The 71,696-nt window shown below is 43.0% G+C and overlaps 3 protein-coding genes and 1 pseudogene across 14 annotated transcripts; 2 read left to right on the plus strand and 2 right to left on the minus strand.

Moving 5' to 3' along the window:
* Positions 1-21,898: 21,898 nt before the first annotated feature.
* Positions 21,899-33,265, minus strand: LOC117220353 (ribosome biogenesis protein BMS1 homolog; annotated as a pseudogene). The gene is made up of 5 exons (XR_013034827.1): positions 32,019-33,265; positions 31,120-31,643; positions 29,343-30,753; positions 22,155-29,255; positions 21,899-22,073 (listed from the first exon to the last, which is right to left on the minus strand). The product of XR_013034827.1 is annotated as a ribosome biogenesis protein BMS1 homolog (transcript).
* twy (fas-binding factor 1 twitchy) lies at positions 32,535-39,634 on the plus strand. 6 transcript variants are annotated; one of them, XM_076526290.1, is made up of 14 exons: positions 33,974-34,178; positions 34,609-34,732; positions 34,833-35,013; positions 35,228-35,856; positions 36,337-36,855; positions 36,948-37,168; positions 37,229-37,403; positions 37,502-37,793; positions 37,848-38,080; positions 38,428-38,571; positions 38,656-38,820; positions 38,913-39,070; positions 39,159-39,291; positions 39,377-39,634. In XM_076526290.1, exons 3-14 carry the CDS (start codon positions 34,833-34,835, stop codon positions 39,452-39,454), a joined length of 2,928 nt encoding a protein of 975 aa, XP_076382405.1. In that variant the 5' UTR covers positions 33,974-34,178; positions 34,609-34,732; the 3' UTR covers positions 39,455-39,634. The 6 variants fall into 6 exon arrangements, with proteins under 6 accessions (XP_076382406.1, XP_076382403.1, XP_076382405.1 ...); XM_076526291.1 differs by lacking the exons at positions 33,974-34,178; positions 34,609-34,732 and adding an exon at positions 32,535-32,672; XM_076526288.1 differs by lacking the exon at positions 34,609-34,732 and having other exon boundaries at positions 33,973-34,178.
* LOC117220339 (uncharacterized) lies at positions 39,286-40,751 on the minus strand. Of its 2 annotated transcripts, none has more exons than XM_076526296.1 (5): positions 40,538-40,751; positions 40,332-40,467; positions 39,962-40,085; positions 39,772-39,889; positions 39,286-39,403 (listed from the first exon to the last, which is right to left on the minus strand). In XM_076526296.1, the coding sequence occupies exons 1-4, from the start codon at positions 40,668-40,670 to the stop codon at positions 39,782-39,784; spliced, it is 501 nt and encodes a 166-aa protein (XP_076382411.1). In that variant the 5' UTR covers positions 40,671-40,751; the 3' UTR covers positions 39,286-39,403; positions 39,772-39,781. The 2 variants fall into 2 exon arrangements, with proteins under 2 accessions (XP_076382411.1, XP_076382412.1); XM_076526297.1 differs by having other exon boundaries at positions 39,331-39,688.
* A 179-nt stretch (positions 40,752-40,930) lies between these two features.
* Positions 40,931-45,796, plus strand: LOC117220338 (three-prime repair exonuclease 1). 5 transcript variants are annotated; one of them, XM_033470204.2, is made up of 5 exons: positions 41,118-41,372; positions 41,491-41,717; positions 42,298-42,464; positions 42,566-43,147; positions 44,402-45,796. In XM_033470204.2, the coding sequence occupies exons 1-4, from the start codon at positions 41,347-41,349 to the stop codon at positions 43,109-43,111; spliced, it is 966 nt and encodes a 321-aa protein (XP_033326095.2). In that variant the 5' UTR covers positions 41,118-41,346; the 3' UTR covers positions 43,112-43,147; positions 44,402-45,796. The 5 variants fall into 5 exon arrangements, with proteins under 5 accessions (XP_076382409.1, XP_033326097.2, XP_033326095.2 ...); XM_076526294.1 differs by lacking the exon at positions 41,118-41,372 and adding an exon at positions 40,931-40,953 and having other exon boundaries at positions 42,566-45,796; XM_033470206.2 differs by lacking the exon at positions 41,118-41,372 and adding an exon at positions 40,960-41,107 and having other exon boundaries at positions 42,566-45,796.
* The last annotated feature ends 25,900 nt before the right edge of the window (positions 45,797-71,696 follow it).

A 71,696-nucleotide genomic window follows, 5' to 3' on the forward strand; every position in this document is an offset into this window, starting at 1 on the left:
CAGAGGTCACGCCAAGGTCACGCGTCAAAATCACGCCAAGGATGCGTTATTACCCGGTTACGTCAAAGGAACGTGTTTCTTTCGCTCCATGGAGTCGCCCAGATTGGTTTTTGGGGTGGATGTCATTTCAAGGTCACGCCAAGGTTACACGTCAAAATCACGTAAAGAAGCGTTATTATCCTGATTACGTCAAAGGAGCGTGTTTCTTTCGCTCCACGGAGTCACCCAGAATGGTTTTTGGGGTGGAGGTCATTTCAAGGTCACGCCAAGGTCATACGTCATAATCACGCCAGGGAAACGTTATTACCCCGGTTACGTCAAAGGAACGTGTTTCTTTCGCTCCACGGAGTCGCCCAGATTGGTTTTTGGGGTGTAGGTCATTTCAAGGTCACGCCAAGGTTACACGTCAAAATCACGTAAAGGAGCGTTATTATCCTGATTACGTCAAAGGAACGTATTTATTTCTCTCCATGGAGTCGCCCAAAATGGCTTTGGGGTGAAGGTCATTTCAAGGTCACGCCAAGGTCATACGTCAAAATCACGCTGAGGAAGCGATATTACGCCGGTTACGTCAAAGGAACCTGTTTCTTTCGCTCCACAGAGTCGCCCAGGTTGGTTTTTTGGGTAGAGGCCATTTCAAGGTCACGCCAAGGTCATACGTCGAAATCACGCCAAAGAAGCGTTATTACGTCGGTTACGTCAGAGGAACGTGTTTCTTTCGCTCCACGGAGTCTCCCAGATTGGCTTTTGGGGTGGCGGTCATTTGAAGGTCACGCCAAAGGTCACACGTCAAAATCACGCCGAGGAAGCGTTATTACCCGGTTACGTCAAAGGCACGTGTTTCTTTCGCTCCACGGAGTCGCCCAGATTGGTTTTTGCAGTGGAGGTCATTTCAAGGTCACGCCAAGGTCATACGTCAAAACACGTCAAAGAAGCGTTATAAGCCTGGTTACGTCAAAGGAGCGTGTTTCTTTCGCTCCACGGAGTCGCCCAGATTGGTTTTTGGGGTGGAGGTCATTTCAAGGTCACGCCAAGGTCTTACGTCAAAATCACCCCAAGGAAGCGATATTACGATGATTACGTCAAAGGAACGTGTTTCATTCGCGGCACGGAGTCGCCCAGATTGGCTTTTGGGCCGGAGGTCATTTCAAGGTCACGGCAAGGTCATACGTCAAAATCATGTAGAGGAATCGTTATTACGCAGGTTACGTCAAAGGAACGTGTTTCATTCGCTCCAGAGTCGCCCAGGTTGGTTTTTTGGGTAGAGGACATTTCAAGGTCACGCCAAGGTCACGCGTCAAAAGCACGCCAAGGAAGCGTTATTACCCGGTAACGTCAAAGGAAAGTGTTTCTTTCACTCCATGGAGTCGCCCAGATTGGTTTTTCGGTTGGAGGTCATTTCAAGGTCACGCCAAGGTCACGCGTCAAAATCACATCAAGGATGCGTTATTAACCGGTTACGTTAAAGGAACGTGTTTCTTTCGCTCCATGGAGTCGCCCAGATTGGTTTTTGGGGTGGAGGTCATTTCAAGGTCACGCCAAGGTTACACGTCAAAATCACGTAAAGAAGCGTTATTATCCTGATTACGGCAAAGGAACGAGTTTCTTTCGTTCCACGGAGTCGCCCAGACTGGATTTTGGGTTGGGGTTCATTTCAAGGTCACGACAAGGTCATACGTCAATATCACGTCAAGGAACCGTTATTACCCGGTTACGTCAAAGGAACCTGTTTCTTTCTCTCCATGGAGTCGCCCAAAATGGCTTTGGGGTGAAGGTCATTTCAAGGTCACGCCATGGTCATACGTCAATATCACGTCAAGGAAGCGTGATTACCCCGGTTACGTCAAGGGAACGTATTTCATTCGCTCCACCCAGTCGCGGTGATTGGTTTTTGGGGTGGAGGTCATTTCAAGGTCACGCCAAGATCATAGGTCAAAATCACGTCAAAGTAGCGTTATAATCCTGGTTACGTCAAAGGAGCGTGTTTCTTTCGCTCCACAGAGTCGCCCAGATTGGTTTTTGGGGTGGTGGTCATTTCATGGTCACGCCAAGGTCATACGCCAAATCACGTCAAGGAAGCGTTATTACCCCGGTTCCGACAAAGGAACGTGTTTCATTCGCTCCACGGAGACGCCCAGGTTGGTTTTTTGGGTAGAGGTCATTTCAAGGTCACGCCAAGGTCATGCGTCAATATCACGTCAAGGAAGCGTGATTACCCCGGTTACGTCAAGGGAACTTATTTCATTCGCTCCACCCAGTCGCCCTGATTGGTTTTTGGGGTGGAGGTCATTTCAAGGTCACGCCAAGATCATAGGTCAAAATCACGTCAAAGTAGCGTTATAATCCTGGTTACGTCAAAGGAGCGTGTTTCTTTCGCTCCACGGAGTCGCACAGATTGGTTTTTGGGGTGGTGGTCATTTCATGGTCACGCCAAGGTCATACGTCAAAATCACGTCGTGGAAACGTTATTAGCCCGGATACGTCATGGGAACGTGTTTCATTCGCTCCACGGAGCCGCCCAGGTTGGTTTTTTGGGTAGAGGTCATTTCAAGGTCACGCCAAGGTCATAAGTCAAAATCACGTCGTGGAAACGTTATTACCCCGGTTACGTCAAGGGAACGTATTTCATTCGCTCCACCCAGTCGCCCTGATTGGTTTTTTGGGTCGAGGTCATTTCAAGGTCACGCCAAGATCATAGGTCAAAATCACGTCGTGGAAACGTTATTACACCGGATACGTCAAGGGAACGTGTTTCATTCGCTCCACGGAGCCGTCCAAGTTGGTTTTTTGGGTAGAGGTCATTTCAAGGTCACGCCAAGGTCATACGTCAAAATCACGTCGTGGAAACGTTATTACCCCAGTTACGTTAAAGGAACGTGTTTCTTTCGCTCCACGGAGTCGCCCAGGTTGGTTTTCGGGGTAGTGGTGATTTTAAGGTCACGCCAAGGTCATAGGTCAAAATCACACCAAGGAAACGTTATTACCCCGGATACGTCAAGGGAACTTGTTTCATTCGCTCCACGGAATCGCCCAGATTGGTTTTTTGGGTAGAGGTCATTTCAAGGTCACGCCAAGATCATAGGTCAAAATCACGTCAAAGAATCGTTATTATCCTGGTTACGTCAAAGGAGCGTGTTTCCTTCGCTCCACGGAGTCGCCCAGAATGGTTTTTGGGGTGGAGGTCATTTCAAGGTCACGCCAAAGTCTTACGTCAATATCACCCAAAGTAAGAGTTATTACGATGGTTACTTCAAAGGAATGTGTTTCATTCGCTGCACGGAGTCGCCCAGATTGGCTTTTGGGGTGGAGGTCATTTGAAGGTCACGCCAAAGTTCACACGTCAAAATCACGCCAAGGAAGCTTTATTACCCGGTTACGTCAAAGGCACGTGTTTCTTTCGCTCCACGGAGTCGCCCAGATTGGTTTTTGCAGTGGAGGACATTTAAGGTCACGCCAAGGTCATACGTCATAATCACGCCAAGGAAGCGTTATTACCCCAGTTACGTCAAAGGCACGTGTTTCTTTCTCTCCATGAGGTCGCCCAAAATGGCTTTGGGGTGAAGGTCATTTCAAGGTCACGCCAAGGTCATACATCAAAATCACGCCAAGGAAGCGTTATTACGCCGGTTACGTCAAAGGAACCTGTTTCTTTCGCTCCACGGAGTCGCCCAGATTGGTTTTTGAGATGGAAGTCACTTCAAGGTCACGCCAAGGTCATACGTCAAAATCACGCCAAAGAAGCGTTATTACGTCGGTTACGTCAAAGGAACAAGTTTCTTTCGCTCCACGGAGTCGCACAGATTGGTTTTTGAGGCGGAGGTCATTTGAAGGTTACACCAAGATCATACCTTAAAATCATGACGAGGATGCGTTATTACGCCGGTTACGTTAAAGGAACGTGTTTCATTGGCTCCACGGAGTCGCCAAGATTGGCTTTTGGGCCGGAGGTCATTTCAAGGTCTCGGCAAGGTCATACGTCAAAATCATGTAGAGGAATCGTTATTACGCAGGTTGCGTCGAAGGAACGTGTTTCATTCGCTCCACAGAGTGGCCTAGGTTGGTTTTTTGGTTAGAGGTCATTCAGAGGTCACGCCAAGGTCACGCGTCAAAATCACGCCAAGGATGCGTTATTACCCGGTTACGTCAAAGGAACGTGTTTCTTTCGCTCCATGGAGTCGCCCAGATTGGTTTTTGGGGTGGATGTCATTTCAAGGTCACGCCAAGGTTACACGTCAAAATCACGTAAAGAAGCGTTATTATCCTGATTACGTCAAAGGAGCGTGTTTCTTTCGCTCCACGGAGTCACCCAGAATGGTTTTTGGGGTGGAGGTCATTTCAAGGTCACGCCAAGGTCATACGTCATAATCACGCCAGGGAAACGTTATTACCCCGGTTACGTCAAAGGAACGTGTTTCTTTCGCTCCACGGAGTCGCCCAGATTGGTTTTTGGGGTGTAGGTCATTTCAAGGTCACGCCAAGGTTACACGTCAAAATCACGTAAAGGAGCGTTATTATCCTGATTACGTCAAAGGAACGTATTTATTTCTCTCCATGGAGTCGCCCAAAATGGCTTTGGGGTGAAGGTCATTTCAAGGTCACGCCAAGGTCATACGTCAAAATCACGCTGAGGAAGCGATATTACGCCGGTTACGTCAAAGGAACCTGTTTCTTTCGCACCACAGAGTCGCCCAGGTTGGTTTTTTGGGTAGAGGCCATTTCAAGGTCACGCCAAGGTCATACGTCGTAATCACGCCAAAGAAGCGTTATTACGTCGGTTACGTCAGAGGAACGTGTTTCTTTCGCTCCACGGAGTCTCCCAGATTGGCTTTTGGGGTGGCGGTCATTTGAAGGTCACGCCAAAGGTCACACGTCAAAATCACGCCAAGGAAGCGTTATTACCCGGTTACATCAAAGGCACGTGTTTCTTTCGCTCCACGGAGTCGCCCAGATTGGTTTTTGCAGTGGAGGTCATTTCAAGGTCACGCCAAGGTCATACGTCAAAACACGTCAAAGAAGCGTTATAAGCCTGGTTACGTCAAAGGAGCGTGTTTCTTTCGCTCCACGGAGTCGCCCAGATTGGTTTTTGGGGTGGAGGTCATTTCAAGGTCACGCCAAGGTCTTACGTCAAAATCACCCCAAGGAAGCGATATTACGATGATTACGTCAAAGGAACGTGTTTCATTCGCGGCACGGAGTCGCCCAGATTGGCTTTTGGGCCGGAGGTCATTTCAAGGTCACGGCAAGGTCATACGTCAAAATCATGTAGAGGAATCGTTATTACGCAGGTTACGTCAAAGGAACGTGTTTCATTCGCTCCAGAGTCGCCCAGATTGGTTTTTGGGGTGGAGGTCATTTCAAGGTCATGCCAAGGTTATACGTCAAAATCACGTCGTGGAAACATTATTACCCGGTTACGTTACAGGAAAGTGTTTCTTTCGCTCCACGGAGTCGCCCAGGTTGGATTTCGGGGTAGAGGTCATTTCAAGGTCACGCCAAGGTCATACGTCAAAATCACGCCAAGGAAACGCTATTACCCCGGATAAGTCAAGGGAACTTGTTTCATTCGCTCCACGGAATCGCCCAGGTTGGTTGTTTGGGTAGAGGTCATCTCAAGGTCACGCCAAGATCATAGGTCAATATCACGTCAAATCAGCGCTATTATTCTGGATACGTCAAAGGTGCGTGTTTCTTCCGCTGCACGGAGTCGCCCAGATTGGATTTTGGGGTGGTGGTCATTTCAAGGTCACGCCAAGGTAATACGTCAAAATCACGCCAAGGAAGCGTTATTACCCCGGTTACGTGAAAGGATCGTATTTCTTCGCTCCACGGATTCGCCCAGATTGGTTTTTGGGGTGGTGGTCATTTCAAGGTCACGCCAAGGTCATACGCCAAATCACGCCAAGAAAGCGTTATTAAACCGGTCACTTCAAAGGAACCTGTTTCTTTCGCTCCAAGGAGTCGCCTAGATTGGCTTTTGGGATGGAGGTCATTTGAAGATCACGCCAAGGTCATACGTCAAAATCATGTCGAGGATGCGTTATTACGACGGTTACGTCAAAGGAACGTGTTTCTTTCACGCCACGGGGTCGCACAAATTGGTTTTTGTGGCGGAGGTCATTTCAAGGTCACGCCAAGGTTACACGTCAAAATCACGTAAAGAAGCGTTATTATCCTGATTACGGCAAAGGAACGAGTTTCTTTCGCTCCACGGAGTCACCCAGAATGGTTTTTGGGGTGGAGGTCATTTCAAGGTCACGCCAAGGTCATACGTCATAATCACGCCAGGGAAACGTTATTACCCCGGTTACGTCAAAGGAACGTGTTTCTTTCGCTCCACGGAGTCGCCCAGATTGGTTTTTGGGGTGTAGGTCATTTCAAGGTCACGCCAAGGTTACACGTCAAAATCACGTAAAGGAGCGTTATTATCCTGATTACGTCAAAGGAACGTATTTATTTCTCTCCATGGAGTCGCCCAAAATGGCTTTGGGGTGAAGGTCATTTCAAGGTCACGCCAAGGTCATACGTCAAAATCACGCTGAGGAAGCGATATTACGCCGGTTACGTCAAAGGAACCTGTTTCTTTCGCACCACAGAGTCGCCCAGGTTGGTTTTTTGGGTAGAGGCCATTTCAAGGTCACGCCAAGGTCATACGTCGTAATCACGCCAAAGAAGCGTTATTACGTCGGTTACGTCAGAGGAACGTGTTTCTTTCGCTCCACGGAGTCTCCCAGATTGGCTTTTGGGGTGGCGGTCATTTGAAGGTCACGCCAAAGGTCACACGTCAAAATCACGCCAAGGAAGCGTTATTACCCGGTTACATCAAAGGCACGTGTTTCTTTCGCTCCACGGAGTCGCCCAGATTGGTTTTTGCAGTGGAGGTCATTTCAAGGTCACGCCAAGGTCATACGTCAAAACACGTCAAAGAAGCGTTATAAGCCTGGTTACGTCAAAGGAGCGTGTTTCTTTCGCTCCACGGAGTCGCCCAGATTGGTTTTTGGGGTGGAGGTCATTTCAAGGTCACGCCAAGGTCTTACGTCAAAATCACCCCAAGGAAGCGATATTACGATGATTACGTCAAAGGAACGTGTTTCATTCGCGGCACGGAGTCGCCCAGATTGGCTTTTGGGCCGGAGGTCATTTCAAGGTCACGGCAAGGTCATACGTCAAAATCATGTAGAGGAATCGTTATTACGCAGGTTACGTCAAAGGAACGTGTTTCATTCGCTCCAGAGTCGCCCAGATTGGTTTTTGGGGTGGAGGTCATTTCAAGGTCATGCCAAGGTTATACGTCAAAATCACGTCGTGGAAACATTATTACCCGGTTACGTTACAGGAAAGTGTTTCTTTCGCTCCACGGAGTCGCCCAGGTTGGATTTCGGGGTAGAGGTCATTTCAAGGTCACGCCAAGGTCATACGTCAAAATCACGCCAAGGAAACGCTATTACCCCGGATAAGTCAAGGGAACTTGTTTCATTCGCTCCACGGAATCGCCCAGGTTGGTTGTTTGGGTAGAGGTCATCTCAAGGTCACGCCAAGATCATAGGTCAATATCACGTCAAATCAGCGCTATTATTCTGGATACGTCAAAGGTGCGTGTTTCTTCCGCTGCACGGAGTCGCCCAGATTGGATTTTGGGGTGGTGGTCATTTCAAGGTCACGCCAAGGTAATACGTCAAAATCACGCCAAGGAAGCGTTATTACCCCGGTTACGTGAAAGGATCGTATTTCTTCGCTCCACGGATTCGCCCAGATTGGTTTTTGGGGTGGTGGTCATTTCAAGGTCACGCCAAGGTCATACGCCAAATCACGCCAAGAAAGCGTTATTAAACCGGTCACTTCAAAGGAACCTGTTTCTTTCGCTCCAAGGAGTCGCCTAGATTGGCTTTTGGGATGGAGGTCATTTGAAGATCACGCCAAGGTCATACGTCAAAATCATGTCGAGGATGCGTTATTACGACGGTTACGTCAAAGGAACGTGTTTCTTTCACGCCACGGGGTCGCACAAATTGGTTTTTGTGGCGGAGGTCATTTCAAGGTCACGCCAAGGTTACACGTCAAAATCACGTAAAGAAGCGTTATTATCCTGATTACGGCAAAGGAACGAGTTTCTTTCGTTCCACGGAGTCGCCCAGTCTGGATTTTGGGATGGAGGTCATTTCAAGGTCACGACAAGGTCATACGTCAATATCACGTCAAGGAACCGTTATTACCCGGTTACGTCAAAGGAACCTGTTTCTTTCTCTCCATGGAGTCGCCCAAAATGGCTTTGGGGTGAAGGTCATTTCAAGGTCACGCCATGGTCATACGTCAATATCACATCAAGGAAGCGTGATTACCCCGGTTACGTCAAGGGAACGTATTTCATTCGCTCCACCCAGTCGCGCTGATTGGTTTTTGGGGTGGAGGTCATTTCAAGGTCACGCCAAGATCATAGGTCAAAATCACGTCAAAGTAGCGTTATAATCCTGGTTACGTCAAAGGAGCGTGTTTCTTTCGCTCCACAGAGTCGCCCAGATTGGTTTTTGGGGTGGTGGTCATTTCATGGTCACGCCAAGGTCATACGCCAAATCACGTCAAGGAAGCATTATTACCCCGGTTCCGTCAAAGGAACGTGTTTCATTCGCTCCACGGAGAAGCCCAGGTTGGTTTTTTGGGTAGAGGTCATTTCAAGGTCACGCCAAGGTCATGCGTCAATATCACGTCAAGGAAGCGTGATTACCCCGGTTACGTCAAGGGAACTTGTTTCTTTCGCTCCACGGAGTCGCCCAGATTGGCTTTTGGGGTGGCGGTCATTTGAAGGTCACGCCAAGGTCATACGTCAAAACACGTCAAAGAAGTGTTATAAGCCTGGTTACGTCAAAGGAGCGTGTTTCTTTCGCTCCACGGAGTCGCCCAGATTGGTTTTTGGGGTGGAGGTCATTTCAAGGTCACGCCAAGGTCTTACGTCAAAATCACCCCAAGGAAGCGTTATTACGATGATTACGTCAAAGGAACGTGTTTCATTCGCGGCACGGAGTCGCCCAGATTGGCTTTTGGGCCGGAGGTCATTTCAAGGTCACGGCAAGGTCATACGTCAAAACCATGTAGAGGAATCGTTATTACGCAGGTTGCGTCAAAGGAACGTGTTTCATTCGCTCCAGAGTCGCCCAGGTTGGTTTTTTGGGTAGAGGTAATTTCAAGGTCACGCCAAGGTCACGCGTCAAAAGCACGCCAAGGAAGCGTTATTACCCGGTAACGTCAAAGGAAAGTGTTTCTTTCGCTCCATGGAGTCGCCCAGATTGGTTTTTCGGTTGGAGGTCATTTCAAGGTCACGCCAAGGTCACGCGTCAAAATCACATCAAGGATGCGTTATTAACCGGTTACGTTAAAGGAACGTGTTTCTTTCGCTCCATGGAGTCGCCCAGATTGGTTTTTGGGGTGGAGGTCATTTCAAGGTCATGCCAAGGTTATACGTCAAAATCACGTCGTGGAAACGTTATTACCCGGTTACGTTACAGGAAAGTGTTTCTTTCGCTCCACGGAGTCGCCCAGGTTGGATTTCGGGGTAGAGGTCATTTCAAGGTCACGCCAAGGTCATACGTCAAAATCACGCCAAGGAAACGCTATTACCCCGGATAAGTCAAGGGAACTTGTTTCATTCGCTCCACGGAATCGCCCAGGTTGGTTGTTTGGGTAGAGGTCATCTCAAGGTCACGCCAAGATCATAGGTCAATATCACGTCAAAGAAGCGCTATTATTCTGGATACGTCAAAGGTGCGTGTTTCTTCCGCTGCACGGAGTCGCACAGATTGGATTTTGGGGTGGTGGCCATTTCAAGGTCACGCCAAGGTAATACGTCAAAATCACGCCAAGGAAGCGTTATTACCCCGGTTACGTGAAAGGATCGTGTTACTTCGCTCCACGGATTCGCCCAGATTGGTTTTTGGGGTGGTGGTCATTTCAAGGTCACGCCAAGGTCATACGCCAAATCACGCCAAGAAAGCGTTATTAAACCGGTCACTTCAAAGGAACCTGTTTCTTTCGCTCCAAGGAGTCGCCTAGATTGGCTTTTGGGATGGAGGTCATTTGAAGATCACGCCAAGGTCATACGTCAAAATCATGTCGAGGATGCGTTATTACGACGGTTACGTCAAAGGAACGTGTTTCTTCGCTCCACGGATTCGCCCAGATTGGTTTTTGGGGTGGTGGTCATTTCAAGGTCACGCCAAGGTCATACGCCAAATCACGCCAAGAAAGCGTTATTAAACCGGTCACTTCAAAGGAACCTGTTTCTTTCGCTCCAAGGAGTCGCCTAGATTGGCTTTTGGGATGGAGGTCATTTGAAGATCACGCCAAGGTCATACGTCAAAATCATGTCGAGGATGCGTTATTACGACGGTTACGTTACAGGAACGTGTTTCTTTCGCTCCACGCTGTCGCCCAGATTGGTTTTTGGGATGGAGGTCATTTCAAAGTCACGCCAAGGTCGTACGTCAAATTCACGCCTAGGAAGCGTTATTACGCCGGTTACGTCAAAGGTACGTGTTTGTTTCGCTCCACGGAGTCGCCCAAGTTGGTTTTTGGGGTAGTGGTCATTTCAGGGTCACGCCAAGGTAATACGTCAAAATCACGCCAAGAAAGCGTTATTACCCCGGTTACGTCAAACGAACGTGTTTCTTTCGCTCCACGGAGTCGCCCAGATTGGTATTTGGGGCGACGGTCGTTTCAAGTTCACACCAAGGTCACACGTCAAAATCACCCCAAGGCAGCGTTATTACGATGGTTACGTCAAAGAAACGTGTTTCATTCGCTGCACGGAGTCGCCCAGATTGGCTTTTGGGCCGGAGGTCATTTCAAGGTCACGGCAAGGTCATACGTCAAAATCATGTAGAGGAATCGTTATTACGCCGGTTGCGTCAAAGGAACGTGTTTCATTCGCTCCACAGAGTCGCCCAGGTTGGTTTTTTGGGTAGAGGTCATTTCAAGGTCAAGCCAAGGTCACTCGTTAAAATCACGCCAAGGAAGCGTTATTACCCGATAACGTCAAAGGAACGTGTTTCTTTCGCTCCATGGTGTCGCCCAGATTGGTTTTTTCGGTTTGAGGTCATTTCAAGGTCACGCCAAGGTCACGCGTCAAAGCCACATCAAGGAAGCGTTATTACCCGGTTACGTCAAAGGAACGTGTTTCTTTCGCACCATGGAGTCGCCCAGATTGGTTTTTGGGGTGGAGGTCATTTCAAGGTCATGCCAAGGTCATACGTCAAAATCACGTCGTGGAAACGTTATTACCCCGGATACGTCATGGGAACGTGTTTCATTCGCTCCACGGAGCCGCCCTGCTTCGTTTTTTGGGTAGAGGTCATTTCAAGGTCATGCCAAGGTCATACGTCAAAATCACGTCGTGGAAACGTTATTACCCGGTTACGTTAAAGGAACGTGTTTCTTTCGCTCCACGGAGTCGCCCAGGTTGGTTTTTTGGGTAGAGGTCATTTCAAGGTCACGCCAAGGTCACGCGTCAAAATCACGCCAAGAAAGCGTATTACCCGGTTACGACAAAGGAACGTGTTTCATTCGCTCCGCGGAGTCGCCCAGATTGGGTTTTGGGGTGGAGGTCATTTCAAGGTCACGCCACGGTCATAGGTCAAAATCACGTCAAAGAAGCATTATTATCCTGGTTAAGTCAAAGGAACGTGCTTCTTTCGTTCCACGATGTCGCCCAGGCTGGTTTTTGGGGTGGAGGTCATTTCAAGGTCACGCCAAGGTCATACGTCAATATCACGTCAAGGTAGCATTATTACCCCGGTTACGTCAAGGGAACGTGTTTCATTCGCTCCACCGAGGCGCCCTGATTGCTTTTTGGGGTTGAGGTCATTTCAAGGTCACGCCAAGATCATAGGTCAAAATCACGTCAAAGAAGCGTTATTATCCTGGTTACGTCAAAGGAGCTTGTTTCTTTCGTTGCACGGAGTCGCCCAGATTGGTTTTTGAGGTGGTGGTCATTTCATGCTCACGCCAAGGTCATACGCCAAATCACGTCAAGAAAGCGTTATTAAACCGGTCACGTCAAAGGAACGTGTTTCTTTCGCTCCACGGAGTCGCCCAGATTGGTTTTTGGGGTGGAGGTCTTTTCAAGGTGACGACTTGGTCATCCGTCAAAATCATGTCGAGGAAGCGTTATTACGACGGTTACGTCACAGGAACGTGTTTCTTGCGCTCCACGGAGTTGTCCAGGTTGGTTTTTGGGGCGGAGGTCATTTCAAGGTCGCGCCAAGGTCATACGTCAAAATCACGTCAAGGAAGCGTTATTACCCCGGTTACGTCAAAGGAACGTGTTTCTTTCGCTCCACGGAGTCGTCCTTGTTGGTTTCTACGGTAGAGGTCATTTCAAGGTCACGCCAAGGTCAGACGTCACAATCACGCCAAGGAAGCGTTGTTACCCCGGTTACGTCAAAGGAACGTGTTTCATTCGCTCCACGGAGTCGCCCTGAATGGTTTTTGGGGTGGAGGTACATTTCAAGGTCACGCCAAGGTCATACGTCAAAAACACCAAAAGGAAGCGTTACTACCCCGGTTACGTCCAAGGAACGTGTTTCGTTTGCTCCACGGAGTGCAAGCGAAACAAATAATTTAGCTTCAAATCAATTCGAAGTAGAAGGCTTAGTTGTAAATTCATGTGAATCAAATTGTTTAGCTTCAAATACTTGTGATATACATGATTTATCTTCAACTGCATGCGAAACGAACGAGATAGCTTCAAATTCATGCGAAACACATGATTTAGCTTTAAATCAATGCGACGTAGAAGGCTATTCTTCAAATCCAAGCAAAACAAATGGTTTAGCATCAAATACTTTTGATATACGTGATTTAGCTTAAACTGCATGCGACACAAACGATTTGGCTTCGAATCCATTCGAAACACATGATTTAGCTTCAAATCAATGCGAAGTAGAAGGCTAATCTTCGAATCCATGCGAAACAAATGGTTTAGCGTCAAATACTTGCGAGTATGAGTGATATAGATACAAATGCAGGCGAAAAAAACGAGTTAGCTTCAAATTCAAAAGAAACACATGATTTAGCTTCAAATCAATGCGAAGTAGAAGGCTTATCTTCAAATCCATGCGTCACAAGTGATTTAGCTTCAAATACTTGCTATATAAATGTAGCTTCAAATGCAGGCGGAACAAACGAGTTAGCTTCAAATTCATGCGGAACGCAAGACTTTGCTTTACATTCATACGAAACACATGATTTAGCTTCAAATTCGTGTGAAACAAACGATTTATCTTTAAATAAATGCGGAATACACGATTTAGGTTCAAATACATGCAAAACAAATGATTCAGCCTCAAGTCCATGCGACATACGTGACCTAGCTTCAGCTGCAAGTGAAACAGACGATTTTGCCTCAAATACACGCGAAATACATGATTTAGTTTAAAATCCTTGCGAAATACACGATTTAGCTACAAATGCATGTGAAACAAACGATTTGGCACCAAATTCATGCGAAATACACGATTTACCACCAAATTCATGCGAAACACATGATTTCGCTTCATATCTAAGCGAAATACACGATTTAGCTTCACATCCGTACGAAACTAACGATTTAGCTTCGAATATATTCGAAATATACGATTCAGCTTCAAATCCATTCGGTACAAACGATTTAGATTCAAATTCATGTGAAATACACGATTTAGCTACAAATTCACACGAAGAACATGATTTAGCTTAAAATTCATGCGAAATACGTGACCTAGCATCAAATGCAAACGAAACAGGCGATTTTGCTTCAAATACACGCGAAACACATGATTTAGTTTAAAATCCTTGCGAAATAAACGATTTAGGTTCAAATACATGCGGAACAAATTTTTTAGATTAAAATCCTTGAGAAGTACATGACTTAACATCAAATTCACGCAAAACACATGATATAGTATAAAATCCTTGCTAAATACATGTTTTAGCTTCAAATGCATGCGAAACAGACGATTTAGCTTCAAATCCATGCGATACAAACGAGTTGACGTCAAATTCATGCGAAATACACTATTTCATTAAAAATTTTTAATTCGGAGACGAAGTTCTGTATTGCCATTATTGCCACGACGAAATAAGTCACATCGAAGACGATGCAAATAACGTTGCAGATAACGATGATACATGGTCGACAAATGATGAAACAATAATTTTGGAACCGTTCGAAGGCAGCCCTGGCATAAAAATTATGCCAAATTCTCCCGAAAATTTGATGGAGAGTGTCAATTTATTTATTGGAAATGACTTTTTCGAGCATTTGGTGATGAAATCTAACAGATATCATTACCAGATCATGGAAAAGTATCAAACTCCATCAAAAGCAAAAAAATGGACTGATATCACGGTGCCGGAGATGAAGAAGTTTTTGGGGCTAATAGTTCTAATGGAACAAAAAAAAGACGTTCTTTACGACTATTGGTCCAGTGATCGAACTATAGAAACTCCATTCTTCTCACGAGTAATGAGCAAAAACAGATTTGTGCAAATAATGCAAAGCTGGCATTTTTGCAACAATAACAACATACCTCAGAATTCACATAGGCTTGCTAAAATCCAGCCTGTTATTGATTATTTAAAGCAAAAATTTAATGACGTGTATAAATCCTTACAACAATTGTCTTTGGATGAATGTATCATTCCGTGGAGAGGCAGACTATCGATTAGAACGTATAATCTCGCAAAAATTACAAAATACGGAATACTTGTGAGAGTGCTGTGTGAAACTGTCACAGGTTACATATGTAACTTTCACGTTTATGCTGCTGATGGCAACAAATTAGTAGACACGGTTTCAACGATTATCGAACCATATAAAAATATGTGGTACCAGATTTATCAAGACAATTGTTACAGTAGTGTCAAAATGGCTCAAATTCTCCTAAAAAATAAAATGCGAGTGTGTTGGAACCATTCGCAAAAACAGAGGTCTTCCTCTCGATCACTATAAAAATTACGACTTTCAAGAGGAGAATACAAATTTCGTAGGAATCATTAAATTTTGTTAGAAGTGTGAAATAATGGCAGAAGGACTGTGAATATGATCTCTACTATACATTCTGCACAATTAATGGAATCCACAAGCAGAAGCAAAAGATCAACAGTCCCAATACAAAAGCCTAATTCCATCATAAATTATAATAAATATATGAAGGACGTAGATCGCGCGGACCAATATCTCACGTATTATTCCATTTTCAGAAAAACAAAAAGTGGGTTGTAATGTTTTTTATCAACTGTGCACTGTTCAATTCATTCAAAGAATATACAGTTCAATTCGTTCAAAGCAATACAGACGCCTGCTTCCGATGTGGTGCCAAGGACTACCAAGCAGCGTCGTGCAAGGCGATCCTCAATTGCGTCGTTTGCGTGGAGTGGAGATACCGCCAGGCTGGCACATGCGACAGGCTCCAGCGCATGCAAAACGTACCGTGACGCCCTGACGGCGGCGAAAACGAAACTGCTCGGAAATGGCTAAGGTGCTCCAGGCTAATCTACACAGAAGCAGAGTCGCGGACGCCCTCCTTGATCAAATGCTCGAGCGGGAGATCGATATTCTTCTGCTCAGCGAGCCGTACAGAGCTCGGGAAAGCCCTACGTGGTTTTCCGACACGCTAGGAACCGCTGCCATCTGGATCCCGGACCCGTCCAGATTCTAGGTGCAGATGTACGGTGCAGGTGCCGGATACGTCTGGATAACGGGGGAGGGCTTGACGCTGATAAGCGTACCTAAGTGTACCTCTCCGCCAACGACCGCATCGTAGCATTCTGCGATAAGGACGCTGTACCCCGTGGACGACATCACAGAATCCGACCCACGACGACAAGGGTACATCAAGGCCAACTGCAGGATCGCAGCCAAAGCAGCAGCGAACGAACGATCTATCGAATTCAGAGCGCAGCGTTTGACGAAGCGTAAGAACAGATTTATTAACCTGACGTCCGCGCCATTATTCGTGGCCCGCCCTGTAATACGCGAACGTAACACGTCGCGTGTACTAAAGTTGCGACAATAACGTCCAAATCCACGGTGGTTCGCGGAAATATATATTTTTCGCGCCCTTAACCCGCGGGACGTAACACCACCTTCCCCTGGTCCAGAAACCTAGCGCCTAGCAGAATATCTTCGTGACAACTTATCATATAAGCTAAGATGGACGTGTCAATATTCAAGTGAGCAGTTCGGAAGTTGGATGTTTCGATTTTGAAAAGTCTAAGCTGCGTTGCTTCGGTTGTAGAAATGACCATTTTTTTATTATACTTGAGATATTTGCAATATTCCACGAGCGGAGCTGCTGCAATTGCCGCGCAACTGCCGGACCATGCGTCGCTCACGGGTACGGGGACTGTCCCGCATGCCACCTTTCCCTGGTCAGAAATGGTTGAATGGAAGTATAAAACTATGTAACTTGTCGATCTGTATTATCAACTGTAACTAATTATAGTCACCAACAAGCTCGTCTGTGGTGCATCTTGTGTGTCGGAACCTCGAGGTGGTGTTTCACATCCACTAGCCGTATGTCTTAAGTAAGTAATCAACTGAAAATATACTCCACTGGCTTTGTACATGTCTTAACTCCGTTGCTTCGGTTGTGAATTTTCGATTCCAACTCTAAATCTCTCGATATTTACGAAAAACTGTTAGCGGCGGCCATCTTGTGACGTCATGCTCGTGAGACTAACACTACGCTGGCCGAATATTGCAAATATCTCCGCAATAACTGCAAAACGGATATTTCTACAACCGAAGTCTCCGAGTTTAGTCTTTTGGGAATCTAAATTTTTTACTTGTGAACTGCACATTTCGATATTAAAGCGTCAGTTTCAGTGGATGTAAACCTCTGCAAACTAATATACATATATGGTTTTCTTCTATGTGTGGGTCGTCATAGTATGCGGCGACCCCGCAACCTTAAGTGGTTTTATAATGTCGAGTAGATCTTTGGCAATTTTAAGAGAATACTCGTCGTACCTGGCCTCCGTGTTGTGTTTTTATTGTTACCCTTCTTGCAACCTTGTCGGAAGGTACCCGGTTGAGATGACTGACGGCGATTCCTAAACAAATCATCTTCTTCGTCCCGTCTTATAGGATTGTCTCTGATGGTGTAGTGGGTAGCGTTTGTCTCTGGGTTTCAAGGCCTTGTGTATTGTCAGAATCTCTTGTCTCCTACTGTCATTCTCAGGTACCAATATTGCGATAATTTTCGTAATATTTTCCTGTTGTGCAGTCAGTGTTTTCATGGATTCAGTGAGCGCAGTGATGGCTTGTTCGAGAGAGGTAGACATTTTGATAGCGGGTGTTTCTTCGTCACTCGTGTCAATGATAGAGAGAGGGTTTCGGTACTTGTTGTATGCCAGTGTTATGGTTTATCTTAATTACTAATTGGTCAGTTCATCGTTCCAATCGAGACGGCATCCAACGGATTCCTTGGATCTAGTGGTCTCCCGAGTTTTCTAGTCGTCTTCTTGTGAAATCTTGGCAGGATCGCCAAAATGTTACGGGTAAAACGCATCACGGGACAGATATAACAGTTTAAACGATCACGGTCCGTAGATACTCGGTCGGATAGGCTTTTGAAATAAAACTTCACTGGATTGGTCTGTTCGACAGCCTCCAGAATTGTGTGCCTTTATTGTGTCTAGGCAGGCTTACATAGTGATTTTTATCGGTTGAATTTCGGGGAAGGGCGGTTACAGTCGTCGAGCGAATTAGTCATTAGGGGTATCGGTTGTTTGGGAACAGAAGTCCAAACAACCAATCAATCATCAGACCAAGGGTTCGCTGCCGCTGCCGGAGCATACGCTGCTCACCAGTACGAGGACTGCCCCGTATACTACCTTCCCCTGGTCGTAAAACCTAGCATGTAGCAGAATATCTCGGAGACAACTGTTCATGAAAGCTAATATGGCCGCTTCAATATTCAAGCAAGCAGTTCGGGAGTTGGATATTTTAATTCCGAAAAGACTAAACTGTGTTGCTTCGGTTGTAGAAATGTCGATTTTTTTTATTACACTTGAGATATTTACAATATTCGACGAGCATATATGAAATAGCTGTGCCGCTGCCGGAGAAAGCGCCCCCTGTTGCTTGAGTTTCTGGTAAATAAATTTTGTGTTTTCATGGACAATGAACAGAGTTTTCATTCGACAATGTACCTTTTGTCAACCACAGATTGCTTTTATTAAAGCATATTCCGAAATATTTTGAATGGAAGTATAAGACTATTAATACATAAGGAAGTTGTCGATGTGTATTAGCTGTTACGCAGGATTTGAATGACTTCAATTTTTAAAAGGAGCTGGAAAGCTATGGCTTTCCAGCGTATGTTTATTTTACAATAGTTTTATAAAATTGATACATTTAGAGTGGGAACTTTTTCACTGTGATCGATGTTCCGGCCCAATCATAAGAATGTCACTGCCCGCACGCATAATTAATGGCCTATTTATACCTGTGTCTTATCTCTTGTTAGGACTGAGAGTGGGGCGGGAAGGGTCAGCGTTACATTAGCGACTGTAGCTAACCATAGTTACTGACAATCTCGTCTGTATCTTTTTGGTTGGAAGAGAACTGTAGCGCTAGTAGTGAAAAATGTCGAAACCTCGAGATGGTGTTTCACATCCACTAGCCGTATGTCTTAATTAAGTAAGTAATCAATTGAAAATGCATTCCACTGGCTTCGTACATGTCTTAACTCGGTTGCTTCGGTTGTGAATTTCCGACTCGAACTCTAAATCTCTCGATATTTACGAAAAACTGTTAGCGACGGTCATCTTGTGTTGGCATGCTCGTGGGATTGACACTACTCTGACAAATATTTCCATAATAACCCCAAAACGCATATTTCTACAACCGAAGTCCCCGAGTTTAGTCTTTTGGGAATCTAAATTTTCCACTTGTGAACTGCACACTTCGATATTAAAGCATCAGTGCTAGGGGACGTAAATCTCTGCAAACTAATATATGTATATGGTTTTCTTCTATGTGTGGTTTGTCATAGTGTGCGGTGAGCCGCAGCCTTAATCTTAGCATGAGCGACTGAAAATCGTCGCATTTGTTGTTCAGAGCTTTTTCTGTACAGACATACTGTATATATTAGGGTGTCCCATAAGTTCCTTCCGCGCCGCACTACGAATGACTTTAACTGGCTGTGTTTATATAAACATGAAGGCTTATCTCTTGGCTTTTTAGGGTATCGGTTGCAGTCGTCCCAGAGCTCTTTTAGAGTATGTTTCGTTGGTGACAAAGTTCCTTATCAAATTTTTTCTGCGCCGTTCGATATGGATAGCCAAAATAAACACACACACACACTCACACACACACACATTTGCGGCATGTTATGCTTTATTGCTTTAAAAAAAGTGATAGGGCAAAGGACACTGCAAACGAGATTTGTACCGTTTACAGTGATGGTTCTACGACTATTAGGACAGTCTGCAATTGATTTGAGAGATTTAGAGCTGGCAATTTTGATTTGAAAGACGAAGACCGCAGCGGCCGTCCAACAACGACGGATGCGGACCTTGTCAAAGATATGCTCGCTGAAAATTCGCGATATAGTGTGTGCGAGATAGCGGATGCCACTAACATACCCAGGACAACGGTACATAAGCATTTAATCAAGATGAGATATGTGAATCGATTCGAAGTTCCACACCGTCGATAGGTGTTGACACCAGCCTTATGAACCGCGTCTTTACGTGCGATTTGCTTCTCCAACGACATGGAAGAAATCCTTTCCTAAAGAGACTTGTCACTGGAGACGAGACTTGGATTTTATACCAAAATGTGCATCGAAAACGAACTTGGTCAAAAGGAAATAGTCCCTCAATTGATGCGAAGTCAGGACTTCATCCGAAGAAAGTTCTTTCGTGCGTTTGGTGGGACTGGAAAGGCGTAGTCTACCACGAGCTCCTTTCTCGAGGTGAAACGATCAATTCGGCTAAATATTGTAATCAACTCGATGAATTGAAAGCCACCATAGCAGAAAAACGGCCAGAATTGGCGAACCGACGCGGCATCGTTTTTCATCGCGACAACGCAAAACCGCGTGTTGCGTTGTTCGTAAGACAAAAATTATTGCAGTTCGATTGGAACGTTCTACCTCATCCTCCGTACTCTCCAGACATTGCTCCATCCCGATTATTACTTGTCCTTCTCGTTAAAAAATTCTCTCCGTGAAAAACGGTTTAAATTCGTAAGCGAAATAAAAACGCACCTTGAACAATATTTTGCAAATAAGCCTCAACAATTTTGGAAAGAGTGCATAATGAGGCTTCCTGAGAGATGGAAAAAGGTTATAGAACAGAACGGTTCATATATATCATAATAAATCCATCTGAAACAAAAAATATCGTGTATTCATTTCGCATCAAAAAAAGGGAAGAAACTTATGGGACACCCTAATAAATATATATAATATCAAATTCGAGTTTTGATTTTACTAAACTAAAATCCACTAGAATTTCAGGCAACAAATTGGTGTCACAAGCGCCTCTTCTCTGTTCTGGGTTTTGTATACCGGTTTTCTCAGGACCAAAGGGTGAATACCGGAGCAAGGTGGTTTCAGCGGCCCCGTGCTAAAGTCGCTTTTACCACGCCCCCTGAAGTCATGAATGCGAAAATTTCACCATTGAGGCGTTCTGAAGAGCAGTATCATCATCGAGGCGTTCTTGAGGTTATCAACATCATTGAAGCATTTTCTATTACTATTATGTAATTGTTACTAGTATTATTCGCTTAGTTAACTGAATTAATGTTGAATTGAATTAGGAATTTGAGTTATTGCATTAAGAGTACATGAAGTTTTAAAATGTTGCGTGCCGATTTGTTAAAGAAAGTAAAACGAAAACGTAAGATGAACCTGAAGTAGAAGACATAACAAGTACATTGGAAATAAGCTCATCTGAAAGTTATTCATCACGACAGCCTTCTGTAGATAAAGAGTTGCAACCAGTTCATATGGATGGAGATTTGACTGTATCAAAATATTCACCTGTTGAAATTACATTTTCTTTATCTAATCTTCCACCCACATCTTCTGCACGCCTGAAAATGCGTATCTACCGTTAAAAATAGCCATTGAATTGGTATCGAGATTTGATGGAAAATCATGTTGTTTATTTAACTTCATTAAACAATATAGGCTTGTTAATTCCAGAGTAAAATCGCTAGATAGAATAAATTTATCAGCTCTAATAAAGAATAAAATAGAAGGATATGCATTGCAATTAATAGAAAATAGACAAGAACCAAATAATTTGGAGGAATTAATTAATTTATTAAAGGTAGTTTTAGCAAAAACATATAATCTTGATCACATATATAATGAATTAATGATAGTTAAACAAACAGATAAGGAAAATACAGAAATCTATGGTCAATCTATGGTCATATTGAAAATGCTAAATAGAGGTTTCGATGTAGCTAAAGAAAAGTACCATTGTGAAGAATTACCAGGAGTAATAGCCTTATCAAAGCGAACAGTAATAACTAGATTACATAGAGGCTTAAGAGATGCTCATATAAGCATATTAATTTCAAAGGAGAAAATGGATAATTTAGAAGCAATAGATTTGTAAATGTGGTTAGAACAAGAAACAGAAAAACAAAAGAAAATATGTGGGAATAATAGGCTATAATTAACAATACTAGAGTTCTTACAATGATTTCTGACAAGCGGTGTTTTGAACGTGGCCAGGATAATCATTTCCGTAAAAAATGCCCAAACTTTCAACGTAGTCAGGATAGATCGTTTGATACTAAATCATTAAATAATTTTATCAAAATTCATTGTAATTTTTGCAAAAAATTAGATCATGGTCAAAGTCGATGTTTTAAGCGGTAAATTGATAAAAGGAAGTCTGAAAATATCTTCAACAGTTCTTATTCTCAAAAGCTAACAGATTTAAACTCGCACAAGATTCCATACAAGGGCACAGTGCATAATTATTTACAAATTACGAGCGCCAAATCCTCGGGTGTAGTTACTAAAAATTAGCTTGAACGAATTTTCTTTACCAATCATCTTAGTTCAACACGAAATCTGTAATAAAAACTCATGTTGTTTTTTAGTTGATATTGGTTATGTTAAGATTATTTGAATTTAAATTTAAAGAGGACTTACTAGCTGGAAACTTGTTCGGCTTGTCGTTAACTCTGCTGCGTCAAGACATCCAATTAACGTCCGAGAAGAGCAATATCCCGTTGGTGTTTCAAAAAGTAATTGCCGACTTGACGAAACGCGGCGTATTTTTTTTAAACATCATGTCATTTATTTTACAAATACGCAATATGTCGATATCAAAACGTAGTCTAACATTCGTAGAAACATCCGAGGCTCCGGAACGATGCGAAAATGTAATATGTTACAGTTTGCACCGTCTTTGAAGTTTTCGCGCTTCCTGTTCCGCGCAGAAACACATAAATCAGGCAATCGGTCCTATCTGTCCTTGGGCCCAGGCGAAAAACCACCCGTAGCAGGCAGTTTCCCGAAAAGCCGTTCCTTACTCAAATTTCATCCCTTGTTTCGTTATGTCCGACAGTTGCGCACCAGATGTTAGACAATCACCGCATCCTCAGATTGTTCCTCTGCATACACCATTCAAGTCGAAGCACTTCCGGGGTTTATTGCCTGCTACGGTCAACGTCTAAAATGCGCGAAACCCCCATGTGCGCCGCTCCTAGGTACGGTCCGTGCCTGCATGTGGCCATTATTCGGAGCGGTCACTTTCCCTTCCGTCCTCCTCCTTCTAACTCTCGATCTTGTCCATTATTTTTTAAACCAATCAGACAGGACAACCGTTCCCATTCTCGACTCAAAAGGAAGGAAGCACGAAGGGTCGACTCGGACACCGAGTTGACTTCGGGAAAAGGATCCCGAGCCCAGGCAGTCTTTCAACCACTTTCAAACCAAACACACTCTACGATTATCTAGCAATCAGTACCGCTTAGTATTAAGTGTTAGAAATAAAGATTTTATAGTGATTACCATACAAGACAATTCATTATATCATCCTTATCATCGTAAAGGGTAATAGGGAACCGCGTCACATTGAGAAATTCATCTGTACGCGGAAACATTGGTCCTTCGAGCCGGATTTAATATCAGTGAATAGGTGAAAACTCAACAGCAACCCTCAGGATGACATCAGCAATCTTCTTCTGAGGCACGTCTACAACAGTTATTCCAACGTACAACCTCAGACCACAAGGAGCTGTAGGTTCAAGGTCGTCACACCGCAAAGGTAGGCTCGTTTATTTCATCACCAAATCCCTTATCGTTTCCTCATTTTCCAACCATGGCTTCTGAAAATACTCAAATCAGCACTCTGCGACGAAAACGTGGTAACATTATCGGACAGATCACGTGGCTAACCAATCTACTAGATCAACAGCAAAATGCTGATCACTGCGATACTCTCCTTATTTCGGAACACATCGACGGACTCAACAAAGCGTGGAGCCGCTTCGACGATATCCAATTCGGGTTAGAAACTCTCGATTCATCTGAAGAAACGCGCCGATTCGAGATTCAAAGCCAGTATTACTCAATAGTAGCTCGGGCAAAGGCAATGATGCAAAGACATGAATTGCCGAACGATCCTCGCGGTGTTAGTCCTGTATCACCAGTATCGACCGCATCAGCCCGGATGGCAATTAAACTACCAGAGATGCGATTACCAACATTTGACGGCACGTTGGAAAATTGGGCATCATTCTACGATGTATTCTCCTCTACGATCGATCGCAATGAAAACCTAACGCCAGTCCAAAAGTTACAATATCTGCGATCAACACTTACCGGAAAGGCCGCGGCATGTATTAGATCATTGAATACCACCGACGCAAACTATCTCGACGCGATAGAAATATTAAAGGATAAATTTCATTGTCCCCGACGGACCCTCCTACGACATTGCGATGCTATTCGCGATATTCCCAAATTGACGAAGGATACTCCAGAAGGCTTGAGCGATTTATTAGACGCGTTAAACCAACACTTGCGGGCACTTCGGAATTTAGGCGAACCAATTGCAACGTGGAACTCCTTTTTAATATCTACGATTTTATCAAAACTTAATCCCGACACCGTTTGGCAATGGGAACTTACTTTATCGGACAAAAACATGCCTCCGTATACCCATTTATTGGAATTTCTGGAGAAACGAGCAAACTGTTCACCAGCAGCGATCATAAAAACCAACGCGACCTACGGAAGTCGCACCATCCCTTCAACTAATCATTCCTACTCAAGTACCAGAGGAATCTCGCGCACGCAGACATATCTTGCCACGAAAACTCCACAGTGTCCGATTTGCAATGGATCGCATCTAACTCGGGATTGCGAAACCTTTAATCTCGCTTCTCCCACCGCTTGGTTCGAAACGGTCGTCAAGACAGCTTTGTGCCAGAACTGTTTGCGACCCGGCCATTCCACGAACGTCTGCCGTTCGTTGTTTACATGCAGAATATGCAATCAACGACACCACACGCTCTTACATCGACAAGAACAAGTAGCACAGGAACGAATCGGTACCTCGCCATCCTCGACACACGAAACGCCGATTCCCACATTACTTCCGGAAGACACGACATCAACCAACGGGAAAACAAGGTCAATATGACCACTATCGAAGAAAACTCCCAGACCCATCCAAGCACGCACATACATAGTCAATACCGATACCAACGAATTATTAGTTACGGCAAAAATCAATATCTTCGATGTCAATCATCAAAAAATATCATGCCGTGCCCTAATTGACACGTGCTCCACCACCAATTTCATGACGAACGATCTGGCCAAGCAACTCCGTTTGTCACAAGAACGATGCAACGTCTCTGTAGGCGCTCTCAATTCTCTTTCGACCATCGCCAATCATACCATTCTCGCGACCATACAATCTAGAGTCAGCAACTTCCAGCGAACCCTCACATTTTTGATCGTGCCAAACATCGCTTCAGTGGTACCAGATCAAACAGTCGATCGTACCATGCTCAAGATCCCTCGCAGTACCGAACTCGCAGACTCAAGGTTCCATCGACCAGCACCAGTTGACATTTTACTGGGAGCTGGAACCGCGCTATCTATATTATGTGTAGGACAAATTAACCTCTCACAACCAGACGGCCCAGACCTTATTCTCCAAAAGACAATGCTTGGATGGGTCATCGGAGGCAGTGTACCAACAGCACAACCAAATCGGCAGGCAACGTGCCACACCACAACAACACTGAAACTCGATTTGGCACGTTTTTGGGAAATGGAAGAAGGTCCACAATCGCAGCATTTGTCAGAATCAGAAGCGACGTGCGAACAACATTTTCAAAATACCACCACACGAAATACAGAAGGTAGATATGTTGTCGCACTTCCATTCAACAAAAACAAGCCTAAGCTGGGAGAATCCGACACGCAAGCGCTGAAACGGCTCATATCTTTAGAGCAAAAATTCAAACGCGATTCAGAATTGGAACATCAATACCGAGCAGTCATCCAGGAATACCTCGATCTTGGACACATGTCCGAGGTGCATGCATCACGTCCAGGATATTATCTTCCACATCATGGGGTCATTAAGATGTCGAGCAACACGACGAAACTGCGCGTAGTCTTCGACGGGTCGGCAGTCACAAGTACCGGAATCTCGCTCAATGACACACTACACACTGGACCCAAGATACAAGATGATTTATTATGCATTTTGCTCCGATTCCGCATCCACCAATATGTCATTACCGGCGACATCGAGAAAATGTATAGACAATTTCTCGTGCGCCCAGAGGACAGACAATACCAAAGAATTCTCTGGCGTGACAACAGGAATTGTGTCAAAACATATGAATTAAATACGGTAACATTCGGTTTATCAGCCGCCCCATATCTAGCTATCAGATGCCTTAAACAATTAGCGCAAGACGAGGGTCATCGATTTCCTTTCGCTGCGAAGATTTTACAGCGGGATTTTTACGTGGACGATGCACTCACCGGCGCATCCACTATACAAGAAGCCCTCACACTACGAAACGAATTGACGCAACTTCTTCATTCAGCTGGATTGAATATTAGACAGTGGGCATCCAATGATCAAGAACTGCTAAGCGGGTTACCGGATCAAAACATCAATCAAAAACTCCACCTCGGCGAATCATCCACAATTAAAACACTCGGGATCGTTTGGGATTCAGCGGAGGACTCCATCACTTACACCGTCAAGCCTCTTACGCATGCATCTCGAGTCACTAAACGGTCAATCAGTTCAGAAATCGCGAAAATCTATGACCCATTGGGTCTTTTAGGTCCTATCATCATTGTCGCAAAACTCCTCCTCCAGAAACTGTGGACTCTGAAGGTGGATTGGGATGAAACACTTCCCATGAGTTTACACACCCAATGGACACGATATTATACACAACTGCCATTACTCAATAATGTGAAATTCCATCGGAAAACCATAATTACTGCCGCTTCAGACATAGAGCTTCATGGGTTCTGTGACGCCAGCGAGAAGGCCTACGGAGCTTGCATATATCTGCGTTCGACCAATGCACAAGGCGAAACGCAGGTAGAACTCCTCGCAGCCTAATCAAAGGTTGCACCATTGAAGAGTCAGTCCATCCCGCGACTCGAGTTATGCGGAGCACTGCTACTTACCGCTCTACTAAATACGATCCTAAGGGCATTACACATCCAGATCGACCGTACAATCCTGTGGACAGACTCAACAATAGTCTTACATTGGCTAAATGCGTCTCCACATACCCTGAAAACCTTCGTCGCCAACCGAGTAGCAGAAATACAGTCAAAAACCACAATCTCCGATTGGCCCCACGTCAGCTCCTCAGATAATCCAGCAGATTTACTCTCTCGAGGTCAAACTGTTCAAGACTTCTTGAGAGCATCCATATGGCAACACGGACCACACTGGCTCCGACAGGAACGGGCGCTCTGGCCTATTCGGGAATTGATACCATGTATCGAAGATCCGGAGCAAAGAAAGGTCACCTGTGTGGCCACAACTACCACGCCAGTGGACACGAGTATCATAGAACGGTACTCATCATGGGGAAAATTGCTGCGGATTATTGCACTATGCCGACGATGGAAACCGGGTCGGATTATAAAGGGGAGTGTCACCGCGACCGAACTGGCACAAACAAAAATCACCATAATCAAATTGGTCCGAGCCAAACATTTCGAAAGGGAACTACGCACCCTTAACCGGCGAGCTGATCAGGAAATTCCACACAAGCTAGCAAAACTAAGTCCATTTATCGATCAAGACGGTATTCTCAGAGTAAGAGGTCGATTACACAATTCAGCCTTGACGTTTTCACAAACGCATCCCATAATACTACCAAAATCACACGTCACGTCCTGCATTATTTTAAAGGAACACACGGACCTACTACATGCGGGGACTCAACACACATTGCACTCACTAAGGAAAACATATTGGCCAATCGATGGTCGAAGTCAAGTGTAGCAGACCATTTCGAAATGTGTCCGTTGTCGTCGAGCCAACCCACCACCCGTCAATTATATTATGGGCAATCTACCCCGAGCAAGGGTAACAGAATCGCGTCCATTTGCCAACGTGGGAGTCGATTACTGTGGACCATTCTTTATAAAAGAGCGAAAACATAGAAACCGCGGTCGCGTCAAGGTCTATGTTGCGGTCTTCGTATGTTTAGCTGTAAAGGCCGTACATCTCGAGCTCGTTAGCGATCTAACCAGCGAAGCCTTCATCGCAGCACTACGACGCTTCATCGCGAGAAGAGGTTTTTGTACAAATCTATACTCCGATAACGGCACCAATTTCAAGGGAGCAGAAGGTGAATTTCGGGAGCTGCGAGAACTGTTACGTGCGGATGATCATCGCGAAAAGGTGACCACATTCCTCGCCGAACGCGCCATCAATTGGCATTTCATCCCACCACAAACTCCCCATTTTGGAGGTCTCTGGGAAGCGGCAGTGAAATCCTTCAAACATCATTTTAAACGCGTCGTAGGTGTTGAATTATTGACATTTGAAAATCTAAACACATTAATTATTGACATCGAAGCCATCCTCAACTCCCGACCCCTCACTCCAATTTCATCCGATCCAACAGATCTCCTTGCATTAACTCCGGGTCATTTCCTCATTGGTGAGGCTATCACGAGTCTACGCGAGCGCGACTTGAAAGACACTCCGTCGAATCGATTGTCCCAATGGCAACGTATCCAACAATTAAGGCAGCATTTTTGGAAACGTTGGCATCGAGAATATCTAAATGAACTGACTACCCGCAATAAATGGACCAGAGGACATCATCCGATCACTGAGGGCACCATCGTTCTTCTCAGGGAAGATAACGTGCCTTCCATGCAGTGGCCTCTCGGACGCGTAATCAAAACCTATCCAGGCTCCGACGGCATAGTTCGCACAGTCACAGTGAAGACTGCTACGAGCGTGCTCGATCGGAACGTCAAAAAACTCGTCCCATTACCAATCGAGTCGGGTGACGAAAACCAAGGACGCAACGAACCCATGACAGAAGATGGCCAGCCCGAGAATTCTACCTCCAACAATTCATAGACATAAGAATCACATGAACACGCACCTTGACACCACACATCACCTGCACACACCATACACATTATATATTTACCATCAGTATTAGTCACTATACATAAGAAACACTCATTCCTCTTCGATCGGTTCCCTCTCAAGGGGGGGAGGATGTTCCGCGCAGAAACACATAAATCAGGCAATCGGTCCTATCTGTCCTTGGGCCCAGGCGAAAAACCACCCGTAGCAGGCAGTTTCCCGGAAAGCCGTTCCTTACTCAAATTTCATCCCTTGTTTCGTTATGTCCGACAGTTGCGCACCAGATGTTAGACAATCACCGCATCCTCAGATTGTTCCTCTGCATACACCATTCAAGTCGAAGCACTTCCGGGGTTTATTGCCTGCTACGGTCAACGTCTAAAATGCGCGAAACCCCCATGTGCGCCGCTCCTAGGTACGGTCCGTGCCTGCATGTGGCCATTATTCGGAGCGGTCACTTTCCCTTCCGTCCTCCTCCTTCTAACTCTCGATCTTGTCCATTATTTTTTAAACCAATCAGACAGGACAACCGTTCCCACTCTCGACTCAAAAGGAAGGAAGCACGAAGGGTCGACTCGGACACCGAGTTGACTTCGGGAAAAGGATCCCGAGCCCAGGCAGTCTTTCAACCACTTTCAAACCAAACACACTCTACGATTATCTAGCAATCAGTACCGCTTAGTATTAAGTGTTAGAAATAAAGATTTTATAGTGATTACCATACAAGACAATTCATTATATCATCCTTATCATCGTAAAGGGTAATAGGGAACCGCGTCACATTGAGAAATTCATCTGTACGCGGAAACACTTCCTCCGCGGAAATTTGAGCCTGGTAAGCCTCGATTCTTCTCTTCATGGCTAGTTTCAACTGTTTCTGTTTGCGAGCATAATTGGTTTTGATTACTTGCATGAGCCTCTCTTTCTTAGGTTCGCGCACTACTGCCACTCTTAAACTTCGGCTTGCTTCTTCCAGGCGTTATCTTTGGCTTATCTTTAGCTTTGGCATTATCTTTGGCTTATCTTTGAAAGGAAGCTCCTTCTGCAAACTTCGAGGAATAGACAAAGATTTGAAGATCTTTAGTTCCCTTTCGATGTTCGTGTACATCGAGTCCGCGTTGACCGGCAAACGAATGTTTAGTTCCCTTTTTAGCTGCCCGGTCGTTTTCACACACATTCCTTGCCAACGGTTCTACTCGTCAGCCGATAGTAAAAGCGACGTGACGGGATTATAGAATTTCGGGATATTGACTTTGTACCAGGTACAGCAAAAATACAATGTCGCTTAGAAGTATCTTGTCCTCAAACGTAGCCCGAAAACAACCCTCCGACTTCGAAACAGCTTTTTTTATTTGACCGCGTTATACCCGACACTGTTTTTATCTTGGCACCTTCGAATTTTGCCACCTTAAGGGCACTTTTGAACATGTCCTTGATGAATGCAGTCTTTTTAGAATGCCGGTGAGCTTCAGCTTTTTCATGAGCTGGGTGCTCTTGTCCACCTCGACTATAGAACCGGTCGCCACTATTCTGAATCCCGGCGCTATGCTAGCAACATCCTGCCCAGCGGAATTACAGGATTCCAAAAGTGTACCATACAGGCAACATGTTCCAGCGTGTACTTCCACATTCTGCTTCTCAAGTTGTCCTCCAGCTTCGAGAAGATCGCGAGCGTCTGGAATCGTCTCCAACCCACGGAAATTATTAATGGATCTCGGATCTTGAGAATCTTCGAGTACCATAGGTGCTTCTTCATCCTCGTCTGCACATATCCTATGTTTTCTTCACCATGCAAGAGTCCTCCTATGAACCGCGGATACGCGGGATCCAGATGAGTGATCAGCTCGCAAAGCACGTTTTCCAACTCAATGCGAACGTACATACCAGGACGATATCCTTCCAACTGAACCCGCACAGTGTCCTCCATTCCATCGAATTCCGAATTGTTCAAGTTCGCTTGTCTCTCCACCTCCGACTTGAGGTCGTCGTAATACGTTTTCGTCTCGCCGTTGTCATATCCCATGTCTCCCCCCACGCGCGCGAACTGTTCTCTTTCAACTTTCTCTTCTTCTTTAAAAGATTCCTCTTCTTCTCGATATCGTCGTTCATCGACTCCTTCGGTGCTTCAGTCTTGTGCCATGTCGTCTAATTTCAATAGCTCCTCGCTTTCGCCATCCTCTACCGCGGTATCATCGTCGTCGGTTAGGTCCTTCTGCAATGATCCATGTTGGCATAAGTTCATTTCGAGTCCAACGCGCGAATCTTCACTTAGTTCGTCAAAGCTAGTTTATTATATTTGCTCGTGCTGGTCAAAGAATCGAGCGCTTCTGCGATCTTATGCTTGATTTTTATATCAGACTCTTTGCTCGTCGAATGATAAACTTCCGTGTTACCTGATGCGTCTGTCAGTTCACTAACGATCACAGACTTGTATTTCCCCTTGTCTATCTTGTCGTCCGAGTCTAAATCGTTCGACGAACTCTTTGTCTTCTTTTACTTGATTATTCTAGATTTCTTCTTTTTTCTTTTTACACTGTTTCTATTCGGTGCCTCCTCGTCCTCACGTTCTTCTTTCAATTCGTCAGTATCCCAACTGTCGTCTTCATCTTCATCGTCCAATTCGTTGTCGCTCACAGTTTCGTCAACGTAATCGCCAAAAGTTTTCTCGACGTCCATTGTCTTAATCGGAGTAGTATCGTTGAACAGCTGCAGCTCGCTGTATTGTAATTTCTGATCGAGGGTCTCCTGAGTGTCTATCGGAGCTCCAACCAAACCCGTATCCTCCTCCTTGTGAGAATGACTGCCACCTAATTCTACATAAACGGCATCTTTGTCGTAAACTACCCCCCCCCCCCCGAAAAGGGTGCGTAAATCAAACGTTCCTTTTCTACCAATGCACGATTTTTAAGCTCCGCTAGCAGAGGGCAGGGATCTGGAAGAAAACTGACATCCTTAATTTTCAGATCACCGCATCCAGGAATGTGTATAGACGTTTCCTTGATTAAACTTCCCTCACATACCTGTAAAAAATGGTATGATGTAGAATTCATGATAACTTTGTATAGAGTGTAATCTTTACTTATATACCTATACTATCTATCAGTTTTTCAATTTTGTCATATTGATTCCAGAGGTGTTAACCACTTGCGCTGGAAAGACGTGCCATGCTTTTGTCACAGAATCGCCAACGACGTGGTATGTATGTTATCATGCGATTGTCACAGAAACAAAAACTACGTGCATGGCACGTCGGGTGGGATTGTTTGCCAGAGCACAGATTATCATTGCACTGCATAGCGTACAAGAAACTATTAAAAGTCCTAGGTCGAAAATAAATTAGTTTAGAAAATATAAATCTTTTTCCAATTTCTCTGAGGCATTGAACACTGTGTGACGCCTCCCAGCGAGTTACACTGGACTGTTCTGGTACACGCATCGGTGAACTTTTTGCCAGCGCAAGTGGTTAAGTCTTCCACTCTATCTGCCAAAATATACGGATGCATACCACGTCAAGTCAGAGGCTTAAACTTCATCACAAATATGAACCTCGCCAGGTTTTCCATCTCTGTTTGTAAATATTGTGCATGAAGCATCCCAGATAGATAGAACAATTTTGCTTCAGCATAAACTTTGGTCCAAAACCTTTGTTTCAACGTTTCCTTAATCCTTTTTAATTGTTTTGTATTTTTTATTCAGTCTAAATGAGTTAAAACTCTCATGATCCTGGGCATTCCATGCATCTGACATATATTCAAAAATTCAAAGATTTCCATTTAAAAACCGAAAGAGCCATCTATTAGGAGCAAAACCAAGTTTGCCACTTTTGCTATATCTATCATGCAGTTGGTGTCATTGTTACATTCCATAAAAGTAATTCTTCTCTTTTTGCTGGAAACAACAGTAACCGGACCTACTATATTGGTCAGCGATTGTTTCACATAACTCTTGATTAGACATTGAATTAGCAAAGATTTTCCTACCTTTAGAGGACCAACCACGGCAACCAGAATAGAGGAGGTGGTTCCAGGGGAGTTCTGTCCACACCAAAGGTATGTGTTGTTTCTTAGTTTCTATATCCTGTTTACGTCGGAAACATCTTTCCGCCTTAATTGCGGAATGAAATGCGAAAGTTTTTGGATTCTTCTATTCATCTGTGTTAGCTCTTGCACGTGTTCGTTCTTCGCCTCCTTTTTAGAGGCCTTGCGACCAGCATTGCGTTCTCTGTGCGACTTATGTTTCACCGTACCTTCTGTTTCGTAAACCATTTTAAATTTCTTTACGAAATCGTTTCGACGACTAAATATATTACACTAATAAAACCACCTCTCGATTTCACTCCAAGCTAGGTTATGCGATCTTTAGGAAGAAACGGGCAAAGTTGTTTTACATTGTGCACATGTGGGCGATTGTGATGCCTCTTATGGAGAAAAAGTAAAAGATAATTCGGCGCTGTACAGCGCCATTTCATGTAGTGACAAACACTCAAACTCTTAGGTAAAATTGTCGACACAAAGTCGATTATCACATCATAGCTTAGAATCCTTAAATCCATACAGATAGACGAGATAGACGACTTTGTATGATAGACGAGATATCAGATATCACTTCTATATCTCGTCTGTGATGTAATATCTGTACGAATTTACGGATCCTGAGACTGTACTATGATTATCAACCTGGTAATTGATTATCGGTAATTTGGGTTACCAGTTTGAATCGTTTGCTACTTCATGAAGTAACGTTATGTGGACAACTTGAAAAAACAGATGTTTCGTACTGGAATTTGCAGTATCTAACGGCAAAAATATCTTTAATTGAATAAATTGAATTGTATATTTTAGTGATTTCTCGTTGAAATGTTTTATAATTTTCAAGGACCCAAATTAATACGAAAGAAATTAAAGGAACGCACTATAAAGAAATCTGTATCTGAAACAAATTGCGATATACGTTACATTGCCTGTTTGTATTGATACGGCTCCCGTCTCTCTCTCTTGTTCGTATGTAAATATAATAAATTAAATCACTATCTTTAAATATTATTTTGAAGGGAATTTCAAATTTGAATAACTTCATGTAATTATTCTATTTTGTTTATTATAAAATCAATAATATTCAAAACTATGTGATCAAGCGCTATGTAGAAATAAAATACAAATGTTAATGTTAGTAACAAGTAAGTATTTGAAAATCGTCGAATTTGTTGTACAGAGCTCTTATATTTAGACGTACAGAAATAAATTTAATCAAATTCGAGTTTTGATTTTATGTACTAAAGTAAAATTCACTAGAACCTCGCGCAACAAATATAATACAGTAGCGCCAACGCAAATCACACCTATGTTCGCGTGGTCAACTATCACACTACATTCCAATCACGAACATAGAAGGAAGAACAATGAAGAATGAATGAATGGCAGAATCAGATAGGAATTCTCAGAGAAAAATTTTTAATAAACAACAGTTTAATAATAATAATCATCTTGTATAAGATTTGTACATCTAATGATTTAAAGTTAAAATACTTATGCATATTTTTTACAATTACATACAAAGTAATTTTATTTGTTATTATCTTTCATAGTACACCTTATCTGTTATTTTTAAACATATTTCATAATTCATATCTATTTAATTAAGTAAAGTATACTTGTGTTTTATTTAATTAATATTTTACATTGTTTCTTACTCGTTCAAACTGTTTAAAAATTTTCGACAATAAACTCAAAAATAAAAAAAATTTTATTTACCATATCAGTAATTTGTGATGAGTACTTGTACAAAAGATTCTTTGTATAAGATAGGTGGTACTTATTGTTCATAAAGATACATGGTACAAAATTTAGGTATAAATAATGTATATACTGTAATATAAAGTACATAATATAATTTATGTACATATTTTTCAATTCTTTACCTATTTTTTGAAGAATTATCTTTTAATGATAAATATGATTTGTTTACTCTCATTGAGCGTTCCTATAGTAACTTCATTGACTGGAAAAACATAACACCTAGTTCAAAGATATCAATGCTTTCCTGTGCTTCCAACCTTTTACTTAATAAATTGACCGTAGTTTCCAAAAACTTCATTATGCATTTGTAAAAGGTATAGAATTATTAATTCTTACAAACTTCTAAGTAGCTTATACTAAGAAATGTAGAAAATGCCTAACAATTTAATATAATATATTTATTTTTAACATTAGATGGTTGATATTAAAACTGCAAATACAAATTTGGAAGATCTAACTCAAATGTTAGAAGACATGGATAATTTAGATATGGACCTACTTAATAACTCATTTAAAAATACGTCTGTTACAAGTATTTTTAAAGATTCTAACTCACAGTTGGATGGAGATTTGAAAAGAAGGATCACACTTAAAGGTGATTTAAAAATATTCAAAGTATTCAGGTATTTTAGCAACAAGTTGTAATTTTTACTAAAACATAGCATTATAATTAAAATCTTTAATTAAAGATACAATTTTTTATTTATATACAACATGTAATACTTAATGTTGCATTTATTAATTTATATTGAGTTACTGATAGTTTACATAATTTCTAGAAATTGTAAATAATAATTTTTTTTATATAGATAGTAATGAAGATGATTCATTAAATGGTTTGCTACTTGATGATGATAATTCTTTGAAAGAAAAGAAAAATTTTCTTACAAGTGGAAGTAAAAGTAGCTTAATGGAAGATTTGTTTAAAATCAAAACACCTGAAACAAGTATTAAAGTGAATAATGAATCAGAAACAAAACATAATTTTGCACATGGGGATATTAATGAATTACTTTTACAAAAGTCAAGTAATTATGCAGCTAATAGCAATTCCATTTTATTACAAAGTAAAACATCCACTGAGAAACATGATCAAAAGCTGCAAAGTGTCCTTAAAAGTAAAGAAGATATTTTATCAAATAGGCTTGGCAATAGCAAATTAAATCTGGCAGATGATAAATCAAAAAGATCATCACTAATAGAGAGTTTATTTGAAAACAAACCTCATTCATTTTTTACTAAAAATGTAGAATTTGAAAACTCCTCATATTCTACAGAATTTATAAGTACTGAAAAAAAACAAAAATCTCAGCCCGTTGAACAGTCAAATAAATCACTTGGAAGAGAATCTCGAAGAGGTAGAAGAAATACAAAAGTTGTAAATGATCCACTTGGATTATTATCTACTGATTTGTTATCTGAACAAAATCTTGAGCTGGTAATTACATTAAATTGTTTACCTTTAGTACCTTAATTAGTTTCAACTTTGTATTATATTAATACTTACTGTTATTTTTTGCTTACTTTTTTTATACATTGTCTTTAACCTGTCTGGTCCAAATGCTTCTTCCTCTCTGTATACTCTATTTGTGTTTATTACTGATATTTGTTTTTACTGTTTGTTTTAATCTATAGTTTTTAGTTTGCCTGCTATTTTCATGTGTTAATATACATATAATCTAATTGTAGTACATAATGTATATAAGTATAATGTAGGAAACATATCCTAGTTTTAACACAATTGAAAATATGTATTCTATTAGATAAACAAGCGCCCGTTATTTTAAATAATGCAAAACAAAATATTGCAGTCCATTTATAGTCAAGTTACATAGAAATATTATTTACATTTTTATTAATATTTATATTAAATTACATGTTTTGCAGTTTTTTCTCCAATGTATTCTCAATTTTTAAGGTAACAGATGAGAATGTATCAGCTAAAGATATTAATGTACAAAATTCTAAGTTAGAAAAAAATTTGCCAGAATGGTTAGGTGGTACAAAGAAATTAGAAGAGAAAAAGAGTAATGAAGTAAAAGAGGAAATAATTCCAAAAGATTATTTACCGAATGATATTGAAAGAACAACTTTTGATAAACAAATTATTGAATCTCAAGATATTAAAAGTTCAACAAGTGCTAAAGTAGCTGATGAAAATATTTTAATTCAAGGCGGTTTGCCGCTATTATTTGGTACACAATTTAATCAGCAAGCTGCAATTATAACTATGCAACAGCAAGAACATGAATTAAGGACTGCAAATATGCTGTCTCAACAAAATGAACAGTTGAATAAAGTTTCTGGTACTCAACAAATCATACTTGGTGATCAAGAAAAGCAATTTAATTTGTTGTTGAAATTACAATTTGAAAGACAACTTTTATTAGAGAAACAAATAAAAACACAACAAGAACGCATTGATCAATATATACAAGTAAGCATTATTTTAAACATAGTAATTCACTCTTTTCAATGCAAGAAGACATTAAATAAGTGAATATATATTTAAAATTGTATTTTTTTAAGAACTTAATGGCTCAACCTATGCCAATATCAAGTAGTACATCAGTATATACTAGCTGTAAATCTGAAGAAAATGGAAGAGAAAAAATTATATTAAATGAGAAAGAAGAATTGGAGAAGAAAATAGAAATACTACAAATAGAGAAATCTAAATTAGAGAATTTATTAATTACTACAAATGAAAGGCATAATAATGAAGTGACATGTCAAATTGAGTTTTATGAGTATGTTTACTATAATGTTTGACTGATTTCAAAGCTTTAAGATACAATAAAGGAAAGAAGTTTTATTTTTAGGAGACAAATTTCGTTTCTAAAAGAGGGAATGTTAAAATTTGAAGAAAGAGTAAGACAAGAAATAGAAGTATTAGAAACAGATTACATAGTAAAATTAGAAAAATTAAGGAATGACAAAATACAAATGGAAAACCTTCACAAAGAAGAAATACATAACTTAAAGGTTTATAGTCATATAATTTATTTCATTCATATATGCATATAATTTAATATGTGATTGTTAATATTGATAATTAGCAATATTATTTAAATTTTAAACAGAATGAACACATTAAACACATACAAGAACTTAAGGAACTCCATTCTCAAAATGTAAGCTTTTTACAAAAAGAATATTCAAATATAATAGAAAATATATGTAGAGCTAAACAGACAGAAGATGAAGTAATTGAAACTATTGCAATTCGGAAAGATGATGTGGAAAATATGTTACAAAATGCTAATTGTATTATTAAAACCATGAAAGAGAATAAAGAAAAAATAGAATTTAAAGATATTGAGTTAACAGGCCGCCATGAAAATTATTTAAAAGTATATGAGGATGATATAAAAGGTAAGCATATCAATTATATATCAACTTTTCTTAATTCTGCTTGATACTTTACAGCCCAAAAACTTGATTTGAAGAATCAAACTGATATTTTTAAAAAAGATCATAATAAATTTATTGAAACAGTAGAAAAATTTGGTACTCAATTTACACAGCTTATGGAACAACTTCAAAAGCATGCTACACATAATAATCAAATGCAAAAAATGCTTGAAAACAAGACAGCATATCTTTTAAGAGAAAGAGAGCTGTTTGAAGAAAAAATAAAATGGGAAAGAGATTATTTAGAGGTACAAATAAAGCATCTATTAGTAGAGCACCATGAACATGAGCTTGTTTAAAATAATGTTTCAAAACGCATAGTATGTACTTCTAATCAACACATTAAATGCAGGTTATTTTTCATGATTTAATTAATACCTGAAGAGTTTTAAAAATTAGCACTAATTAAAAATATGCTGTGAATTTGATTTATTTTTTTGTAGTTTTTCAGCATAAACTTAATAATAGTTTACGATTAAATATTATTTTACAGAATATCATATTATGTAAATAATAAATAAGAATATATATCCACATTTCAATCAAATATATAAAAAAGATATATTGTTTTGTATATAATCTGTTATATGTGCAGACGTTGAAAGAATCTTGGACAAAAGAACAAAATAGACAATTGCAATTAATTCAACAAGAAAGAGAGGCAATAGTAGCAGAAAAAGCACAATTACAAACGATGAATAGACTCAAACTTAATAGCAACGATATTGCCAAAGTTGAGGTATAAACAATTATGATTGAATTAAAACATTAATATTGAAAATTATGCTGTACAGTAATATTTATATTTGAATAATCATCTTAGTTAGAAGCTGCTATTCAAACTGCACAAGAAGCTACAGCTTGTGCTAATCATGCAAAACTAAAATGGCAAGAAAAAATGAACGAACTTAATGCTCATAAGCAAACTTTACATGACAAAGAAAATCTACTTGTTTTGCGAGCTAAAGAACTCGAGAAGCTCACACAGGTACCATTTACTACAAAAATACATGTTATAATACTGCAATCGTATCTCTAAGACTTTAAGAACAAGTGTTATAAGGTTTTGGAACATTATAGTTGGCTTTAACAAAAAAGCAAGAAGGAATGAAAGCTTTAGAAGATGCAAAATACTTAGAAAGTCAGCATAAAGAGACACTCGATTTGCTGCAAATGCAACTTAAAGCAGTAACGGGGAAGGAAAAAAGAATTGCTAGTGAACAATACAATATTATTAAGTAAGTAAATGAAAAAGTATTTTTGAGCAAGATTATTCACGTAAAAATATATGTATTGTTTAATTAAATGCATGTTCTTATCTCAAAGGGGACAAATGATATCAGTGTCTTGTGAAACTGAGAAACCAGAAAGAGACACAAATGTGTCTCATAGTTTTAATAATGAATTGTTGCCGTCTTCTGTTGTACCTTCAACATCTCAAATTACAACAGAATTAATGGTAAGGAAAAAGCATTTATTCAAAACCAATGACAATAAATATTGTCACACAAAATATATCCTTTCTGTATAATTTCCTGTTACAGAAAATTGTAGATCCACATTTAACTATGCTGAAATTAAGTTTTGATGATAATTACGATTCTATCACACAAAATATATGAATAATATTTAATATATAACTAATAGTATAAATAACAGTTATAAAAATAAAATATTTAAATGCTACAGTTGTATTTACAAAATATGAAATATATAAAATCTAGATTAATAACGATTTAATAATGTAATAGTATTATGGTGTTTGATAATAATTTGTAATAAATGTTAATATTTTCCAAGAATCCGTGTTGTAATATTTTCCAAAGTATTGATTTATATTGAATGGAAACATTTAACTATGAATAAGCAAATGTGCATTTTATTTGAATTTTGAAACTTAATTTGAATTAGGAATGAAATATCATAATTTAAAACTTACTCTAATTCATTCAACAATTTTCTTGCAACATATTTACACTGTTCTGTAAAGCTTTTGTTTCAGTCATTATAGATTTTATCCTAGATTTTTCGTTTGTTATAGAACTTGTACAGCATGGCTGAAAAAAATGGGAAATATAAGAAAATAGATAAATAGTGATTTCAATATATGTGACATAAAGTGATCTTACAATATCGTTAATAAGATCTGTAGAGTTAATGTTCTTTTGAATGACATTATCAAAATTTGTATTGGCATTTTGTAGTGACTCATATGTAAAATCAATGGCTTCTGATAAAAATGTGATAGTTTGCCTAAAAATAATCATATCATATACATATCTACTAATTAAAATATCTAATTAATATCTTATATATATATATATATATATATTTTAATTAATATCTAATTAAAATTTATGACTAAAACATTTCTTTTCGTAAAAATAGAAAAGATATAATATTAACTTTAAGTCAATATGTATATATTTTTGTAGTTTATAAATTCATAGACCTCATAAATGTATAAAGATTCGCAATTGACTAAACAAGTTGTCATACCGATGATGTTCATGAGAAATTGGTAATGCTGGAGTAGAGTCAACATTATTTGCACATAAGTTATGTATTAAGTATTTATAAGTCGTTATGCGTCGAAGATTCTTACTGAAAGTTTCCTTATACTCATTTCTCTCATCTAAAATAGGTACGCAATGAGTAGTATACATTAAAACTAAGATAATAATATTGAATAAAGTTGTAAAAACCTCGTATAGCTTTTAATGTATTCATCAAATGATTATATTCTAAATTTTGTTTTTTTTTCTTTTCTTCAAACTGTTTTTCACAAACTGCCTCTGTCTTTTGTAAAATTTCTACAAACGTGTTAATATTATCCATCTCAAAATACAATAACACAAACAGAAATATTAAAAATAATTCTGCAATAAATTTCGACCATGAATTACTTTGGACATAGAAATTCTGTAGCACTCTAAGCTCATGAACCTAAAGCCGCAACCGGCTAAGAATTATGAAGCAAGTAGAGAAACTGCTTCTTCTATGATTGGTTAACGCTTCACAGCTAAATAGTGTTGCCCTAAAAGTTTTAGACAAAGAGAGGAAGTGGCGGGTGAGCAAGAGGGCATGACAACAGCACAATACATGGTGTGATAAACACATGGTGTGATATTTGACTAGAAAATTGTATTTTATTCGGGCATCGACATTCTCATTCAATAGACAGAATCGCTTGTTCGAATAAATAGACGGAATAATTTGTTCGAGTAAATAGACGGATCGATCGAATAAATCGATGGAACAGATTGTTTGAATAAGTATATTTATTTATTTATTAATTTATTTATTAATCATTCATTTAAAGGCAATAAATTTAGAAAGAGTAAATGTTGTAAATGATCCGGCGATGTACAATCTATTCTACAATAGTTAATGGCATTATGGTAACTTTGAATTGAAGATTGATTCGTATCTAAAAAATTGATTCGTTGTAAAAAATTAACCATCCAAAAATCAATTCAAAGGAATCGAAAATCGTCTTAAAAAATCGATTCTTATGTTTGAAACAATGAGAATTTGTCGGTAGAGATAAGAATAATAATATTATATAATAATAGATAATAATTCAATATGATAACAGTGCATGATTCATGTGTATATCTGATTCATATTTGCAATATTAATTTTATTTAACTGTTAGGTTATTGTACTCAAATAAAAAAATGTTTCAAACATGTATATTTTTTGATTTGGAAACAACTGGATTAATAACAAAATGCATGCCAAAAATCACAGAATTATCATTAATAGCAGTATCAAGAAATGCCATATCTGTTGAAACAGGAACTTTACCAAGAGTTTTAAGTAAATTAGTTCTACCAATAAATCCAGTCAAAGAGATACCTAAGGCAATTGAAACATTAACAGGTATTTTAGTTTCTACTATATCATTATTATTAAAATAAAACAATATTTATGGTTATCTGTACAAGTGTGGTTTTGATTCAATTATTTCTGTTTCAAATCTAATATTTTTATATCTCACTGTAGGTTGATTGTCTTACTAAGTTTACTCTTTATTTGAATGTACCATGTATCAAAAATCAGTGTTGTTCTGTCTAATATAGCATTGTCTTAGGTGTGTGTTCTTCCGTGCTTATTACCTTGGGAATTAAAAAATGCATGTTGTTAGACTTTTTATTTGTCATATTACAATAATTATGTAAGAATTCCCCTATACTTTACGAAGAAAAGCATTTGAGATGGTTAATGGAAGTTACTACAAGCTGTTATAATGTGAACATATGTTTGAGAAGTATATTGTTATCCATTACTTTAATTTATTATTTTATTTAGTCTATGATTAATGCTTCTTGCAACATGTAATCTTGTTAGGTCCTACTTTTTATAATGTAGCCATTGCAATTGCTTGAAAAAGTTTCATTGTCTTCATGTCATTTCATTATCTTTCGCTTAATTATTAATAATCACAATTATTCTATTTTAGGCTTATCAAATGAAAGTGTAGACAATGTTGGATCTTTTACTCGCGATACATATGATTTAATCATAAGTTTCATAAATCGACTCACACCACCAGTTTGTTTTATAGCTTATAATGGAAATAAATATGATTACCCTATATTATTATGGGAACTTGGAAATATTAATGTGGTAAAAACAGTTAATAATATTAATACTACCATTTATCTATCTAATATCTTTTAATTATTTTTATGTGCTTGTATTTATATAATTTGTTTTTGTTATTACAGGATGTCGATAAAGCAATTCTTAGCATTGACATGATGCTTTTAATTAAAGATTATTTTAAAAATGTACATTCTATAACTGATGATAGTATTACAAGTGGTGCTACTTGTATTTCTGAAGATATTGATATTTTGTTAAATGATGGTTGTAATGAAATGTTATCAGATGCATTAGACAATGTCATGCGTGACAACGAAGGAGGTGATGCCTGTTCTAATTCTCCTCGAATCAATTACTATGAAGAACAATGGAAAATTAATGAGAGAACACCTGAAAGAAGTATTATTAAACAACCTAATATAAAATCGACGAATAGAGACTCTAATAGAGGAAGGAAAACATTACATTTTAAAAATAGTAAACCAAGTAATTTTAAATTACTAAGTGTCTATAAACATTTCTTTGGTACTGATTCTCCAAATGCACACACTGCTGAAGGAGATTGCCTTTCTATGATTCAATGTGCAATTCAGATAAAACATTTTTTTCTTGAATGGGCTGACTTTAATGCAGTACCTATGATTAATCACAAGAAACAAGGATTCTAATATATTTTACACGTCTTTATTTTGTATACAATAATTGTACGTATATAGAGTACCTTCGAAAAAACATTTACAATTAACAAGTTCAGTTATATATGCATCTAGAAAATGGAGAACAACTAATCTCCTAAAGGAGAATATAAAAGTTATTAACCTTCTCCTCGTCAAAAAATGCTTCCAAATACAAAAAATCTCAGTAAAATATTAAACTTCGGAAGAATGTGAAAGAATATTTCAAAAAAATATTTATTACCACTTAATTTCATTTGTAGAAAGTATTAAAATCAGAAGTAGTTGTCCATTTCATATTTGATTTGAATTCAAAGAATGTACCGAAATCAAAAGTAGTTGCTCCGTTTATATAGTGCGCTCCACATCCATCTAATTAGAAAATCACGATAAAACATTAATATTTTAAATGGATTCATATATAACGAATACTTGGAAAAATTAGAAAAATTATACTTAAGGTGGACTTGGTTGGTCCATTTCAGAGATTTTTTTGTGGTTTAATATTTTATTCTTTGTATTTGAACGTATTTTTTGGAGAATATTTTTTGTATTTGAAAGCATTTTTTAGGAGGTGAGAGATTTAACTTACCCTGGAAGTTTCTTGAAATAAAAATAACTTTTGAATGCTTTTTTGGGGGATTAATTTTTTGAATTAATATTTTCTGGATGCATTTTTGGGAGTCTATCTGGTAAACATTGTAATTCTGAACCTTAGTTCGCAATGTAAAGCCTCTGCCTGATCGTAGTTCAGAATTGTAATGTTCGCCTGGTAGATGCTACGACCAAGTACATGTAAAAAGCTTGGTAGTGTACTTTGCGAGCAAATTTATGTCAATTTGATGCAAAAATACTGCTTTTGGTTCGCATTTTATATGTATTTCGCTAAGGCCAAATTCCTGGCGTAATACGGAAATAGATGTTCGATATTTGGAAGCAGACGCTTTGCGTTGTCAAATCAATGGCAAACTTGGCGCAATCTTGTAGCGAAACGTTTTATGTGAATGGTCGATAGCACTCGTATCACAGATGTGGCAGTGCTATAGGGTTTGGCCTGAATTTGGCATGGACAAAACGTTGGTGTCAAATCCGTGCGGAAACGGACGGCTCGGTATTTGACATAACAGTTTAGATTCAGATTCATAACCGTCAGATTCATGTCAAATTCAGGACAAATTGTTTACTGGGTATAAACATGTAGCTATTGTAATGTTTCTTGGGCAGCTTATATGTGTAAAATTTACACCAATGGATGGTTTATAGACGTCGTTTGCTTATTTGTAGAAAGATACATGTGGGGTATAATGACAGAATTTACGATGCCTCGCTAGGTATCAGAGAAATGCAGTTCTGAATGACGTCTAACCAACTACTGACCAACTTCGTTCAGTTCTTTTCTAAACACCGTCCTAAACTAAGAGAAGAATGGGATTATATTTATTGAGAATATCTAAAAAAAATTATTAACCCCTGATATTAAACAAGATAGATTTGCGATAAAATATTAACCCTTAGCACTCTGAACCATTCTGGGTGTTGGCTATCAGCTACTCAGCGCCACTTTTTGGCAGAAACGGACATTTACATACCCTCGTATTATTTAGTATGGTTTTGGAACTAACTAACATATTACAATGATATTGGACTTATATGAATTGGCTGAAATTGAGAAATTTGCAAAAAAATCAATATTTTATTTTTTATAATTTTGTTATTGTTTGTTTTATAATTTTGTTTTGTTGTTGTAATCGCTATCTATGCGAACTCTTTCTCTCGTCGCCTTGTTGCTTGGACGATATCACTATCACTGTTATCAAAACGATAGACTAACTGTAGAAGAAAACCTTCTACAGTTAGTCTTTCTAACATAACTGGAACTCATCTTCACTACTACTTATGTCATGAGACTCATTCGTATTTGAACGTTTTGCCATTGTTCTAATAAAAAATATGAATAAATACATAGGTTGAAAATTTCTAATTGTTATTACTAACTCACAAGATGATATTTACCAAAAAAAACTTTTACCAAACAATTTATTTACCAAGAGAAGAATCACTTTTCTGATTTTCTCACTCGTTAGATCTATACCGCTCGACGCTTCAAACCAGACTGAGTTCAGCTTTGAAAATCTTTTCCTCCAGATTTAGACTTGCTTATTTATGATTATATTTATGATTATACAGTGCGTGCTATGTTCGCATACCGACCTTTTTTCTACAAACTTGCCTTATCGCTCTTTTCAAGTGGCGCCTTTGAAGTCCTCGGACCGTCGTGAGCACGCCTCTCACGTTCTCGTTAAAACCCGCTGACATTTCTTATATATATCTTCTTAGTAATTTTACTATATTTTGACTTAATTTCTTGTGCCATTTCAAAAGAAAACTTCAGGGAAACATGCATGTCTCAAAAAGTTGCGCTGAAATAACTTAATTACCCGTAATCACTAATAAACTTTAATGTCCCACGAGAGGGGACATCCGAGTGATATGCTAGAATTCGATGTCCCACGAGAGGGGACAGCGGAGTGCAAAGGGTTAAAATTGAAATTTTGTACAACTTGTGTATATAATATTAATTTAAATATATAATTTAATAATAATAATTTAATTTATATAATTTTAATTTAAAGTTTTTGATTTAAAATATATTGTATTAATAAATATTGTTAAAAAATATTATTTGTGTATTTTCAATCTGTAAGAAATAATGTATCATTATGCACAATAAGTGACATGATGCACCTTATACACAGCAGAACATATGAAGAGATAGCATACATATTATTGTACCCGAATATTAATGAGAGCAACCGTCCATACATTGAGAGGTGTGATTCGTATTTTCGTACCTTCCGGTGACACACGGTCTCTCTCTCGGTCGCCACGGCGTTTAGCGCGGCAGAACGAATGGCGAGTGAGAGGCGACAATCGCCTCGTCCTGCTACCTGACTCGGCCGAAAAAGTCGTCGTCCGCTAAGGGTTAAACAATGGATGCGAAAAAAAGTCTGCTAAAACTCGACGGTGACTTGACTTATAAACAGCTGTGGGTCATAACGAAATAAAATGCTAAATTTTGAGGGAAGTAATGGCTTTTCGGGAAACTGCATGCTACGGATGGAGTGGTATTATCTGAAGGACAGTTGGGTTCTTTGAGAACTCCAACTGTTTTGTATACAGTATGGTCAACCTAAACATTTCCACGTAAACATCTCCTCTGATAATGATGTCAACAAATTGTTTAACATGTGATTTTATTGGTGTGAATACTGTTGCGAATTTCATTAACTCTCTGCACAATTCGTCGCGACATTTCACTTAAAATAACACAGCATAATAACACAACACAATTTTACAACGACTGCTTAAATGTTGATAGGTTGATCGCTCGGCGGTTCTATCTCGACTGCTGACTGTCTGTCGGTACAATAGTTCCGTTCCCTATCTTCAATTATTGTCCACCACAGGGCACTATCACATTATATATGTAGGGTTCAGTGTTATAATGAATACTCCAGGTTCCCTACTATACGTGTGCACACTTCGAGGTTCAGAGACGGAGAGCCACGAGGAGGAAATGTGCTCCTCGTGATGGCGGCAGAGAGCCGCCGCGCCTGCGCCATGCGCAGGCGGTCGGAGTGGGGAAACCACGTCCCCACAGACTCCCCCCCGAGTGTGAACGTACTCATTTTATTGACAAAAATATAAAAATTTTTAAATTTTACGGCGTACTAATTCTACCGGGACAGTGTCCCGAACGCTTATGCTTAACTTATGAACTACTGTATACATGGAAATTTACATTTTGGTATTCGGCACGAATCTCACTTTACGTGAGTAAGTCCTGATCGTCGGACCAGGGACCCACACGCACCCACGCGAGGTGGTGGGATTCGGCGCTGTGTCCTCCTCGAGGCGCAGAAGCAGGACCCCCCCCCCCCCAACGTGGTCATCATCACGCCGGCAGACACCAGCAAGTACGAGGACAGCTCGAAGACAAAGGAGGCGGTCTTCGAACTGGTCTCGCCGAGAGCGGACGGCCTGCAAATCAGGGGCGTCCGCAGGGTGCAGGGTTCCGGTATCGCGCTGGTCACGTCGAAAAACACCGACGTGGCAATCTTAATGGCGCACCAGAAACTAAAAGCTGCCGGTTTTATTGTAGGTGCTCCGGCCAAGCGGAACCCGCGGATCATCGTCTTCGATGTCCCGCGGGTCCAGGAGGACCCCAAGGAGACGACTGCAGCGATCCTGCAGCAGAACCTCAGCAAAGAGGAAGCGGCCAGCCTCTCCAAGGAGATTAACCTAGTATACAGGAGCGGCGATAAAACCAGGGACCGCTGCAACCTGATATTCGAGGTCAGCAAGCGTGCCCGGGACCTCCTGGTCTCCAAGGAGAGGCTGTACGTGGGCTGGAACTGCTGCAGGGTCCGGGACCACGTCAGCGTGACTAGATGTTACAAGTGCCAGGGATTCGGCCATCCTGCCAAATTCTGCAAGGCCGAGAAGGAGACCTGCGGCCACTGCGCGGAGACGGGGCACGGGATCAAGACCTGCCCGAAGAAAGAGAAGCCGGCCACCTGCGTAAACTGTATGAGGGGTAAGAAACCCTCCTCCCACTGCGTGACGAGCAAGGACTGCCCCGCGTATGTAGCTGCCATAAATCAGTCGCTCTCCCGAACTGATTATGGTTATTAGGCCCCCACCTAAAAATATCCCCGAAATTAGGATACTGCAGCTGAACATGAGACGTTCAGCTGCGGTCACCGGAGAGGTACGCGAGCTCATTGCCCAGAAGCGGCTAGACGTCCTGCTATTGCAGGAGGCATACGTCAGCCAGCTGGGCACGCGACATAGGATTAGTGGTCTAGGGTCCGGAGTGAGGTTGGCGGCAGCCGAACCACAACCCCCGTGGGCGGCTGTTGCCGTCTGCAACCCCAACTTCGACATGGTCTTCGTCTCGCAGCTCAGCTCACCCGGCTTTTCCTTTTACGCGGTGTCGTGCTATTTCCAGCACCGCGACGAAATAGAAAAGCACCTCAGCCACCTTGAGAAGGTGTTCTGCGCACTGAGGGGGGAGAGACTTTTAGTTTCGACAGACGCTAACACGCAATCCTCACTCTGGAGCCCTCGAGGCACAGACGAGAAAGGAGCTCAATTCGAGACTCTGATAGCGGCGTTTAGCATGGACGTTGTGAACGACGCAGCTCAACCACGTACCTTCTGGACGCCAACTGGGTCGTCATACATCGACGTAACCCTGGCGTTGCCTTCCATGTCTCCGTTCATCAGGAGCTGGAACGTAAGGTGTGCGTGGACGACCAGCGACCACAACGCCGTTGACATTAGGTTGCGGGCACCCAGAGCCGCGACGGGGAATCGCGGAGTCGCGAACTCTCGGTTCGACACTCGTCGAGCCGACTGGGAGCGATTCTCCGAGACCCTGTCCGATCTTTCACGATCGAGGCTCGAAGTCCTGAGCCTGGAGTCAGCGGAGGAAACCATAGGAATGGCAGAAACGCTCACAGACATCATCAAGGATGCCTGCATCGCGTCGATGCCGAGAAAGCGTAGATTTAGAAAGTCCAATCCGTGGTGGACGAAAGAGCTGACGGGCATGAAGAAGGCTGTCTACCGAAAGAGGCGTGCCTTCCAGAAGGAAAGAAATGAGTCCTCACGCCTCCTAAAACTGCTGGAGTACCACACTTCGTTGCGGAACTACAGCAGAGAGGTGAAGAGGGCGAAATTCGAGAGTTGGCGAAACTTTGTGTCGTCGTACGGGAACACGGAGCCTTGAGGCATCGTGTACAAGCTGCAAGCGAACAAGCTCCGTGTCGAGAGGGTGCTCAGCACCCTCCGGCGAGCTAACGACAACACCACGAGCGCGGTAGAAACAGCCAACACCCTTCTGGAAGCACACGTCCCGGACGACCGGACAGAAGACGACACGCCCGCGCAGCAAGAAGTTAGGGAGAACGTGCGAATCGCGCCAAACACCGCGGACGCCTCTCCGTTCTCACCGGACGAGGTCGTGGATGCGATTCGCACCTTCGGAAACGATAAGGCACCAGGGCCGGACCTTATCGAGGTCCGAGCGCTGAAGGCCGCCGCGAAAGTAGTGCTAGGACAGTTAGTTCGCCTTTTTAACGGGTGCCTTCGTTGGGGCGTCTTTCCTCTCACCTGGAAGGAGGGCTCCCTCAGAGTGCTCCTGAAGGGAGAGGGCAAGGACGTGAAGGACCCGAAGTCCTACCGACCGATCTGTCTCCTCTCCGTCGTAGGGAAAACCTTCGAGAAGCTCCTTAAGAGCCGACTCGAACAGACGGCGATGGCAACGGGACGCATCTCCAGCAGACAGTACGGCTTCATGCGCGGAAAGTCGACTGAAGATGCAATTGTCGAGCTGCGCCGCATGGTTGATGTCATGGAGCATCGGCATGTGATAGCGCTGCTATTCGACATTTCCGGAGCCTTCGACAACGTCTGGTGGCCCTTAGTTTTGAAGAGTCTTAGGGACCGAGACTGCCCGTGCAACGTCTTCGAAGTGGTCTCCAACTACTTCGAGGACCGCAAAGTCAGTATCACCGTCGGAACGGAAAGAGTCTCCAAGCGCGCGACGAGGGGGTGCCCACAAGGCTCCGTCCTCGGCCCGGCGTGCTGGGACCTGATGTTCGACGATCTCCTGAGGTCTCTCGAGGCCTCAGTCGAGAATAGATTCGTCGCCTACGCGGACGACCTCATCGTCCTCGTGGGCGGAAACTGCCGCAGAGACCTAGAGATCGAGGGTCAACGAGTTGTTGACCTGATCCTAGGTTGGTGCAGATCAGCAAAGTTAGAGATCTCCGAAAATAAATCCGAGGCGATTGTCCTGCGCAGCGAATATATCGAGAGAGATAGGATAGGCCGACGGGGAGGATCGCGCCCAGACCGAAAACGAACGGCAGTCCGCGCTTCAAAGCTAGATTTAGTTAAAAGGCCACCGACCATTCGGATCGGAAATAAGTCCTTGAAATTCAAACCCTTCGTCAAGTACCTCGGCGTCCACTTTGATAGGGGCATGGGTGTTCGAACCCACTGCAACTATATAAGTGACAAGGTCGGCTCGCTCTTCGCGAAGCTGGGTAGAATGGCAAGGCGTGAATGGGGGCTCCGCTTCGGGGCGCTCTCCGCCGTGTACCGTGGGGTTTTCATCCCGGTGGCAACGTACGCTGCCGCCGGGTGGGCCGACCGGTGCACGGGGGGGGGGGGGAAGCTCAAGGTGCTGAGAGCTGCACAGCGCCGTGCTCTCATCGCGATGACCGGCGCATATCGCCGGGCATCGTGGGACAGCATGTGCGTGGTGGCCGGTGCTATACCCATTGACGTTAAGCTCAGGCAAACCAAGGCCTTGTACGAGACGCGTAAAGGTAAAGACGCCAGAATAGGTAGCATCGTCGTTCCGGCGGGGGCCGACGATGCAAAACATAGGTTAGCGGTCGAGGCGTACAAGGTGTGGCAATCCATGTGGAATTCTTCCCACAAGGGCCGCACCACCTACGCCTTCTTCAAAAACATAGAGGAGAGAGTGGCGGCCAAGTGGACGAAACCGAACCACTACACCACGCAAGTCCTCACCGGCCACGGAAACTTCCAGGCGCGCGTACGGAGTTTCCGACGGTGAGGAGTGCGCGTGTGGTCACGGATCGGACACGGTCGATCACTTCCTCCTCGACTGTCCTAATTTCGACCCTCAAAGAGAAGCCCTCCGCGAGGTAGTACCAGCCGGAGACTGGAAATGGCCGGAAGCGGCACAACTCTTCGTGTCGTCTCCAGAGGCATTCCAGGTCTTCTCCGACTTCTGTAGGGAAGCCCTTTGGCTAAAGGGCTTCATGTAGGCAACCCCGGACACCTGTACTCCCCAGGACCCGGAAGGGGACGACTCACGTCCCCATCAACAACAACCCCAAACCCCTACCCATCCCTCCCAACTCCCATCCTTTCTCCTAGGTCTTCGCTTAGTGGACGCGAGGCGTCGCGTCACGAGTTCGCCTCCCCGTGGTTCCCCGTGGGCGCTAGCGAAAGGAGGGTAAAACCAGAATTTCGCTAGCGGCTAAAGAACTCGTCCATTGCAAACGGCTCAATGGCACGTGCGGATTTTTCCTTGGCCCTTCTCCTTGACAGTGGTTGGACTGGGGGTAGATGGCCGCTTAGCTGTGTATGCCCGTAAGGGCGAGGTAACATATCCGCGTCACCCTCGCGGTGACCGGATTCACACTAGATGACCTCCTCGAGGTGGTCTCCAAAGTCCAACCCCGCCTCCACGCGGCGGAGACCGGGCAACGCAAGTCTGTATTTGCGGCTAAAAAGGGCTATGGCACCCGCCCTGCCTAGTCCCATCCTTCCCCATCATAGATTCCTCCCCATCACGGTTTTGTGGAGCTGAACGGCCGCGGTGCTTGCGTGAGGTGCTTGACACCCGCTACCGTAGCTGGCGAAGCTCTGCCACGCCAACCGCAATATGCTTATCCACCCTAGACGGGCACCAACCATGGGCAGCCGCCTAGAACACTACCAACGAGCAAAGAAAAGCTGTCACTCGCCAACCTAGCACGCTGCATAATCATTGCTGTCGTGTGGGAAAGGGGGTGATTACATGTGGCAGAGTGCCGACGCTGCGGAGGGCAGTGGCGGACACCCGCCGCCGCGGTCGAGCGGCGAAGCAAAACCCTCCTAATAACCTTTTATACACAGTTGGAGTAGGTAGCACGGCCTACCCAACTCAAAATAAACTTGAACACTCCTTACACGGACACGGAGTTAAGACTGGGTCTTCCGTACCCAGCCTAATGAACGATGAGCGAAGGCGGCGATTTACCCACGTTCGGACCCCTCGTAGGTGTTCCGTCGGGGGGTAGGTAATCATCATTGTGTATGCCAACATTGGCGAGGAAACATATCCGCGCCACTTTCGTGGTGGCCGGATTCACAATAAATGTCCTCCTCGAGGAGAAACGCCGGTTTAAGCAGTTCGGTGGAAACGGTGCGCACCGTCCCATTCACGTCTATTTGGTAAACTCTCTCGGAGTTGCGTTTGACCACCTTGTGTGGTCCCGAGTAGGGCGGTTCCAACGCCCTTTTGGCCATGTGCCGCAGAAAAACGTGCGAGCACGAACTCAGTTCTTTAAATACAAATGACCGTTTAAAGTTTTTGTGGACTTCCTCGAGGAAGACATTCGGATCGGGCGTGGTGTCGCCCGGGAGGAAGAATTCCCCGGGAAGTCGTAACGTAGTCCCGAATAAGAATTCGGCCGGAGAGGCTCCAACATCGGTTCGGACGTGCGAACGTAGTCCTAACAGAACCGATGGTAGAACACGTGTCCAATCCTTAGTCGCGTGGCACATTATCGATGCTTTCAGAGCTCGATGCCACCGCTCTATTAATCCATTAGATGCCGGATGGTAGGGAGAGGTCCGGGCTCGGTCACATCCGATCAGCGTCAGCAGGGCTGAGAACAGTCGCGACTCGAATTGGGTTCCTTGGTCCGTAGTGATGACCTTGGGAGCCCCGTAACGCGACATCCACGTTTCGAAGAACGCTCTTGCCACCGACTGCGCCGAAGTGTCTGGCAAAGGAGCAGCCTCTACCCAGCGGGAGAATCGGTCTATGACAGTTAAACAATAGCTGTACCCGTCCGACACGGGTAGCGGGCCAACGATGTCCAGATGGACATGGTCGAATCGCCCATCCGGGGCAACAAAGTGCTCGGGCAAGTGGCTAGTATGCCGTGAGACTTTAGTACGCTGACATTTGATGCACTGCTTGCATCACTGAGCAACATCCCGCTGAATGTTGGGCCAAATGTACCGTTGTCTAATTAGTCTGTCGGAAACCCTGGCACTCGGGTGGGCCAGATTATGTACAGTGTCGAAAACTGTCCTTCGCAACGTCGCGGGAATGTATGGGCGGATCGTCTCACCAGATATTTCACAAAATATTGGTATATTGTCCGAACCGAACAGTAGTTTCTTTAATTTAATCGAGACATCGGCGGATTGGCATAATTGCTTTAGTTGCTCGTCCGTTTCCTGATGCTCGGAGATTTCTTTCAAATTGATTTCAACGGGTAGGCGGAGTGTGTCGACACGTGACAATCCGTCGGCTACGACGTTGTCCGCCCCCGGAATGTAGTAAATGTTCGTGGTGAACTGCGCGATGAACGAGAGCTGGCGGATTTGGCGCGGAGAAGCCTTCTCGAGCCTCTGTCGAAACGCGTAAGTGAGCGGCTTGTGGTCGGTCAGGATTGAAAATTCCTGGCCTTCCACATAATGCCGAAAGTGCTTAATAGCCTCGAATACCGCCGTTAGCTCGCGATCATACGCGCTGTATTTCACCTGCGCGGTTGAAAACTTGCGCGAGAAGAATGCCAGGGGTTCCCACAGTGATTTTGAACCCCGCTGTTCAAGGACCGCCCCCATTGCAAGGTCGGACGCGTCAGTGACAATGCGTAATTCCGCGCCCGAACGAGGGTGAGCCAGGAGAGTCGCTTCGACCAGCGCTTCTCTGGTTTTGACGAAGGCATCAATAGCCTCTTTGGTCCAGTCAATCTCGCGTGTATCGTGCTTTTTCGAGTCGCGAATGAACTCGTTTAGTGGCGCTTGCAAGCGTGCCGCATGTGATATGTTCCTCCGATAGAAATTTACCATGCCCAAGAAACGGCGGAGGTCAATGATTCTCTTGGGCCTCGGGAACTGCGATATGGCCTCGACGGCTGATTCCAGGGGACGAATGCCCTGCGGACTGACAAGGTAACCTAGGAATTCTATTTCCTTAACCGCGAAAACATTTCGTGAGGTTCACCCTGAAATGGTGTTCCTGCAGGCGTCTCAAGACACTATTTATGTGACGCAAGTGTTCCTGTTCCGACTCCGACGCGATTAAAATATCATCGATATATACGAATACGAAATCCAGATCGCCCAGGATCCTATTAAGGAAGCGTTGGAAAGTCTGGCTAGCATTCTTCAGACCGAATGTCATGAAGAGAAACTCAAAAAGCCCGAAGGGTGTTATCACCGCCGTCTTTTCCACGTCTTCCGGAGCCATGGGGATCTGGTTATATGCCTTATATAGGTCAAGTGACGAAAAATGCGTCTTCCCACTTAGATTAGTCGAGAAGTCGTGTAGGTGAGGAGTCGGATACTTGTCTGGAATCGTCCGCTTGTTCAGCCCCCTGTAATCTCCGCACACGCGCCAAGTGCCACCCTTCTTCAAGGCCATATGGATGGGACTGGCCCATGGGCTTGAGGAAGGGCGGCAAATTCCGGCCGTAACTAATGCTTCAAACTCCTTCTTCGCCGCGCGGAGTTTGTCCGGATTAAGTCGTCGAGCCCTCTCTGATACAGGAGGACCAGTCGTCAGGATGTGGTGCAACACATCCACTGACTTGGAGGGCGGCATCTTCGTGGTGCCAAACACCTCCGAGAATTCCGCGAGTATATGTTTCACGCGCGGGTCCGGAATAACGGAGCTCACAGTGCTATACTCTACTGATTTCGCCGTCGCCACGGTATAGAGGCTGGTCATCGAGTCGACCAGTCGGCCTCTACGAAGATCTACTAACAAACCGTAGTGTTTGAGAAGATCCGCTCCTATAATCGCGTGGGGCACTGCCGCGATGCAGAAGCTCCACGAGATAGCGCGGCGCAATCCCAAATCGAGGGTCCGAAACGATTCCCCAAAGGTGTCTATTGCCGTATCATTGGCCGCATATAAGCGAAAACCGGTTGGCCTGCCCTGGATTCGCGAATTAGCAGGGACCAGGGACAGATCGGCACCCGTATCGATGAGATATTGCTGACCCGTAACGCGGTCGCGTACGTGTAGTCTGGACGTCTTACGCCTCCCTTCCAAGCCCGTCCCAGCAATGGAAGGTTTGTTTAGTTTCCCGCGGTGAACTCATTGTACTTCGCGCACCACGGCTTACAGGAGCGGGGCGACTGGGGGAAATTCGTGTGCTCATAGTACAATTTACGCGTCGGACTCCCATGTGGGGAACGGCCGCGTGGTCCCGACGACCTTGGCCGACGCCTTTCTGAAACCCCGCTCTTGGCCGCCAATTTGCCCAGATGGATGATCACGCGGTCCAGCTTTTCCTCCAGCGCCGTTGGCCTCGGTGCAGATTCCGCGGCAGTAGAGTGGCCTCCAGGCGCTGGTGCAAGGGCTGCTGCAACGGGTGGCCTGCCAAGCGCTGGCACACGGGCTGCTGAAATTGTGGGGCCCTCAAGGCCGGCGCACTCGTACAAGCGATCGGCAACCGCCGCGAGCTTATCGGGATCGGTGAACCCTGTAGAAGCTAGGATCGGACGGTGAGCCGGTTGAATGAGTTCCATGAATAGGCTCGTTATTACACCGTCGTCGCACGCACCGTTATTCAAGTTCTTAAGTCTCGCAAGGGTAAGTGAGGGTCTACCGTCAGTAAGCACTTGACCCTTCAGCAAGCGGCGTAGGTTAGCCTCAGGGGACGGGCCATACATCGCTATTATACGTTCCTTTATGAGTGTATATATATTAGGTGGGCGCGGCACCTTTAAGTATAAGTCTCTCACCGTGGCCGCGACTTCGAGGTCGAGCTTTCGCGACATAGTCCGCCATCGTAGACTCCGCGGTAATATGCGACGTACGGAATGTAGACTCGACCAACGCGAACCACAAGGTCGGGTCCTCACGATAAAACGCGGGGAGTTTGGGAGAGCGGCAGCTCTCGATTTTGTCCAGGGCCGCGGCGCACGCGCCCTCGTCAGCTGCCATGCTGTCCTTCTCGCACGCACACACTAAGATGGCCGACGCGCACACGAAAGTGCTGAGTCACGACAAGATGGCCGACGCGTTATAACAAGATGGCCGACGCGTTGCAACAAGATGGTCGCCGCACCGCGCAAAAGTGCTGAATCACGGCATTATATTCGACACGCGCGTTTCCGGGATCTCGGTGAGTTCCGAGAGCTTCGGACGGTGAAATTGCTGGCGATACCTCGCCGAATAAGCACCGGTGTCGTAGATTCCGTCCGCAACTGCGTATCACCCGATCTTCCGGGCCCCAGGGAATCCTGCAGTCTCCGGACGGTATGGTTACGGGCGGACCGTGTCGAAAAGGCGCCGGTGACGGTGGCTTCGCGCTTTACCTCAGCGGGGAGCAGACCGCCACGGAATTGTGCTGGGAACCTCCGGAGCCAGCGTCATCTTCCACGTGGTCGAAGCCACAGGTGGTTTTCCGGCTGGAAATCGATGAAAAGGCGCCGGTGACGATGGCTTCACGCAGTCCCTCCCAGTTGACGATTGGCCGGCGGCAGTAGGCTTCTACCTCGTCAACGTTGATGCACACGGAAAAATGCGTTCTAAGTCGAACGTCGGGGTCACCAAATGTAGGGTTCAGTGTTATAATGAATACTCCAGGTTCCCTACTATACGTATGCACACTACGAGGTTCAGAAACGGAGAGCCACGAGGAGGAAATGTGCTCCTCGTGATGGCGGCAGAGAGCCGCCGCGCCTGCGCCATGCGCAGGCAGTCGGAGTGGGGGAACCACGTCCCCACATATACATATAAAAACTGTTCATTTTGGAATATTTATCTCTGAAAATCATATCGAATTCATATATAAAATCAACCTCATCATTAAAATTAATAGATTCATTTGCTTCTAGAATTTGTTGACATAAAAATTTTCAAAATCTTCATTATTTATTTCATCGACGAATTTAGATGATGCTGAAGTTATAACTGAAGAATTATGATTATCTGTTGAATCAAAAATTGGCTGGTTCGTGTAAAAATAGCCTTTCGGTAAATATTGAGAAACAAGTTCATCAAGATCTTGAAATTTATATTCTTCAATAACTTCATCACGATAATATATTCTTTTACCATAAATTTCAAATGACGGATGTGAATCTATTGTCTCTATGATCTCAAATTCATGTTTATTAAGTCTTGCGTAATCTTTACATAACTGTTGTTGTTCAAAGTATATGTTATATTCTGTTGTAAAGATAATACTTAGATATAAATATAAAATATAGGCCATGATGTCAAATTTTTTTTTTCTATTTATAATATAATCTTCAAAAAGTTTGATATTTTATTATGTTAGGGCCGTACGAATGTATCGTACGGTGCGCAGATTGAAGGTTGCTCCTCCAAATGCTGCGCCTCCAACGTCAACTTAATGGCGGTGAAGTTGATTCGTAAAAAAGGTTTAAACTAGGTTGAAAACGCAAGGCAACACAGTTTATTTGAAGAAGGTCCAGGGGTTTACAGTTGTGCGTGAGAGTGATTGACCATCTCTCGTGAGAGTTACCGACAAGACTGACTGTCTCGACAAATTTTGGGTTGCAGGTTGACTTGCTCGGGGTGGAGTCAATTTTGTGCGGCCAATTTTTGGAGCCTGATTGGCTTCACCCCCAACCTGCCCCCACTTCCGAAGACGTTGCTCTAGGGCCTTGAAAAAAGGGCAAGTCGACGGAAGGCAGTTGGAGACCACCTTGGGTCTCCGGCTAAAGTACAGCAATAATACTATTTCCCTTTTTTTTACTTTACCGGTTCTAACCGGTAAAGCAAACGGTAAAAAAATGTCGTTACAGCGGGTCGTCGTTGTACATCCGAAATATTTGAACCTTGTCCCGTAGGGTTCGGTTTATTTTATTGGTCTGTCAGGCACCTTTTCTCGGGGTCGTAGTTTAGACCCCGTAGGCCCTCAAGTGACCTGACAGATTATTCGGTGTTGATCCGTCCAGGACGGAACATATTATGACGAGAAACAAAACATTAATTTGAAAAAATAAACTTTATTTAAATATTTGAACCATCATTTTACATTTTTTTAAATAAATGACGTATCCATTCATTACACCGAATAAACCCCGTTAAAATTTGTCTAAGGGTGAAATATAAATAAAAAAATTCAGCCATTCATTCATTACACCAGGTAAATCACTTTAAAAAATTTTCCATCTATATTTTACCACTAAAAAATTCACCATCCATTCATTACACAAAGAAATTACAGTTAAAAAATGTTACCATCATCCCTATTTAACCCTTAAAAAATTTATATCATATTTTTTTACGGTTTAAAAATATTCATTTTTACAGCATGTACGGTTATTATTGGTTCTATTTAGATTTTTGTCGTATCCTTACTGTAATTCTTAAATGGAATACGACCTCTATATAATTTTTGACGTTTAATTACAATTAATTTAGCTATATTAATGCATTAATTAATGCCGTGCACCGAGCCAGGTCCGATTCTTGAAAAGGGCGTTTTTTTGTTGAGATAATCATTTGAGAAATGCATTTAAAATTCCATTTATAAAATTTTTAAGATATTTATTTAACTTTTTAAAAATCGTATTATATAATAAAAGTTTTCGAATTATTTTTTACGTTGTAATAAAATAGAAAAAAAACAAAACGTTAAAAAATATATAAACTAAGAATAAATGTGACGCGCGCCAAGTTCGCAGTTCGAATTCCGCAATAGTATCTTTTTTGTTTTCAGTCGTAAATCAATCATTTAATTTTTAAATACGAGATATATTTATTTTTTTATATATATCATTGTCTAAATAGGTTTGAACATCATTGTATATTTGATAAATGGTAAATCATTTGAATAAAAAGAGTCAAGTTTAATGTACCAAATAGGTCATTGGGGGGTTAATTTAAAAAATTTTTTTTGTTTTATTTTATCGTTTGAAATTTCACGTGAAAAAGAAAATGCACAACAAGATATCACACATCATTATAGTTTTTAATTCAAAGTTTAATGACAAGATTCATGTATTGTTAATATGTTATATGGACTAAATTTTTTAGTTAGTTAAAAACAAAAGTGATATCTTTAACGATTCAAGTATAGTTAAATTTTAAAAATATATTTAATGAATTATAAGGATAGTCGGCCTAACCCCCCCCCCCGTGTCCGCTACCTTGTCGTGGTGGGGGGGCTTCGTGCCCTAATGATCCTCAAGGCTGTGCCAGCGGGGAATTTATTCCCTGGCAGGTTCTACCTAGCTGGAGTGGCTTGAGGTGAGGGGCCTACTAAAAGTCGGACACATACCGTAAACCTGTGGTCATGTTTTACAGGAACGGGGGTCTTGCCTTAGCCGGCCGGGCCGCGAGGATGACAACCTCTCTAAAAAATCCCTAGCCCCAAGCAGTGTTGCGCGGTGATGAGGGCGTAGCTGGAGTAAGCGCCAGCTATGGTTGGTGGGTGCACCAATCGTTAGCGGACAACCCCGGGGTACCTGGCGACCCCCCGGGCGTATTAGCCTTCCCCGGGTATGGCGGCTCTACCCGGGGTGACCTCTTTTCCGACCATTCTCGTGGGATCAACTATGGATTGTTCACAAATTAAAAAAACCGGGGAGGGGGGAAACGAGAGGGAGGAGGAGGCGCGCGTGGCTAGCGTGCGCCTCGAGCGCATGGATGGGTCGGTGTTGCGGGAACTTCCCGCAACACGCGGCAGAGAGAGGTCCGCTGTGGACCTTGGCGAGTGCGATGGGGGAGAGGAGTCCGACCACTCGGTCTCCTCTCACCGCTCTTCGCAGAGCGCCCCTGGCTCCTCAACAGGGAGGAAGAGGGGAAGACCGCCGACTACTGGTCAGTACGTTGGCCTCTATGAGGCGAAACGTAAGCTGACGGAGGCCAACAGGGGCCTCATCGCGGCAATTTTTGACCCGGTGGCCCCGGGGCCGCAGCCCGGGAGATCGGTCGACCCGCTTCCGGACGAGGTGGAAATCGCTGCGAATCTTCGCAGCCGTCCGACGCGGGAGATAGCGGCGTCGATAATGGAGAGCCTGGCCGAAGTGGCCAAGATCTCTAATGCGACAAGGGAGTTGCGGCCAGTCACGGTGCGGATCCTGCAAGCGGCGGCCCTGAACAGCCGGGCGGGCGTTGCGGAGCTGACAATGAGGTCAGCTTCCGACGCCACCCGGCTGTTAGAAGCGGGAAACGCTCTCCTTAGGGAGCAGATGGCGGAGTTGCGGACCGAGGTGGCCCGACTCCGTCAGGCGGTGGAAACGAGGCCGGCAGCAGTCGAGATGCCTCCGCCGCCGGCCCCTGAGGGGGGCACAGGGCCGCTGCTGAGCGCCGGCGCCCGAGGGCCCCAACGCCCTGGGCGAGGGAAGCCCTTGCCGGCGTCCGCAGCGGTGCCAGCAAATTTGCTGGCACAGATCGGCTCCCTGATCGATGCCAAGCTGGCATCGTTCAGGAGGGAGCTGATCCCGCGGGTGCAGGATCCGCGGTCGGTGCCACCCGTGCCATCCACCCCCAGCCTGTCGATAGACAAGAAAGGGGGGAAAAAGGGTGGCAATAGAGGAGGGGCTGCGGCCGCTAAGGCGGCACAGATGCAGCCCCCACAGCAGAGGGCTGCCTCTGCTGTTGCGCCGCCCTCCACCGCACCTCCAACTGAGGTGTGGTCGAAGGTTGTTGGCCGAAAGGCCAAAAAGGCGGCTGCCGCAGTTAAACCTGCGGCGGCTGCCAAGGCCTCTTCGACCGGGAGGGCGGCGAAACGGGTGGCACCGGCTGCCCCCAAGAGGGCTCCCCTGCCGCCGCGTCCGCCCCGCACGGCTGCCGTCACGATAACGGTACCGGCCGGCGGGGTTATGACGTATGCCGAGGCAATGGCCACTGCCAGGTCAAAAGTTGACCTGGCAGAGATTGGCATTGTCTCGATGAAGCCGAGGAGGGCGGTGACGGGGGCTCTAATTTTGGAGATCCCCGGCGCCGACGGGGCTGCCAAAGCCACCGCCCTTGCCACGAAAGTGGCCGAAGCGCTGGCAGGCACCGGCGTGAAGGTCGCGCGCCCGGTAAAGAAGACCGACCTTAGGGTGCGCGGCCTGGTCGATTCGACCACGCCGGCTGAGGTTGCCGCGGCAGTTGCCCGTGTGGGAGGGTGCGACGAGGGGGAGGTGAGGACCGGCGAAATCCGGTCTTCCCCCTCGGGACTTGGCACCCTTTGGGTCCAGTGCCCTACTGCGGCTGCACGCAAAGTTGCGGTTGCGGGAAGGCTTACTGTGGGCTGGACCCAGGCGACGGTCGAGGCACTCAGCGGCCGGCCCCTGCAGTGCTATCGCAGCCTTGGCCTAGGCCACACTAGGCAGCGATGCACTGCGGCCGAGGACCGGTCCGAATGCTGCTTCGGATGCGGCAGTCTGGACCACAAGGTGGCTGGATGCACGGCGAAGCCTAACTGCCCGCTCTGTGCGGGAGCAGGCAAGCCGGCCGGCCACCGCCTCGGTGGCCGGGCGTGCCCTGCCAGCGCGAAACGCGGCAGGGGAAGCAAGGGGAGGAAAACCGCGGTGGCCAAGGCGGCGGCCACCGTGGCAACTAAGCCGAAGGTGGCACCAAAAGGTGTCACCGTCGCGCCCGCGGCGGCGATGGATGTAGAGGCCTGCCCATAATGGGGCCCAAGGGCCCTATAATACAGGCCAACCTGAACCGCTCGGCCGGGGCACAGGACCTTCTGGTGCAATTCCTGGCCGAGCGGGGTGCCGGGTTGGCCGTAGCGGCGGAGCCGTACAGGATTCCCGACCATCCACATTGGATGGGGGGCCTGAGCGGCTCCGCCGTTATAATATGGGCAGGCCGGCCGGAGTCCCCGGCGTGCTCCGTTATCGAGCGCGGCCGGGGATACCTGGCCGTTGACTGGGGCGGCACCGCGGTTGTGGCGATCTACGCACCTCCAAGGTGGTCCCTCGAGGAGTTCGAGCAGTATCTGGACGGGGTGGGGAGATGCGTCTCCCGCTGCCAGCCCCGTCCGGTGCTGGTCCTGGGGGGACTTCAACGACAAGTCGCCGGCTTGGGGTTCCCCCAGGACAAACCCGAGGGGCCGGGAGGTGCTTGATTGGGCGGCGGGACTCGAGCTCCGTCTTTTAAACACGGGCTCGGTCCATACGTGCGTGCGGCACAATGGGGGGTCCATCGTTGACCTTTCATGGGCAACGCCCCCCGCCGCGCGCCGTATTACGGGGTGGGGGGTGGCGGAGGAGGTCGAGACACTATCAGACCACAGGTACATTGTTCTCGGCCTTTCCGCCGCCCCATCGACCTCGACGTCGCCCCGCTGATGAGGGATCGCCTCAGCCGCGGTGGGCGCTAAAGCGCCTCGACCAGGACGCTCTGATGGCGGCAGCCCACGTCGTGGCCTGGCCGGCAACACCGGCCGGGCCAGTCGACGGGACAAGGGAGGCCCATTGGTTCCGGGGCGCAATGACGTCCATTTGCGACGTCGCCATGCCCCGGGCCAGGGTTTTCCCGAGGAAAGCGGTGTACTGGTGGTCGCGCGCGATAGCGGATTTGCGCACAGAGTGCGTTCGCGCGCGACGCCAGTGCGCCCGCGCCCGTCGACGACGACGTTCCGACGTGGAGCTGGCTATCCAGCTGTATGGGCGATACAGAGAGAAGGTGGTCGCCCTGCAGCTGGCCATCAGGCAGGCAAAGAGCCAGGCCTGGCGCGACCTTCTCGGCACTATTAACCGAGACCCATGGGGGCGCCCATACAAGATGGCGATGAGACGATTGCGTCCCTGGGCGCCCCCTGTGACGGAGAGCCTGGATCCGGGGATGCTCGGACGGGTCGTGGACGCGCTATTCCCCGTCAGCGGGGAGGCGTCCCGGCCCGTCCCTCAGCTAGAGGGACATGAGTGGTCCCCGGATCTGGAGGTCGCGCCGGAGGAAATGGCCGGGGTAGTCAAATGGCTTCGGGGCAAGAATACTGCCCCGGGGCCGGACGGTATCCCCGGCCGGGTCTGGCTGCTTGCCATGAGCGTCCTGGGCGAGAGGCTGAGAGGCCTCTACTCCGGGCTCCTGAGGTCCGGGGTGTTCCCGGACCTCTGGAGGGGAAATCGGATGGTCCTCTTAAGGAAGGATGGGAGGCCTGCGGATTCTCCCTCCGCGTACCGGCCCATTTGCCTCCTGGACGAGGTGGGCAAGATCTTTGAAAAGATCATTGCTGCCCGCCTCGCCAGGCACCTGTCCCGCGTTGGCCCCGATCTGGCGGACTGCCAGTTCGGCTTCCGGGAGGGGCGATCGACGGTCGATGCAATTGACCGTCTAAAGTCCCTCTCGGACAATGCCGTGGCACGGGGCGGGGTGTGCGTGGCGGTGTCTATCGACATCGTCAATGCATTTAACACCCTGCCCTGGTCCGCCATTAGGGAGGCCCTGGTTGAACACCAGGTGCCTCCCTATCTGAGGCGGGTGATCGGGGCCTACCTGCGGGGCAGGTGGGTGGAATACCCAGGCCCGTATGGGACGATACGGAGGGAAGTGGACTGCGGGGTCCCACAGGGGTCTGTGTTAGGACCACTCCTGTGGGACCTGGGATATAACGCAGTCCTGAAGGCCCCCCTGCCCGACGGTGCCACTCTCGTCTGCTATGCAGACGACACATTAGTGGTCGCCGTCGGGGACACCTTCGAGAGGACCATCCGACGAGCGGAGGTTGCGGTGGCAGCCGTCGTCGCGAGGATCTACGATCTGGGGCTGAAGGTGGCCCCGGAGAAGGCCGAGGCCGTCTGGTTTGGACGGCCTTGGTCTCGGCCACGGGCCAGATCGTGGATCTGGGTTGGAGAAGCCTGCGTCGAGGTGAAGTCCGAGATCAAGTATCTCGGACTGATCCTCGACAGCCACTGGAGGTTCGGAGCACATTTCGGCCGTCTCGTCCCCCGAGTTGAGAGGGCGGCGGCCGCGTTAGGCCGCCTGTTGCCCAATATCGGGGGACCGGGCGATATGGTGCGTCGCCTATACCTAGGCGTGGTGCGGTCCATGGCATTATACGGCGCCCCGATTTGGGCGCCGTCCGTGAGGGCAAACCGGCGCAACACATTGTTGTTGCGCCGGATTCAGAGGCAAATGGCCCTTCGCCTCGTAAGGGGTTACCGCACCACGTCTACCGTGGCGGCGCTTGCTCTGGCGGGAGAAATTCCCTTCGAGCTGCAGGCGGCGATGCGCGCCTATGTCTATAGGCGCATATGCATCGCTGGCCGGGCTCGGGGGGGACCCGCCGGAGCAGGAGGCGGTCGAGGGCTTCGAGCTCCAGGCCCGGGGACTAGCGCTCGCCAGATGGCATGCGGAGCTTTGCTCCCATGCCGCCGAGCGCGTCCCCGGGGCTCTCCTGCCGCACTTCACCTCGTAGCGGGAGAGGCGGTTTGGCAGGCTCTCCTACCGTGCGACGCAGGTATTCACCGGGCATGGCTGCTTCGGTGTCTACCTGTGTCGCATCGGTCGGGAAGCGACGACGGTGTGCCACCACTGTGGCGCGGAGGAGGACTCGGCGCAGCATAAACTGGAGGTGTGCCACGCCTTTTCAGTGCTGCGCCGAGTCCTAAGTAGGGAAGTTGGTCGCGACCTCGCTCTCTCCAGCTTAGTTGGGGTCATGCTGGAGAGCCCGACAAAATGGGCGGCAGCCATAGCCTTCTGCGAACAGGTAATGTTGCAGAAGGAGGCTGCCGAGCGGGGTCGCCGCGAGCGGGGGGTGCGGCGTGTGCGCCCACGCCTAGAGCCCCCCCCCCCGAGCAGCTGATAATAGGCGGGCGGCGGGTGTACCAGATCATGCTGGTTTAATTACCCGCCGCCCGCCAACCGAGGATGTCCTATCAGGAGTGGGGGCGACGACAACTTGTCGTCGCCCCCGACGGCCGCCGGTGCGGCCGTCGTGACGAGGCGGTGTGGGGTGCGGTCCCCCGCACCGCCGAATCAAGATGATTTATGGGGGGAGGATTAATCTCCCCCCGGGACGCGGCCGGCCACCGCCGTTCCATCCTGGTGGCCGGCCAGGCGAGGGGGAGCCGCGGTTGTGTTCTTTGAGAGTTCCCGTGGCTCCCCCGCTACTCGCCAGCGCCCTAGGCCGCCGTGGGGATTTTAGCGGGTCGAACCCCGCACTACACCCGCCCCGCCCTTCGGGCGGGACGGGGGTGTCTGACCAATAGATTTCCCCCACGTTAAACAAAAAAAAAAGAAAAAAAAAATAGTCGGCCTAAGGCGAGTTCAGCGCGTTCTTCCGTGGACTACGAAAATTTTTAATTAAAAAAAGATTTCAATCCTAACCGCTCAAAAACAGATAATTTGGACCGGTTTTCATCAGCTAACCTTGTCAATACCTTTGAAAAAGTAACATCTTCGTGCATCTAATAGTTATAATTCTTTATTTTTTTATCTCGATAGTATTAATTAAAAACAATCTAGCTAAAGGATGATTGCTTAATGTATTAAAATAAATATTTAATCATATAATTTTTTCCTTATTTACCGTTGATGTTTTGTTAATAGTTTAAAACCTGTTGATAAATAAGTCCATTCCACGAGTCGTAGTATTTGAACTATAACGGATATAGTCGTCAAATACACTTAACTGATTAAGGGTGTTTTTATTCATAAAAAAATCCTATTATGGTTAATACTAGTTAGCTTTTCTACGTAACAATTATCTTACTCTTAGCAGAAGCAAGATATTTTTTGTAAATTAAGTTTTTTCAAACAAGTAATAAAGAAATTTAAATTCATAGCAGCATCATAATTTCATAAAATTTATTTAATAAAATATTTTAGATTCATTTAATAAATTTAATCAAAACGTTTATTTTTAGCTATAGTCGTACGTGCCTAGAGTTTTTAGTTTATTTACGGCGAGTTATGTATGGGAAGATATTAATCGAGTTTATTTTTTAACTACTTATAAAATAGAGTTTGGCTTTTTAATTCTTAAGACCAATCAATGAGTTACATTGCTATTCGCATAAATTATAACATGAACTAAACATGGAAACATCGCAAATTCATTTAAGGGTGTATATCGGTAGAATCTAAGCGAGGTAACAAGCTTTAAAAAGCGCGAGGTCTATGAAAATTATTAAATTTTTTACATTGATATAAATATAATATTTGTAATTATCTTAAATTACGCAAAGAAAATAATTTTTTAGATACTGGAATGTATTTAAAAATTTTATATTACTTAGAATGATGTAAATAAATTGTATATTCAGTTTTTAATTTTATCTAAAAAACAATCTACTTCGGAGATTTCGAAATTAATTGGTCATGTTACTAGGTGTTATGGCGATAGAAATAAAATTGAGTTCAAATCACACACACACACACACACACGCACACACACACACACACACACACACACACAGAGAGAGAGAGAGAGAGAGAGAGAGAGAGAGAGAGAAGAAATCGTTTTCAATAATTAATAAGTCAATATAAAATATAACATTTAAATAGATCATGAGTAAAAAGTAAAATAACTTTTTCCATAATTTTTATGGTACCATTATGACTTTTGTATTTAAAAAAATAGACATATCTTTAATGACTTAAATTTTTAAATATCCATTCGACTCAACAAGTAATAGATTTTTTAGAAGCAAATAACGCGTAAATATCAATAAAGATAATATAAAGGTATTATATAAATTTATCATTGTTTTTGTTAATTTCACAACACAAAATTCTTTATAATTGAGTTGAATGTATGACTAAATGTGCATTATACACACAGATTTTTTTGAACCCGCCCCTGTTAGAAACTATCAGAAATTTTGCATTTGCAAAGAAAGATGAATTTAGTAAAAAACAAAGGTTATTGATGGTTATATATGGTTTTGTTATCTTTGCAGAAAAGAACAAAGCATCTAGTCTATCTTACAGGGAGTAAAATCTCTTATGATAAAAATTATCAAAGCAATCTACTATTTTTGTAAAAGTTCCTTATAAAATGATATTCTTTATGATATAGAAAAATAAAAAAATGCTATATCTGAATGGTTTTAAACTATTAGATGTGTTATGTGTGACAACTTAATAGAACACCTTCAGCCGTTAGATGGTTTAGATGAATATTTGAAACCGTTGTTACGGCCAAGTGGCCAGGATTTATGGCAGGGGCCATGTGCTTGGGTACCCGGACGGTATGGGTCTGTCCCGGGCCGTTCCCGGGCACATGCGGCACCGTCATAACGTCTCCTGGTTCTTGATTACGGTCCAGTCAATTACGGTTGGGTCTGGCATTGTTCGGGCACGTAGGCCCATCAGCGCTGGATGTCTAGCAGGAGTTATTTTGCCACTCTCCCTCCTAACTCCCGGCCCACCGTTTTGGGGCAGTCTCACTGGATTTGGGATTGCAGTGATTGGACCGTAATTCCTTACCGCCCACCCTAGGTCAAGAGAAGTAGGGAGGACCGAGGTGATATTAGGCATGACTCCGGTCCTCTAGTAGACAGACAAGACGGACAGACAAGACGGACAGACAAGAGGGACAGACAAGAGTAGAGACAAGACAACCCAGTCAGGAGAAGAACCTCTTCAGCACCGACGGTTCATTACACACGAGGCCACAAGGGACTCGCTACACACGAGGCCACAAGGGGCTCGCTACACACGAGGCCACAAGGGGCTCGCTACACACGAGGCCACAAGGGGCTCGCTACACACGAGGCCACAAGGGGCTCGCTACACACGAGGCCACAAGGGACTCGCTACACACGAGACCATAAGGGACTCACAAGACACAGAAAAACTATATTACTCGGACGGCACACCACGTGCAAACTTCTACAAAGCTCGAAGCTCACAAGGAGCACCACGAGCAGTAACAACCGTAAAACAGTTAAGATAGGTGAATTAATTTTCTTCAGGCCTATGCTTGAAAGAGAAAGTATAAGACTTCAACAGTGTTATTTATAAATGATTGAAAGAAAAAACAAGGCCCATGTTTTTGTAATGATTCCGGACAAGCATTCTGGTACTATAACCCGAATAATTTTAAGGTATGTTCGTCCAAAGACAATTATAACAACTGATTGCTATACTGCATACAGTCGTTTAAGAAAATATCCAGGGGTTGAACATCTGATTGTTAATTACAGTCTTGATTTTCTCAATCCTGACGATCCTAATATCGATACGCAGACAGCAGAAAGCTTTTAAGTAATGTTTAAAGAAAATTAAAAAGATCTGTTAGATCTAGAAACTGTTTATTTGATAATTATATTTATTTTAACAATTTTTTGCTCTTATTGAAACAAAGCGTTAATAATTTTAATAAATAAAAGCTTTTTATTTTCAAATTTTTATAATTTTTACTACTTTCATTATTTTGATTATTTTTTTTAATCGGCTTATGTCTAGAAATGCCTTATATTTGTTTTCATTTAATGTTTATAAACAATAAATAGCATTGATTTTCAATTTCAACTCTACTTGTCACTATATCCATCATAATAAAATTCATTTTCTATAAAATAGACTACTGAATAAGTAGTTTAATTTAAATATTTATGATAAAGTTAAAGACCAAGGCGTTTTTAAAAAAAAAATCTCATTATTCAACAAATTTACTACATTTTTAAATCATGATGTAATAAATCAAAGTTTAAAGAAGTTTAATTATATATTTAAATGGTTTAATTTACTCATATAAAGAATTTAAAAATATTTCCTTATTACTTTACTGAATATCTTTTTTTAGTATATACATAAAAATACCACAATTTTTGTGTTTCAAGTTCTGATTATTTTTACAAAGTCAAAACAAGAACTTGTTAAACTAACATCATTTTAGAATGTGAATTTATAACTTTGATATCTTTTTATATTATATCATAGACCATAACATGATTTATGGTATAATATATTTACAATTATATAATAGAAAATTTTTTTATGTATTATGAAATTATCAAATATGAGCTTTGTTTACTTTATGTATATTAATCATTTTTTAACCATAAATAGATTCTCTATAATTTTTTGAGATAGAGTATTTACTTTTTTATTTATACCTGAGAATATTCTTTATTATAACAGATCATATTCGAGCCTAGTAAGTAAATATACTGGATGTTGATAAATATAAAAATTAATGCATTCAATATTTTACGTTAAAACAGTGGTGGCGAACCTTTGGAAGCATTGCGCCATTAAATTAAAAAAATTTTTTGTTATGATAAAAATGCGCCATGAGATTAATAAAAAAAATTGAGAAGAACATCTTATCATAAATAGTAAAAAAATTTGTACTGGTTAGGTAATCTCAAAAAAATTATTCCGGAAAAAAAATTTACGGAATTCACAAATTATCTCTGAGGTATGAGACTTGTTGCTATGTATAATTTAATAAATTAAGGCGATTTTACAGGCAAATTGGTTAATTATTACTGTTATAAAAAAATGTATTATACTTATGTTAATGAAATCGTAATCCGTTTTTATATAATTGCGATAATTTAGTAATGAATGTTCAATTAATAATTATTAAAACATTTTAAAAATAGGGAATCAACAAGTGTTCTCAATTCTTTGGAATATAATGATTAGCGCATTCAAAATATTTTTATGACAAACAAAAAAGAAAAATTTCTCGATGCTTAGAAAATATTTTAATACTTACGTTTCCTATTTCAAAATCTACATTTTTTCACATTACGCTAATATGGATGCCTATTTATATTTAACCTTCCTACGAATAGTTTTCAGAGAATATTGAAATTAAAACTGAAATTTTTAAAAAAATATTACAAATAAAAACAAAATAAATATAAATTTGTACCATCATAAGGCTAAAAATAATAAGAACATTTATGAAAAACATTAAAGAATAAATTGTGCCAATTACTTAATCCAAATCGACTCTCTCTCTCTCTCTCTCTCTCTCTCTCTCTCTCTCTCTCTCTCTCTCTAATTAAAACCACCAAAATCTATGACTGAAATTAATAAAAGCGCCCCCAAAAATTCCTCGAAGCGCCACTGGTGGCGGAATCGCCATGGTTTGGCCACCACTGCCTTAAAATATTAATAATTCTAATAATGTTCTGTATGATGTAAACATTGACGTATAATATTAATGTAAATAAAAATATTTGTAAAAAATTAAAGGTAATTTTAAATATATGAGTTAGGTGGAATGAAAATAATAATTTGTACATATTTTAGAAATAGTTTTTATATATGTATTTTTTATTACTTATCATATTTTGAAAATATGAGTTCGTGTGTGTTTTCAATTATATAATACGGTAAGTAATAAGTTCAATTTCCAAAAATAAATTTATAACCCATAAATTATCATTGTCTTCATCACTCTTAAACTATAATTTTTTTATATATTCTAGTTTATTGAAGTAGTTTAAAGAGCAAAATATTGTCTATTTTACAGAACTATTTGTCGAGTTTACAAACCATTCTTACAGAATATAACAAAGACCGTAAAAGTAAAGATTCCCTTCAAAGTGTTTGAACAAAAACAATCATTTTATTATTAAAACTAAAGTCTATCCATATTTCATTAAAAAAATCTTTAATATTTTTTATAATTCACTCCTATTATTTTCTTTACTTAATTTTAATTCCAACTAAATCTTTTTTCCAGACTTTTTAATTTTTTTAAACAATTATAATATAATTTACCCCTAATGGCAATAACAGAGCATAAAGAGATTAAGTCTATTAATGATCTTAAAGAGTATATAAAAGGAATAAACAGAAATACCATATTAGTATTTGGTTCTACTATACGTGCCCACCATTTACTAGTTTATGTGAGAGTCTAGATAAGTGGCAGAATGAGGATGACATCTCAGTTATTACACTAAAAGTACCAAATTTTAAAAATATGAAGGAATTGTCAGTATGTACAAATTTAAGTACTTTCCTACTGTGGTTCTAGTTAATGTGGATTTAGAAATGATTAGTAAAATGGACAACTATATGGGATTTGAGAGTTTTGAGGATTTCCTTGTGAAAAATATGCGCCATTTGAATAAATGAGTAGATTCTAGTATTTTGTTTTTTTTTTAAAAGAGAGATTAAGGTGTTTGTAATTTTAAAAAGAGGTTTTAGTATTTGTAATTTTTAAAAAGTTATTATAATATTTGTAATTAAAAATATTTCTATCAAAAAAATAATAATTGAGTAAGCAAATTTTTAATTTTTCGATAATTTTGCTAAAAATGTATAAAAATAATTTTATTAGTGAAATATACACCGATAGGATAATAAGTTGGTATACTTAAGGTGGTGTATGTTAATTTTATACAAATTCTCTGAACTAATAAATTAATACCTTAATATTTACGTTATTCGAAATATTCTGTTTAATACAATCTATAATATTTATTATTTTACTAAGAATAGTCTTCTATCCTGATTTTACCTTTGTTTTAAGAAATCATACTGTTATGATGTTTTATATGAATACATAAAATTGTATCTAATATTTATATTTAAAGTAAAATAAAATAGAATAAAATAATTAAATTTTCAACTTTTCAGTCTAATGCGTTTGTGTATGATTATATTAAACATATTTTATAGTGTTTGTAAACTATTTTTAATAAAATTGTTCTTAGTCTTTATTTATCTTAAAAGGGATGATTTTAAGAAATAATATAAAAACAGTAGTTAGCGCATTTTTCATAATAAATAATATAATGCTTGTAGATGTAAGAGTGTAATTATTGTGTTACAATCCTTATCTTGTATACTATTGAATTTTTGTTTGAGAATTATCTCCCTCTCATTAATGACTTAATTTGTTATGAA

This window comes from Megalopta genalis, chromosome 14, assembly GCF_051020955.1.
Source record: "Megalopta genalis isolate 19385.01 chromosome 14, iyMegGena1_principal, whole genome shotgun sequence".
NCBI classification, from domain to species: domain Eukaryota; kingdom Metazoa; phylum Arthropoda; class Insecta; order Hymenoptera; family Halictidae; genus Megalopta; species Megalopta genalis.

Bases quoted from the DNA above. Each gene is read 5' to 3' on its own strand.
- twy (XM_076526288.1), top strand. From the start codon at position 34,029: ATGAATGAATGGCAGAATCAGATAGGAATTCTCAGAGAAAAATTTTTA. The intron at 38,081-38,427 runs GTACAAATAAAG...TTATATGTGCAG, and splicing joins GGGAAAGAGATTATTTAGAG to ACGTTGAAAGAATCTTGGAC. The intron at 38,821-38,912 runs GTACCATTTACT...GGAACATTATAG, and splicing joins AACTCGAGAAGCTCACACAG to TTGGCTTTAACAAAAAAGCA.
- LOC117220339 (XM_076526296.1), bottom strand. From the start codon at position 40,670: ATGGATAATATTAACACGTTTGTAGAAATTTTACAAAAGACAGAGGCA. The intron at 40,468-40,537 runs GTTTTTACAACT...TACCTATTTTAG, and splicing joins TACATTAAAAGCTATACGAG to ATGAGAGAAATGAGTATAAG. The intron at 40,086-40,331 runs GTATGACAACTT...GATTATTTTTAG, and splicing joins ATTTCTCATGAACATCATCG to GCAAACTATCACATTTTTAT.
- LOC117220338 (XM_033470203.2), top strand. From the start codon at position 41,347: ATGTTTGAAACAATGAGAATTTGTCG. The intron at 41,373-41,490 runs GTAGAGATAAGA...TTTAACTGTTAG, and splicing joins GAAACAATGAGAATTTGTCG to GTTATTGTACTCAAATAAAA. The intron at 41,718-42,297 runs GTATTTTAGTTT...ATTCTATTTTAG, and splicing joins GGCAATTGAAACATTAACAG to GCTTATCAAATGAAAGTGTA.